General features: G+C 35.6%; 1 protein-coding gene across 1 annotated transcript; it reads right to left on the bottom strand.

Moving 5' to 3' along the window:
* Positions 1–35,202: 35,202 nt before the first annotated feature.
* On the bottom strand, positions 35,203–58,469 carry MTNR1B (melatonin receptor 1B). Its single transcript, XM_074187910.1, has 3 exons — positions 58,241–58,469; positions 36,952–38,466; positions 35,203–35,360 (listed from the first exon to the last, which is right to left on the bottom strand). Exons 1-2 carry the CDS (start codon positions 58,467–58,469, stop codon positions 37,601–37,603), a joined length of 1,095 nt encoding a protein of 364 aa, XP_074044011.1. The 3' UTR covers positions 35,203–35,360; positions 36,952–37,600.
* Between the last annotated feature and the right edge of the window lie 13,620 nt (positions 58,470–72,089).

Raw genomic sequence — 72,089 nt, 5'->3', positions numbered from 1 at the left:
TTCCTTTTTTCAACGTTCAATGAGTTTTATACTTTATTTATTCTTTGAAACAAAATATTTTCTTTGAGAAAAATTGATATATGCCCTAATTGTCTTGGAAACATAATATATGTCTAGCACCTGTCAGTATATGATGGGAAGAGTCATCAGCTGCCTACCACTTTTCACTTCCACCTCACTTTGGGTAGAATATTGAATCCATGAATTTTTCTTAAGAAATTATTTTCGTAGAACTACAATTATTCAAAGATAGCCTTAATGAGACCCCTAGGGCTAGCCACAGGCATGAAAACTGAATGTTCTAAAGTCTGTAGAACTGTGGATCAGCTTTGACATCTCTGACATGTCTATCCAAAAGCATCCCAACCATTCTGGGTTTTCACTCTGAACACATTAGTTCTCTCACTTGCTGACTGTACTCACAGTTAGCAATCTAGTTTCTAGGTGACTTCTGCCATGCCTAAATCACAAAATAAATCTATTAAGTCCAGATTGATGGAATCTTTCGGAGACATCACTGTTAAGTGCATGGTGCATTGTCCTTAAAGTTACAAAGACCTAAATCTGTATCCTGCTTCAGACATTTTTTCTCTATGTATGTGTTCTCAGACAAGTCACAGACTTCTATGAACTCTAGTTACCTTATCTGTAAAATAAAGAATTTAGACTACTGTTGGTTTAATGATTCTTACTTGGAATTCCATTCTAGGTTTCACCTAGATTACTAAGCTTTTCCTGGAACTGATAATTCATCTCTCATCTTCCATACATCCTCTCAAGTCATTTCCCATGCCAGGGAAGTAGTCCCAATTCCGTTCTGCCTCTCAGAATCTTATCCTTCCTTTCAACTTATGCCACCACTCTCCTAAGTCTTCCTTGGTCTTCCTAATTACCAACTCTTTTTCCTTTCTCAATTTCCCTTGCACTATTCTTATTTGACCACATATAGCCCACCCCCCACCACACACAAGTGAACATTCCCTTTGAGCAGTCCAGTGCCTTTCTAGAAATGACTCAGTGTGGTAGAATGATCATTAGATTTGGAATTAGAAAGTGACAGACCTGGAATTTGAGCCTAGTTGGTCTCTGTGACCTAAGGTCACATGGTATTCTGATGAAGAATATTATCCAGCTCCTGATAGAGAGATGATATACTCAAAGGGCAAAATGAGAAATATATTTTTGAACTTAAGTCGTTGTGGAAATTTGTTTTAATATGCACATGTAGTATAAGGGTTTTAATTTTCTTTTTTATGGGGATAATGGAAGGCAAGATGAAAGGAGAGAAAATAATTGTTGGTTAATTGAAATATTATTAATTTAAAAAATCCAACTCTTCCTGACACTTAATCTAATGCTGTATCCACTATAAAAATTACATCTCTCTGGGATCTATAAAATCCTTCCAAGCTCTAGATTTATAATCCTCTGATTCTGTCACCATCTTCTTACATTGCCACAACAATTTGTCAATCAATTAATAAGTATATATATGTATATATATATATATATATATATATATATATACATATATATATATATATATATTTAGATTAGGTTTTTGCAAGGCAATGGGGTTAAGTGGCTTGCCCAAGGCCACACAGCTAGGTAATTATTAAGTGTCTGAGGCCAGGCTGGTGTTCTATCCACTGAGCCACCCAGCTGTCCCAATAAGTATATTTGGTAGGCAACATACTAGGTTTTTGTTCAGTAACTTCAGTCATGTCAAACTCTTCATGACTCCATTTGAGGTTTTCTCGACAAAGATGCTAGATTAGTTTACCATTTCCTTCTCCAGCTCATTTTACAGATGTGGAACTGAGGCAAACAATGTTAAGTGATTTGCCTGGAGTCACACAGGTAGTATGTATCAGAGGCCAGATTTGAACATAGGTCTTCCTGACTCCAGCCCAGCACTGTATCCACTGCACCATCTAATTGCCCACCATACTATACAAAGCAGATGTAAGAACAATGCATGAAACAATTCCTGATGAGTTTCATTCCAATAAGTATATATATAAATAATTACATATATAGAAAGCCTAAACATAAAGTTAATAAATGCAAATATATACAAAGTAGTTAAAAAGAAGATAGTTGAATATAGGCACAAAGAATTGGGGAGATTGGAAAAGGATATGGTGCATGAGATGCCTTTTAAAGGAACGGAAAGACCCTATGAAGAAGAGGCAAGAAGAGAAAGCATTCCTGTCAGGGAAATGACCAGTGAAAAGAGATAGGAGATGAGTATCAGAGGGGAGGCCAATTAGGCAAGACCACAGTGTGGAGGAAGGGAAATAATGTCTAATGATTCTGGAAAGATAGGATGGGACCAGATTGGGTAGGGATTTAAAAGTTGAATATTGCAGAGGACTTTCTAGTTTATCCTAGAGGTAATAGGGTGCAACTAGAGATGACTGAGTAAGGGAGTCACATGAATACATGTTTTTTTTTTTAAAATCTTAACTTTGGTAGCAGAATCTGGATTACCTGTTATGGGGAAAAACTTGAGGCAGAAAGAATAATTAGAAGGCTATTGCAGTAATCTAGGCAAGAGGAGATGAGGGGCTGAACTAATGATAACAGTATTTATATAACGTATTACTTTACAAGTATCTCATTTGATCTGCTCAATCCTGCTATTTCACATGACGACACCAAGTTAAACATAGATTAAGAGACTTGTTCATGGCCAAACAACTAGTTAATAATTGTCTGAAGCTGGATTTGAACTCAGATCTTCCTGACTCCTGACCCAATATTCTATCCAATGGATCACCTAGCTGCCTAAAGTCACTGCTAGGTGTGTATGTAAAGAGACACAGTCAGTTACAAAGAGGCACCATGAAGGTAGAAATAATAAAAATTGACAATTACTTGGCTATTTGGAATAGGGAATGTGTGATGCCAAAAATGAGACACTGGAAAGATGGTAATGTCTTCCACAGAAAAAAGAAGCTTGGAAGAGGGACCGGTTTAGGGGAAAGATGAGTTTTTGATAATGTTGAGTTTGAGGTGTCTCTGGCACAGCTAGTCTGAATCATATAATAGTCAATTAATGATGAAGGACTAAGGGGTAAGGTTTGGGGCTGTTATATATGAATTTGGAAGTCATCTACATTGAAATGTTGGTTTGTGTTAATTTAGAGTCATGGCCAGGATTGGTCATACAGGTGAGTAGAATAAATAGTAAACTGATGGTATCATTTAAAAGTTCTTTTCAATCCCAGTACCTTGAGATAGCTAGCCCATTCCTACTAAAATTGTCTGAAATGCCAGGTCTAGCATCGAATCCATTTGGGTTTTTTTACTACTAAAATGCAAATATGCTCAGAATGGGTAAACCCTTAAATTAATTGGGGCATTTGGTGACCCATCAGAAAATGTTTTTTCTTAACTAACAAGAGAGATTGAAGGCATTGGGGTCACGGTATTGTGCAAGACTGGGAGGAGGAGTTTTTACCTACTTCATATTCTGTCTATACCTATTGTTTCTCATCCTCAATTAGCTAGAGGACCAGACCAAGCTGCTTAAATCATTCAGGTTAGCCCTGCCCTTAGTTTTCATTAGACATTTAATGAAAAATCTAAATATTCCCTATACTTTTCTCTAACCTTTAAGTTTCCTTTTAAGTAGTTTTTTTCTAGATCAACATTTTCCTCTTCTGTTGAAAGAAAATTCCTCTTAACATCTTGATCCCTATGAAAGTACTTAGTAGCCTAAGGAAATGCATAAAGATAGAGCAATTATATTTTCTTAATGGTCAAAGTCAGGGTTAGAAGTGCACATTAAATGGAACTGTTCCATCTAAACCAAGAGCTCTCACATCTTACAGAATTAGTTCCTCAAATCCAATTCCATTTTAAATCTGTTTTCTCTGTGCCTTATTGATTGAATGTGTCCTCTGAGCTAAATGATACTGGTGTAATATATTTCCTGGCTGAACACAATAATCAAAATTACTAGCGATTCTTAACACTTTTTATTTCTGTATAGTGGATATAAGATAGATAAATGTAATGGACAGTATGAGTTCAGAAGACTGTAAAGAATAAAAGAAGCATTTGTTAAGTCCCTACTGTGTTTTGGATTTTATAAATATTGATTTTCACAACAACCCAGTGAGAAAAGTATTGTTATGAGTCCTTTTTTTGACAGGTGAGATATCTGAGGCAAATAGAAATTAAGTGGCTTATCTAGGGCCACACTGCTAATAAATACTTGAGGCCAGATTATAACTCTGATTTTCCTGATCCCAAGCTCTGTTCTATGAGATTTAGAGCTTAAAAGTGACTAAATCCAGATCAATAACATTTGCCTCAATAAAACTAGATTTGTTTTCACCTCTAATGTTTACTTCCTGTATAACCTTAGGCAAGTCACTTAGCATCACTACATCTCAATTTCTTCATGTAAAATGAGAGATTTAGATGAATATTCCTACAGTAGGAAGAATATTGGCTCTGGAGTCAGAGAATCTGGGTTCAAATTCTACTTCTGACATAACCTATGTGAGACTTTGGACAAATCACTTAACTTTCCTGAGGCTCAATTTGCTTCTTAGTAAAATGAGATATTAGATGGTTTCTGACATCCATTGCACGTCTAAATCTATAATCCTAAAATAATGGTATCAAAAGAAACTTCTGAGACAATCTAGTTCAACCTGTACCTAATTTAGAATCCTCTCTGCAGTAAACCTAATAAGTGGTTATTCAGTCTCTGTTTAATAATTGGAATAATTCACTACCTATCCCAAGGTATTCCATCTCCACTTTGAAATAACTCTAATTAGCAGAAATTTGAGAGGCTAAGTGATTTGTATGTGGGAATACAGCTGTTAAATGGTTAGGTCTTTCTGACTCCAAGTCTACAACTCAAACAACCATGCCATGTTGCTTATCAACCCTTCGGTTTTTTAAATGTTCTTTTATAACCGAATCTTCACCATCCTAGGTGCCATTTGCTGGATAATCTACAGTGTATCAATGTCCTTCCTAAAATTTGGCTTTAAGAACTAAGTACAATACTCTAAAGTTGTCTAACCGGGGAAGAATAGAGTAGGATAATTAACTTTTTATCCCTGGAAGATGTCTCTCTTAATAAAACCTAAAATCTCATTAGTTTTCTTGGCATATCATGTTGTTGAGTCATATTAAGTTTATAGTGTGCTAAAATCCCTAGACATTTTTCAGATAGACTCTTATTTAATCATGCCTTTCCCATCTTACACTAAGTTCAAAAACAGAACTTTACAAACCATAAGATTTTATCCTTATCCATAGTAGATTTTATCTTACTTGATTCAATTCAATACTCTAGCCTTTCAAGATGTTTTTGAAACTTGGCTCTCATTCAGTATATTAAGTACTTGTATATTCTGTAAATTTGATAAGAATGCCAGTCACTTCTTTATCTAGGTCATTGCTAAAAAAGATTAAACAGCATAGGGCCAAGCCTCTGGAGATTTCCTTCCAGGTTGACATTGAATAATTAATGACTATCCTTTAGTTTTAGTCATTCAACTAATAAGTTAAGTGTATACTATCATCTAAGTCAGGGTTCTTAATCAAGAATCCAAGAATACATTTCAATGGGTGCATGAACTTGAATAGAAAAAATACATTTTCATTTTCACTAATTTCTAACTGAAAATTTTAATTTCTTTCAATTATGAATATAGGCAACAAAACATTTTAATGAAAGAGGGGTTTATCAAACTGTTAAAGGGGTCTCATTCAAAAAAAGTTAAGAACTTCTTATTTAGCCTGAATCCATCTTCTCCAGAAGAATAGCATAACCTATTTTATTAAATGCTTTGTTAAAATGTAGGGAAGCTGTTTCTATAGCTTTATCTGATCTACCAGTTTAATAACTCTATAAAAAAGGGAATAAAATTAGTCTGGCATGTTCTCAATAAAGCTATGCTCTTTAAAATCACTGCTTTCCTTTTTAAAATGTTCACTAATCATCCTTTTGTGAATAAATGATAAAATGTGTCTATGAATGAGAATTAAGCTCTTTGGCCCATTATTGATAGATACTGCTCTCTTGGCCTTTTTTTTTTAAATATAACATCTGTCCTCTCATGTAATACCTCTCCCATTTTCCATGATATTTCAAAATTCAGTGACAGTGGTCTAGCAATTATCTGCCATTTCTTTCAATATCCAAGGATATAGTTCATTTGAATCAGATGATCTGAATTCATCGGGGGAGCTCAGTATTCTTATATTTACATTTATTTTTATTTATATTTACAATCCATATTTATCTGGTTAATTATCATGGAATTTCAATTCAGTCCTGGCTCACTGGAAACTGAGGACAAAGAACAGAGAACAAAAACATCCCATGCTCATTTCTTGGAGCCAAGGTAAAATAGCTGTGGGGGAAGGAATGATTTGGTTCATAATGTCCATGATAGACACAACAGATATAAGTTGCTCAAAAAAATGTAGCAGAGAAAGTTGCAGAAATGAATGAAACTGAAAAAAGGGTGAATAGATCAGTGTCACTGATTTTAAAGACAAAGGTAACAATAAAAAAAATACTCAGAGGTGTGTCCAGGTGGATAAAGCACCAGCCCTGGAGTCAGGAGTACCTGGGTTCAAATCTGGTCTCAGACACTTAATAATTACCTAGCTGTGTGGCCTTGGGCAAGCCACTTAATCCCATTTGCCTTGCAAAAACCTAAAAAAATACTCAGGCAGCTAATAAAAGGAAGTTATATCCATCCATATGGTAGAAGACACAGGTCTCCATGTTACACATACTAGGTATGCCCAGACCATCCTGGGTTGTGCATATTTCCTTATTTATCATGTGAATCAACTCTCTATGGCTAACCTTGTCCTTTCTCTTTTTTGTCATCTAGTTTCAAATGTCCAACATAATTAGTAATGTAGGACTGGGGCTAGGTAAGGAAATATGGGGATCACTTTCATCTAAAAATGCTAATTGAAATCTATGAAATCTAATAAGACCACCAAGTGAGAAGGTAAAGAGAGGAAAAAGGGTCCAGGACCCACAGTGATTGGTTATAATATGAATGAAAAGTCAGCAAAACAGAAGCACAAGAATAAATGAATTTAGTGTGTTTATAGATAACTCTGGGGTAAGGAATAGAGCCAGTGGCTTCACATATCATCATCAGTTTCCTCAAGCAGTGAGAGTTAATGATAATCATCTGAATTCAGCTATGTTTTCAACATTTTACATGAATTAGAGAGCAAGTCTCTGCCCTAATGGCTCAGAATCTAGATTAGTTAGACAGGGTCATTATCTGCAGAACTCCCTCCATCTAAATTATTTATTATTTGCCTATTTTGTACTTCTTTCCAACCTGTCATTGATTTCAGAGCAACCATCTCCCTCCTTGGCCTCTGCCCCTCCCATTCAGTTTGAGGATTTCTGGGTTATACATTTGAGATCCATTAATTCTTTTAATGTATTAATTAATATGTCCCAATACACTTCAAGGTTCACCTGAATTATTAACCTTGAGTAGGAAATGTAATGAAATTTGTAACTAACAAATCAATTTAGTTTGCTGATCTCTGCATTCAAGTCTTTTGGGGAAATGAACTTGAACATGTTGTGCTTAATTAGAGTATAAATATTTAGGTTTAATAGCATTAGCAATGAAACCAATAGAAAAGGAGAAGCTGTCTTCTATTGGATCTAATAGAGGAGCACCCCACCGATCTAGAACAATGGCCCTAAATATAGTGACTTACTATCTGACCAAAAGAAAAGGATTTTTTTTCTTTTAATGATCTTTTTGCTCCTCTTTAACTGCTTTGGAACGACCTGGGTGTAGTTTCAAAAAAAAAACTGGTTTCTGAGTTGACTGAAAAAACGATAATCCAAAAACATTATTGAGATATTAAATTGACTATAGAAATGCTTCTACCTTGAACAAGGCATGCAATCCTTTCTCTGAGTTAAGAAGGGAACAACACAATTTATTGAGCAAATAAATTAACCTCTGAGTGCTTTAAAACATAAATTTTGGAGATAGTTTGAGATAATACAGGCCGGAAGCTCCATGTTTAGGTGACCCACTCCAAGGGTTCCAGAGGAGGGAATTTTGCTGCCCACCACCCCTCCCCCATCTCCATGGAAGTCATGCAGCTTTGAAGGAAAACTGTTGCACCAGAAGAAGACATTGTATTCAATGGGAAACAGAAACACACTTAACATATATACACTCTGTACAGTCACAGATACAAAGAGACAGTGAGCTGAGGAAGGAAGCAGCTTCAAGGGACTAGTCCTGGCAATGAGTCAACCTGTGATAAGGAGGAGACCCTGGCAGCCCATCTGAGCAACCCACTCAGCAAAGATGATACAACTAAGGGGAGTCTTGGGAGAATTCTGGGATAAGAGACAAGTCTTCCAGGCTCTGAGATACCAGAAGTTGTTCATTGTCTTTGCTGTCTATATTTTACGCATGTGACTCACTAGCATTGTACTCTTATTATGACCACTCTACCCACACGTGCTGGGTTTATGTATGGTTAAGTTCATTCCAAGCTTATTGGAGAAAGATTCTCATTCTATATAGTTCTTATTAATTGCATTTGAGAGTTAATTGATTCTATGAACTGACAATTACTGGGAAGCAAACCTACAGTGGGGTAGGGAAGAATGAATTCTGGTATTAGAAGTACAGAACCTAAGATGGTAGACACCCTCTGAAGAAGCAACATATAAACTTGCAAATATAAATTGGGAGACACTTTCCAAATGGATAGAGAAAATATATGACTTTAGGCACAGCACTAAGGTAAAAACCAGTAGCCGCTAAACTATGGACTGATAATTAGAGCTTGGTACTCATATCTGCTCAAAGTGAAACATTCAGAAACTTGGTTCCCATAATTCATGAACATTCCAATTGTGCAAGCCTCTTTTCTTCTATGGTACTGGAAAATCTCTCCCTTTTGTTGATTTATTTGAATTTTTGTACTCCCTTGGAGCCTACCCATTTGGTACTAGAATGAGGGATCAGTGTATAATATCTCTGTTTCTCCAGTTATTAGAGATCCCAGTTTTGTAAGCATGCTATTTAGGCACTGTTCTTCCAAATTCTCCTATTACTGTTCCATCACCCTTCCAGTCAACCATTTTTACATCTCAATATCATCTCTGACTACTCACTCTCCCTCATCTCACAAATCCCAATCATTTAGCAAATCTTGTGGTTTCTACCTCCAAATCCTCATGCTAACATTCATCTCTTTCATTTTACTCATAATGTAAACCTTTGTCATCTCTCATCTGGACTGTGGCAAAAACCTAACTGGATTCTTGTTTTAAGTTACTCTCCATTCCAATCTCTCCTCCATATAGCTACCAAAGTGATTTCTCAAAGCACTGACTAGGTCATTGCCCTACTCAGGATCATCTACTCCAGAATCCCCATTGATTCTAGGATCATTTTTTTATCTCTATCTCATCCTTTTAAAATTTATATTTTATTATTTTATGTACATTTTACAATGTATATAACTATTAGTATAGTAATACATAAATAATACAAATTATAAATAAGTAATACATACAAATTGGGGGAGGGCACATGTTAAAAAATATTACCAATAAGGATGTGTGATTAAAAAATTTGGTAGATCACTATTTTAACCCCTAATTTAGAACTGAGACACTAAATTAGGAGAGGAAAGAAGAAGACAGATGAGTGAGTATACATGGCTTTGATCTCAAATAATTCAGTCCCCCCAAAACTCCTCATATCTTTTTTCCCATGAATGTATAACCAATACTGGTTTTCTCTCCCTATTCATTGCTGTGCTAACGTGTGTCGGACTTTGAGACTGAATGAATTCATTTCAATAATAGATACAACTGACTTGCTTTTAAGTGTCTTGTAAAACAGGGAGTGCAGGTTGGAGTTGAATAATTGCAGAGGAAGAAATAGGGTTAGAAATGGTGGGTTTGAGTGGAATCTGATAAAAAATGATTACTCCTTGAGATTTCTGCAGTGTCCTACTTTAGTAAGGACTGTCAGAAGGCATTTCTAGCTTCCTGGAGGCTACTCATGAATTCATCTATTCAACAAGTAATGAAAACATAAGATCTGCCAAGTTGGAAAGGCCAATTTTGTAGCAATATAATTAGTCTGTGTCTAAGTTAGAACATGATCATCACTACCAGTTTGGCTGTTGGGTAATGAATTCTTTGGTCATTGTAAACTGTGAAAAAAGACAAATTAAAATTGGCTGTTAGTCCTGGACTGTCCCCTTCTATTCCTGTGGTCACAGTGGAAAACAGGGTGACAAAAAATTTTGTTACCATTTATAAACATCAGATTGTTAAATGTGGATATTCTTTTTTTTTTAGGTTTTTACAAGGTAAACGGGGCTAAGTGGCTTGCCCAAGACCACACAGCTAGGGAATTATATATTAAGTGTCTGAGACCAGATTTGAACCCAGATACTCCTGACTCCAGGGCCAGTGCTTTATCCACTGCACCACTGAACCACCCCGTGGATGTTCTTTTTTTTTTTTAACTGTATATATTCTTAATGGGGGGGGGTCTTTGTCCAATGACCAGTGAATGACATCTCATGATAAAGAGAAACCAGAAGACAAAAGGAAGTTGCAATTAAATGGCTCATTGATTATCTTTTGAGAAAGAAGCAAAAAGTACTTACAAGCAATAAGATTAGATTGTAAGCTCCTTAAGGGCCTCCTTTTTGTATCCCAGGAGCTTCTACAGTATCTGACATAGTGGGTACTTAAAGCACTGGCTTTGAAATAAGAAAGACCTTCTAAAACCTTCCTTAGAAATTTAACTATCTTTGTAAGAGAATTGTATTTAGATCCAGACTAAAAAAGCATCAGAGGCCACCTGGTCCAGCCTCATCTTTTCCTCAGAGGAGAAATCAAGTGACTTGCCTAAGATCACACAGCTTAACTTCTCTAAATCTGTTTCTTCCTATGCAAAAATGAAACAAATAATAGCACATTCTTTATAGGGTTGTTGTGATATGTTTATAAAGCTCTTAGCATAAAGATATGTTTACATGTGCATTCTGTAACACTCATAATAACCATAAGCACAAAGATCTCCAGTAATGAATTTTTAACCTGTGCTATAATAGCTGTTGCAGATGATGAAGCAGTGGAATGAAGAAAATGACAAGGGATTGCCAACCTAGCAAATAAATTGTGACTCTTTCTTACTTCAATAGAAAAGTTAAATACAGAATAATAGCAAGATAATGTTGTCAATATGGCTCAGGTTTCAGAAACGAAAGAGGAAAGGTTTTAGACCACTGAAAAACTTGGTATCTGTAGGTATCATGAATTCTTTCTTTTAGCCTTGAGGAAGAAGGCACTGATCAGGAGGATGCTAATTTTACTCATCAGATAGTAATTAAATACAGAAAGATCATTCCTATGATTGAATGCTGATTTTTTCCTTTTTTTGGTAGTTTTATTTTTATTTTTTAGTTGTTTTTCTGTAGCATCCAAACCTTTTTGACACCATTTCCATCTCCAGGTCATATTTACTGGGAAATAGTTGAAGTGACTTGACCACTAATAAGTGTCTGAAACTGAATTTGCTTTCCTAATCAGTCTCCCTGACTCAATACCCAGCACTCTATCTACTGCACCACTTAACTGACCATTGAGGTTTTCTACCTGTTCTCTAAATTAAAGACTAGAAGAAAATAAGGCCTCCCCTCCCCTTTCCAGTACCCATGTGGTAGCACTGACAGCTTATATAAGTCAAGATGGTGAATGTGGGTGACTGGAAGGATGATGCTGTTTTTGACAAGAAACTTGTGGGGAATAGATTGAAAAGGAAAAAAATGATAACTTTAGCTCCAACCTCTGTATGCTTTTTTCCCACATATGCAATCTGCCTTTTTTCCCCTTTCTGTTTGTTAGAGAAAGAGTAATGATAATTTGTATTATCTATTAACCTAATTTCACTTTTTTGTCTTATCATGGCTATTTTCTATGGGATATGGCAATTAATTCTGGTTTCACCTATCCTGAATGCACTCCTGTAAATCAAATAAAAATATTATGCATTTAATTTTGGAATATTTACTTGGAGTGATAAAGGAGACCACAAGTCTAAGTCAGTTTCTTTTTAAAATTGATTTTCCATTTTACTGCTACAAATAGCAAACATTTACTTAGCATTTTAAACTTTCAAATCACTTTCCAAGCAATATTTTGTTTCATCCTCACAATGGTTCTGACAGGTAGATTTTACCACATTTTTGATGGTTTTCCACTTAATTATTCTGAGACAATATATTCTGGGCATTTCTCCACAGGAAGAAATTCTCATATTTCTGTAGAGACAGAGGCAGCCAGGCAATACACTGGATAGAGTTAGGAAGATCTAAGTTCAAATCCCAAGTTTGATACTAGCTCTATGATCTTGGGCAAGTCACTTAACTTCTGTCTGCCTCAATTTCCTCATTTGTAAAATAGGGATAATTTCAAACATGCATGATAGCCAATGGAAATGCTTATTTTGGGGGAAGTGGATTGTTTTGTCTAAGTAAAGAGGTCAATGTTACTGGCACTGAGTACTTAGAGGAGAGTAAGTTTTAAGAACCTGAAAAGGGTGGTGGTTAGGTGGCAAAGTGGATAGAGCACTGGCCCTGGAGTCAGGAGGATTGAGTTCAAATCCAGCCTGAGACATTTGATAATTACCTAGCTGTGCGGCTTTGGGCAAGCCACTTAAACCTTGCAAAAAACTTTGCAAAAAAAACCCAACAAGAACCTGAAAAGGTAGGAAGGGGGTTAGCTTATGAAGGACTTAAATACCAAACAAAGGATTTTATATTTGATTCTGATAGCTAGAGGGAGACAATGGAGTAGATTGAATGGGGATTGATATGGTCTGCAGTTTAAGGAAGAGCGAGTAGATACCTGAGGATTGGAGTGAAGAGAGACTAGGCAAAGAGACCATCTAGCAAGCTATTTATTGAATGACTTAGATGTAAGGTGATGAGGACTTACCTCAGCTGGGACACTGTCAGATAAGAAAAGGGAGTCTGTCAGAAATGTCATTGAAGGTAGAAATGACGGCCTGAAATGTTTTTCCACTTTGCCTCTGCCTTCTCTTGCTTCCTTCAACTTCCAGTTTAACTTTCACTTTCTGAAAGAAGCCTTTCCCAGTCTTCTTTAATTTTCCTTCTGAAATTACCTACAGTTTATCCTAGGCACATCTTTTTTTATACATAATTATTTGTAGTCTGTCCCCATAAGACTGTGAACTCAGGATACATTTCTGGGGACTTTGTTCTTTTGCCTATCACTTTTGGGGGGTCAATGGGGTTAAGTGACATAGCCAAGATCACACAAGATCACAAATCTGAGATCAGATTTGAGCTCAGGTCTTCCTGATTCTAGGACTGGTGTTCTATCTACTGAACCACCAAAAGCTGCCCACTTTTGTGTAGTACAATGTCTGGTATATCCTAGGTTCTTGATAAATGTTAATTGACTGATTATACATTATAGTCAGTGATAGGAGGATGAGAAGTGGTAAGTGCTAAGAAAGGAAAGAGTAGCTGATTTTAAAGAGTAAGAGGGAAAGGGAAAAAAAAACCATTGAAAAAACCCATAGAAAATCAGCTTAAGGAGCATCTAGTCCAAAAATGGGAAAACTGAACCTATGTAGGGTGTGACTTGCACAAGATCATCTAGTGATTTATTAGCAACTCTGGAACTATATATAACTCAGGTCTTCTGACTCCTATGGAGACTCTTATGGAGTATTAGATTTCTCTGTTTATAATGAAGAATCAAAGAACAGGATAAGGAATAAACGTGAGCAAAAAGTAATTGGTCAGTCAAAAAGGCTAGAGGAGCAAGGCTAAATAGGTAAGAAATTAAAGAAAATTAATTCTAGAAAGAAAATGTATATTATTATATGTTTTCTTCCCTTTTGGAGATGAAGGGGGATAGTAACAGATGGTAGGACTCCTGGGTCACAATAAGCATAATTTTCTCCTTGTGGCCAATCATTCAGATTAACTTACCTTTTTCATGGTCTCTGGTACCTCTCTTTCATTATATTGTTCTTCCTACAAATGAAATGATTTTATTTAACTCCCAAAGCAATTCAGTATTCAGCAGATTCTTGATATTAGAAATGTGGGTTTCTGTTTGTTGGTATGGATCACAAAACATAAACACAGACACACACAATCATATGTCTTCTCATACTATATGAGGTTCCTCCATGTTTTTCAAACATACTTGGCAGATTGGGTTGGCTAACCATCCGTCCCTATTCAAAAAAGCAAACAAGCAACTCCAATGTGACATGGCCAGACCTGCACAACAATTTGACTTAGGATGTTATTTTCAATCTTTATCTCTACATCTGGTCAGGAGCAATAGCTGTGCAAGTTTATAGAGCTTTATACTTTGCAAGATGCTTTCCTTACAAGCCTCTGAGGGAGATAGTTAAAACCCTTGTATCTTTCGAAAACTGAATCCCTTTGAGTCTTAGTTTCTTCTTTTTTTAAAATAAGTGGCTTATTTATGATCATGTAGCTAATAAGATTTGAAGACCATATGTGCCTCTCAGATGCTAGAAAAATATCTGAGATCTTTGGTTAGAAGAGCTAAAATGTTACATCTTATTTTTTTCCTCTCCTTTCAAGCTGTTCAGTTTGTAAGATACCATCTTTCCTAAGTCAAATCTCAAATTGAAATAAATATAACAAAATGAAAAGTTTAAAAATGCATTTAAAATTTTATTTATTTCTTATTCCTTTTGTGACTTTTCAAATTGCAAACTTTTAGGGAAATTTTATTATAAGAAATGAAATTCATTTTTAATTGATATTTTATTTTTCCAATATCATGTTATGAAAGTTTTTCAACATTCATCCACATGCAAATGCACATTTGTAAGTTACATGATTTCCTTCTATCCTTCCTTCCCAACCTCCTCCCCTCAGCAGTGGAGAAATGACATTCATAATATCTATGCTGAATATTAATTTTTAGTTCATAAAAGTCACTTGTCAATACTCAGAAATACTCCCAATCTCAGCATTATAGAATAAAAAAACTTAAAACTGGAAAGGACTTCAGTGACCCTCTAACTCATACCGAGAAAGGAATATCCATTTTGACATATTAAACAAGTTGTTACTCAGCCTTTGCTTGAAAATCTCTAGTGAAGAAATCGCTACAACCCAAAGCAGCAAACTGGATCTTTGAGGATGTTTTAAAGCATATGTTATAACTTCTGCAAGCAAATGAGAAGGTTGGACTAGATTATTTTTCGTCTAAAAACTACCCTTTTATTTTCCATCCTATTTTCACCAAGAGTCAGCATGGTTCATAGATAGAGAAATGACTTTGGATTTGGGTTGATCTGCTTTCATGTCCAGTCTCCTGACACAAACTTTCTATGTGAACCTGAGCATCACAATCTCTAAGAGCTTTTTTCAAATCCCAAAGACTTTCAAATTGCAAAGAATGGGCCAACTTCCATGGCAAAAAGGAATTTCCTTGTCCAGGATCAAGTAAAATAAAAGTTCTCTTTTTGGCATTTAAAGTTATAACTAGTCTTCTACCCCTCCAATTTCCTTGCATGATACTCCCTCCTAAGTACACTATAATCCAGTAACACTGGTCTCCTTGCATTCCTTTCTTAAGACAATTCATCTCAATATTCTGCATTTTCTTTGGCTGTCCCCCATGTCTGGAATTCTCTCTTTCCTCCTTTCTGCCTCTTGTTTGCTTCAAGTATCTTCCCTGATCCACCTTAAAGCAGTGCCTCCCTTCTTGATTATCTCCAATTTATCCTATATATATCACTTGTACATAACTTGTTGGTGCATAATTATTTGCGTGTTGCCTTCCCATTGGACAGTGGGCACCTGAAGAGAAGAGTCTGGGTCTTACCTTTCTTTTCATTCCTAGTGGTCAATACAGTATCTAGTGCCTTGCTGACTGACTGACCAGAATGTACCTGGCACTGATCAGGGAAGGCCCCACTGCCCTTCTTTTTGTTTTGAATGGAATAGATTAGTTAGTCAGGACAACTCAGGATACCATTGGGCTATGATATTTATTACAGAGATGTACTACAGCATTAAAAATAGGATTGCTTAACTATAATGAAGACCCAATTGACATTTGTAATGAGCCCAGTCAGCATGATTTCATAATTTTCCCTATCTTCAGCAGCATATGAATAGATGGGAGATTGTGAAAGTACTCTAAAATTTTGGCAAAGAGTTATTGATAATGGGAAGAGGGGATGAGAAAATTTAGAATAGAAGAAAGCACAAAATTGAACTGGTTCATCAATGTATCAATATAGGGAAGAAAGGTGCACCTGTGCATATGTGATGACCTGGAAAGGAACCAAAGAAGACAAAGGGAAAAATAAAAAAATAAATGTCTATGATCAGATAAAGAAATTGCAGAGTTCACAGAACAAGACTGGGAAGATCAAGGGTATGACCATCTCTGTCTTACTAAAGGTGGAATGAAAAAGTAAATGCCCTAATAATGTAAAGAATTTTACATAAGTTGGAGTGGGAAAAGAGACTATAAATCAAATGATGAGTTCATTGAAGAAGGATACAGATTGCCTTAATTGACAATTAAAGGTCACTAGGATCTGAAGGATCCTGATAACCTCAGGATCTCTCCCCCAAATTTTAAATTAAGATTTGAGGTATTCCCTTTATTTTATTGAGATAGAAAAAAATAATGGAATTCATTTGAAAAAGCAAAAGGTAAAGAATATCAAAGGAATTAAAAAAATATAAGCAAAAGAGGTCTATTAGTGCCAGATCTTACTCTGTACTATATGACCATAATTATCAGAACTATCTGATACCAGTTAAGGAATGGAATGGAATGGTGGATCAGTAAAACAGAGTAAGCATACAATATACAGTAATAAACAATTGTAGTAACTTTATATTTGATCAATGCAAAGGTCTAAGTTTTGGGGATAAGAACTCACTTTTTTGCGTAAAAATTGCTGGGGAAAACTAGAAAGCAATTTGACAGAAATTAGGATAAATCAATATCTTATACTCATTACCAAAGGTAAGGTGAAAATAGCTATATGACCAAGACATAAAGGGAAATTTCATAAGTAAATCAGAGAAGCATGGAGCATATTATCTAGCAGATATGAATAAACAAGAGATAGAGAGTATTATGAGATATAAAATGGATAGTTTTGATAACATTAAATTAAATAGGGTTTGTACAAATAAAGCCCTTGTGACCAAGATTAGAAGGAAAGTAGAAAATTTGGGGACAGGGGAGGATTTTATAGACATTTTGTTAGATTACAAACCTCATATCTCAAATATGTTGATAATTGAGCTAAATTATAAGAATCAAGACATTCTTCAATTGATAAAATAATGTTGAGGTCCCATTTCATATCTACTGGATTAACTAAAATGATAGAAGGGAAAACTGACAAATGCTGAAAGGGATGTGAAAAGTTTGGACATTAATACAATGTTGGCGGAATTGTGAACTGATCCAACAGTTTTGGAGAGCAATTTGGAATTCTGCCCAAAGAATCATAAAACCATATGTACTCTTTAACCCTGTAACAGCACTTATTAAGTCTGTTTCCCAAGGTAATCAGGGATAATCCACTTTGCTATTTACTTACATTTTAACTGCTAACTCTTTATTGTCCTCTATGTTATTTCCCTCAGTTTGTATTTTCCCCCCCCTTTTTTTACTTTATTCATATTCCCCAGTATTTTGCTTCTGAATACCACCTCCTTCAGTGTGTTTTCCCCCTTATATCCACCTCTGCCCTATCTTTTCCCTTTCCCTTTGCCCCTTCTTCCTTCCTTTCCTTCTGCTAATTTCCTTTCCCCATCCCCATTTCCCCTTTTAATATTTGAAAGGTTAATAAGTTTCTTAACTTAATTGAGTGTGTGTATGTTAATCCTTCTAATGAGAGAGATTCAGGTAGTTTTCACCTCCTCTCTTCTTCCCCTCTATTGCAATAGATCCTTTGTACCTCTTCATGTAATGTGATTTACCCTATGCAATTGCCTCCATCCTCCTCTCTCTTTATTGTCCCTCCCCCCTTTTTAAGGAGATATTGTTTTTAAATCATTCTGAGTCACAGACCTGTCATGAGTTTCCATTACTTCTGGCTAAGAATATTCTCTCTAATAAAGTTACAATTCTTAAGAGTTATGAGAATCTCCCAGACGGGGACATAGCCAGTTCAATCTTATTGGATAGTAATTTTTTCTTTTACCTTTTTTTACCTTTTCATATGCCTCTTGATTCTCCTGTTTGAAATCCAAATTTTCTATTTAGCTCTGGTCTTGTTGTCAGGAAAGGTTGGAAGTTTTCTATTTCATTAAATGTCCATCTTTTCCCCTGGAAGAGAAGACTCAGTTTTACAGGATAGTGAATTCTTGGCTATATTCCAACTTCCATTGCTCTTTGGAATATCATATTCCAGGTCCTTTGATCCCTTAATGCTGATGAAGCCAGGTCTTATGTAATCCTTACTATGGTTCCTTGGTATCTAAATTATTTCTTTCTAGTTACTTGCAGGATTTTCTCTTTTATCTGATAGTTCTGAAATTTGGCCACAATATTCCTTGGTGTTTTCATTTTAGGATCCCTTTCAGGAGAGGGTCGATGCATTCTTTCAAAAACCCTCTGGTTCCATGATATCAAGGCAATTTTCTTTCAAAAGATCTTGAAATATTGATCCAGGGTTTTTTTTTATCCTCAATGTGTTCAGGAATTCTTAAGTTGTCTCTTCTGGATCTATTCTCTAGGTCAGTAGTTTTGCCAATGAGGTATTTTGCATTTTCTTCTATTTTTTCGATTGTTTGGTTTTGTTTAATATATTCTTGTTGTCTCATAAAGTCATTAGTTTCCACAGATTCCATTCTTTTTTTTTTGAGAGAAGAATTTTCTTCATTTACCTTTTGCAATTCCTTTTCCAATTGGTCATTTCTATTTTTGAAGGAGTTTCCATTTGCCCAATTGTGATTTTGGGAGAATTATTTTCTTATTGTGTGAGATGTTAATTTTCTTTGGTAAGGTATTAATTTTCTCTTGGGTTTCTTTTCCCCAATTTTTCCAATTGGTTTTTAAATTCCTTTCTGATTTCTTCTAAAAAGTCTTTCTTGTCTGGAGACCAATTCATATTCTCAGAAGTTCTAGCTCTCCCTAGTTTTCAATGGACTCCCCTTTTTGCTGGCCTTTTTTTACATTTTCCTAGGATCTTGTGTTGGGGGGTGCTGATTCACATACCTTTGGTTTTGAAAACCCTAGAGGCTTTGCTGCCTGGGTTTAGTAACTCCAAGTGGGCCGGCCACTAGGGGATGCTAGAGGATTTTTCTGGAGTGTCTGCAACCTTGACTTGTTGCCTACTTCCTAGGCCTGGGGTGGGGTGGGGGAAGCAGCAGGGTCTGAATTATCCTTGAACAATGTGGGCTAACCCCTCAGGCTATGTAGTTAATCTTATTATTTACTCAGTACTGAGAGAAATCTGCTGCCCACACCTGAGCCTGGGTGGTGGGGTGGGAAGGTTGTTACTGTGTTTGTTATGGGAAGAGTCCCTCTCTCTCACAGGGATGGGGGGGGGGGGGGTGGCGCTCAACTGGAAAACACAGGGACTCTGCTGAAAACCTGGGGCCTGAGGCCCTGGTCTTCCAGGCCAGCGGAGCTGACCAGATTTATGTCTAGCTGCTGGAGCTCTCCTGCCTGCTGTGCTGGAACTCTCCCTTCATCCTTTCTAGAGCTCTTCTGCCTGACTACAAAGCCAAAAGCTTCCACAGCTGTTCTGAGATTAGTCCTGATCTCACCCCACTGCCCCTGCACAGGTTCTCTGCTCTCTGTCCTCGGCTCACCCATGTTCCCCTGAGACAGACCTTGTTGGTAGTTGTTCTCCTTTGTTCTTTGGATTTTGTGAATTTGAATTCTGTTAAGAGATTCATTTCATATTAGTTCTGAGGGAAAGCCAGGAGACCTTTGCACAGTGCTTGACTTCTCTCCATCACCATCTTAGCCAGAACTGGTGATCAGGGATTAAAGGCAATTTGTTTAAGCTCTAAAATATTTATAGTATCTTCAATGTGGTACAAAGAATTGGAAAGTGAGGTGATACAGATCAACTGTGCATGATTGTGATGTAATACCATTGTGCTATAAGAAATGATGAAGGGGTAGCTAGGTGGCGCAGTGGATAGAGCACCAGCCCTGGAGTCAGGAGTACCTGAGTTCAAATCCTGCCTCAGACATTTAATTACATAGCTGTGTGGCCTTGGGCAAGCCACTTAACCCTATTTTCCTTGCAAAAAAAAAAAAAGAAATGATGAGCAGAATGGTATTAGAAAAATATGGAAAAACTTGCATAAAATAATGCAGAGTAAAAGGAGCAGAAGCAAGAAGACACCATATTCAGTAACAGCGATATTGTCCAAAGAGTAATTGGATAGCTAAACTACTCTGAGAAATATGATCATTTAATTCAACTACAGAGAAATTATGAAAAAAGATGCTATTTACCTCCAAAGAAGGAACAGATGTATATGAAAGTATGTATTGTATGACTCCACATGTGTATATTAAATACTGACCTTCTCTAATGTGAGTTAGGAGAGAGGAAAAGAGAGATTTGGAACTCACAATGTAACCAAAAAAAAAGGAGCTGAAGTGGAGTAAAGGAAGGTACCAGGGGTTGGAAGAAGGAAAATGATAGAGAAATTCAGAGGAAGGCAAATTAGGTGGAAAATAAAGAGATGGGTAATTGGGTACACTCCTTAAATGGGGATTCTGAGAGGAACTCTTCATCCTCTGAGATTCAGAGGGAAGAATGCTAGGGGTAGAGAGTAATGATTTAAATATCAGACCAGTAGGATCTTGCAGAATGAAGAGATTCCTGGAGCATGATGGAAAAATTCAGAGGGCAACTGAACATTTTGGGATTGAATGTCCCACAAATCAGAAGTAAAGGAAAAAAAATATGTATTTGCATGTGAAATCCAAAGAAAGTTTAAAATGTATGTTTGCTACTACCTTTTCCTTTTGGCCTTTCAAAACCAGCTGTAGAAATAATAAGCATAATTATTTTTTTTTAACCAAAGAGACTGTGAGGTTAGACATTTATACTATCCTTCCAAAACAAGAGATTAAGTAGTTTGTTTATTTTTCTTCAAATGGAGTTAATGAAGGTTCATAATTTTCAAGAGGAAAAATAATTAGTCCAGAATGTATTAACAACCTAATAAGAAGCTTTTGTTTGAAATGGGGCCAAACCCATTTTCTAGACAATAGAGGGAAGTGATTTCAACAGCAGTCTGAATGCTGAGACTGAAATGCAGTCAGTGTCTAAGGAAAAACTTGGAGAGTTCTAAAAGTGAAGGAGTTTTTGACTCTGTGAAAAGAGAAAAGGTCAGAGCTAGAAATTATACAATCCCTAGCCTCAGGTTCTTATTCCACTTGCCAATAAATTATTTTCCTTGAACAATTCAATGAATAGTATGAACCCATCATAATAGTTAGAATATTGTATGTAAGATCAAGAAAACCAGGGTTCAATTTGATAGGTGTGAGATGATACCTTAAACTTGTTTTAATTTGCAATTCTCTAATCAATATTATTTGGAGGGGCAGCTAGGTGGCGCAGTGGATAAAGCACCAGCCCTGGAGTCAGGAGTACCTGGGTTCAAATCCGGTCTCAGACACTTAATAATTACCTAGCTGTGTGGCCTTGGGCAAGCCACTTAACCCCATTTGCCTTGCAAAAACCTTAAAAAAAATCATTTGGAGCATTTTTTCATATAATTACATATAACTTTAATTTCTTAATTTGAAAACTGTTCATATCATTTGACCATTTATCAATCTGGGAATGATTTGCAACCTTATAATTTTTATGCAATTCTCTCTATATTTTAGAAATGAGACTTTAATCAAAACCCCTAGCATGAAAATTGTTTCCCAGCTTTCTGTTTTCCTTTGAATTTTGGCAGCATTGGATTTATATGTGCAAAAACTTTTTAATTTAATATAGTCAAAATCATCCATTTTGCAATTTATAATGTACTCTATTTCTTGCTTCGACTTAAATTTCTCCCCTTTCCATAGATGTGAGAGAGTATTTCTTGGTCTGTTAATTGATTTATGGTGTCGCACTTTATGTCTAAATCCTGAACCCATTTTGCCTTATTTTGGTATAGGGTATGAAATGTGGGTCTGTGCCCACTTTTTGCCATTTTTCAGTTTTCCCAACTTATCTCAGATGTTAATGTCTTTGTATTTGTCAAACAGTGGATTACTATAGTCATTTACTACTGTTTCTTTTGAACCTATCCTAATCCACTGATGCATTACTCTATTTCTCAACCAGTACCAGGCGGTTTTGTAGAGCTAGGCTACCTTACTTTACATTTTTTTCATTAGATCTTTGCTATTCTTGAACTTTTGTTGCTCCAGATGAATTTTGTTACTATTTTTCCTAGCTTGTAAAATAATAATTTGGTAGTTTGATTGGTGTGGCATTGAATAAGTAACTTAATTTGGGTAGAATTGTGTTTTTTTTTATGAGCTTGATTTAACCATGAGCAATTGACATTTTTCCAAAAGTTTAGATCTCACTTTATTTGGGTGAAAAGTGCTTTGTAATTGTGTTCATACAGTTTATGGGTTTGTCTTGGGAGGTAGACTCCCAAGTATTTAATGTTGTCTGCAGTTACTAAATGGAATTTTTCTTTCTATTTCTTGCTTTTGGGCTTTATTGTTCATATATAGAAATGCTGATGATTTGTTTGGGTTTATTTTATATCCTGCTACTTTGCTGAAGTTAATTGTTTCAAGTCATTTTTTGGATAATTTTCTTGGGTTCTCTAATTAAACCATCATATCATCTGCAAAGAATGAAAGCTTTGCTTCCTTGTTGCCAATTCTGATTCCTTTAATTTTTTTCTTCTCTTATTGCAAAAGTTAGCATTTCTAATTCTATATTCAATAGTAATGATGACGATGATGAGCATCCTTGTTTCACCCCTGATCATATTGGAAATGCTCCTGGTTTATTCCCATTACATATAATATTTGTTGATGGTTTCAGATAGATACTACTTATTATTTTAAGGAAAATTCCATTTATTCCCATACTTTCTAATATTTTAATAGGAATGTTATATTTTATCAAATACTTTTTCAGCATCTATTGAGATAATCATGTGATTTTCTGTTGGTTTTGCTATTGAAATATTCAATTATGTTGAGTGTTTTCCTAATCTTTGACTATCTGGTATAAATCCTACCTGATCATGGTATATTATCATAGTAATAACTTGCTATAATCTCTTTGCTAAAATTTTATTTAAGTTTTTTGCATCAATATTCATTTAGAGAGATTAGTCTATAATTTTCTTTGTCTGTTTTGGTTCTTGTTGATTTAGATATCAGCACCATATTAGTGTTATAAAAGGAAGTTGGCAGAACTCCGTCTCCTATTTTTTAAAATAGTTTGTGTAGAATAGGAATTAATTGTTCCTTAAATGTTTGATAGAATTCACTTGTAAATCCATCTGAACCTGGAGACTTTTTCTTAGGGAGTCTATTGATGATTTTTTCAATTTCTTTTTCTGAAATGGGTTTATTTGAGTATTATTTCCTCTTCTGTTAATCTTGGTAATTTGTGTTTTTGTAAATATTCATCCATTTTACTCATTATCAAATTTATTGGCATACAGTTTGGCAGAATAGCTCCAAATTATCTATTTAATTTCCTCCTCATTGGTGGTTTGTATACCCTTTTCATTTTTGATACTGGTAATTTGGTTATCTTCTTTCTTTTTTTAAAAATCAGATTAACTTAAGGTTTTTCTTCCCCTGCTCATTTACCTTTTAATGCATTTCTTGAGTCTTGTATTTGGAGACTGAATTCTCTGTTCAATTACAGTCTTCATATGAGGAAATTTTGGAAGACCTATGTTTTGTGGAACATCCATCTTTTCCTCTGATGGAATATGCTGGATTTTACAGGGTAATAAATTCTTGGTGTAATTCAAGGTCCTTTGCCCTCTGGTATATGATATTCCAGGTCCTGGGGTCCTTCGGTGTTGAAGCTGATAAGTCCTGTGTAAGTCTGATTGTGTTTCCTTCCTTTTTTTATGTTTGTTTTTTTGCAAAGTAAATGGGGTTAAGTGACTTGCTCAAGGCCACACAGCTAGGTAATTATTAAGCGTCTGAGGCTGAATTTGAACTTAGGTACTCCTGACTCCAGGGCTGGTGCTCTATCCACTGTGCCACCAAGCTGCCCCCTGTTTTTCCTTTCTATTTAAATTGCTTCTCTTTTGCTGCTTTCAGTATTTTACCTTTTATTTGAGAATTCTGGAATCTGGCTACAATAACCCTTGGAGTTTTCATCCTGGGTCCCTGGAGGAATTCTGTATATTCTTTTTTTTTAGGGTTTTTTTATGCAAGTCAAATTGTCCAAGACCACGCAGCTAGGTAATTATTAAGTGTCTGAGACCAGATTTGAACCCAGGTACTCCTGACTCCAGGGCCGGTGCTTTATCCACTATGCAACCTAGCCCTGTATATTCTTTCAATGGCTATTTTGTCTTCTTGCTCTAGCAGATTTGGACAATTTTTCCTGATAATTTCCTGCAAGAAGTTTTCCAGGTTCCTTTTTTGATCTAGCTTTCCAGTAATCAAATAATTCATAAATTATCTCTCTGAGATCTATTTTCCAAGTTGATGTTTTGCTTAAAAGGTATTTTACATTTTATTCAATTTTTTCATTGTTTTTACATTGTTTGATGGAATCTTGCAGTCTCATAGATTCATTGGTTTCTATTTGTGCAGTTCTAATTTTTAGGGCTTTATTTTCTTCAATTAGCTTTTGTGTTTCCTTTTCCAATTGATTAATTTTATTCTTCACTGAGTTACATTCCTTTTCCAGTTGGTCTGTGCTTAGTTATTAAAGTTCTCAGATGTGTGGCTCATTTATTTGCCCACCCAATTAGGCTGCTCCTTTTTTTGACTCAATCTTAGAGGTATCTCAACAAAATTATTGCATTAAGGAATTAGAATGTGGCTACATCTGTATGATCATTTTGCAATTCATTAACTTCTAATTATATTCTGGGCATTCTGTGACTAAATCAACTGAGTGCCTTCCCTCACACAATGACTAAGATTCATACTAAGATTTAAATGATGAATTGGAAATGATTTCTTGACAATAAGTGGGAGTTACGCTTGTGCATGTAGTCAGACCATCCTGTATCATCTGGGACAACACCAAAATTAGCAATGAGAAAGAAGAAAGAATAAAAATGAGAAAAAGATATGGCATACAACTAAAATAACTTAATCTTGGACTATTTAAGTAATTGATAATCAATAATAAATATCATACACAAAACAAAAATCATGTTTTATGATTTGTAAGTTGAAAGTTGTAATAATAGGAAACAATAGGTGAGACACCAAAAAAGAAGATGTGTGCTCACAAGAGAGGTGGTGTGACATCGTAGATGAAGAGCTGGCCTTGGATCCAGAAAGATTTGAGTTCAACTTAGACCATAAAATGAAGACAACTGTTATTCAACAAGCACTTATTAAGCTCCTACTAAGAACTAGGCCTGGCACTTAGCATTGAGGATGTACAGAAAAGCAAAAATAGAGATTCAAGGGTCTTTTAAGGAACTCACAGTGTTATGGGGGAGACATCATGAAAATATTGATCTTCATTGGAAGAAGATATTCTTGAGGTTCTTACACCAAGGAAATCACAGGTCCAGTTTTAATCCCCTTCTATGTTTGTAAAAGGTATTTACCACTGTGATAGAGGAGATTTAGTACAACATTCAAATAGAAGAGAGATTCCCTGGGCATCATGAGGTCAAGATTATGTGTGCAGATTATGCTGTGCTAGGTACATTAAGTACCTGTTCATGAAATGCATGGTAGAATCTCCTGGAAGAGATAAATGATCACTCAGAAGATTTTGGTCTAACCAGGCACACAGGAAAGAAGTGGATAACGAATATCTTGATGGATAACCTATAAGACTCATCCCTTATTATGTATATCTGGGACAGAGTACAGGTAGACCAAAAAAATGTGTATGGGGGGCATAGTTGAATAGGATTGCCTTCAGGAAATTGCTGAATACTTTTATTGACTGATTCTTAAGTTTCCCATAAAAGCAAAGGCCTATCTTTCTTTTTTTAAACACCAGGTCTAGCTACAGCACCATAGTTTCCAAAATGTTAAAAATTGATATCACACAGAGGGCAATAGTGAGATGAATGGCAAGTGTGAGCAGACTGTGATGCATATTATCAATGGAGAATTCTGAAAAATAAGAACAAAAGATGTCCTCAAGGAATTGTGGGATAAGAAATGAAGATGTACTGCTTGACAAGAGCAAAGGGTAACAGGCAGACAAACATCCAATTTTACTTTTGTGATGTCAGGAGAAATCTAGAAAGGCCTGCTAACACATAAGGTAGACACACTGGTGATGAGCTTATGGGAGGACATGAATCAGTGTCATGCAGAATGGACAGGCATAGATGAGTTGCAATTTGTGCTGATGTAGGAACCATCCAAATTAGTGAAATTATAGATTCATTTGACCATTACATGAAGCAGTACTACTTGATTTCATTCTAAATAATGGGGTCAATACTCTAAACATTTTTTTCTCAAGATATTGTGAGGAAAGCATTTTGCAAATTTCTTTTTGAGTTTGGGATGTATTGTTCATGCAGAGAACTCCTGGTGAGGAAGATCACTCTATTGATGTAGCAACTCAATACTAATTTATACTCTTAGAGAGTTATCTGGGACAGATTGTACCTGAAGCTACGAATCTCTATTATTTCAGCTTGCTTTCTTTTCTAAATGTACAAGTTTAACCTTTAACTTTCAAAGCTGTTCTGCATGTTTGTGCTCCTTTCTGACCTTCTTTACAATCTCTTTTCTGCATTTTAAAAATAAGCCTCAATGACACTCTTTTTTTTCTTATTGATATTTTATTTTTCCTATTACATGCTATGAAAGATTTTTAACATTCATTCACTTGCATATTTATGTTACATAATTTTTTCCACCCTCCCTTTCCACCTCCTTATAGTATACATTGACATGTACATTTGTGTTTAACACGTTTAAATATTAGCCATTTTCTGTATGAGGAATTAGGATTAAGGGAAAAGAAAGAAATCCATGACATAGGAAGGAAAAACAAAAGATAATTTTTAAAAAAAGCAAACACAATGTTCATTCAGATTCTGTAGTTTGTTTTTTTAGTTTTGTTTTGTTTTGTTTCTTCTGGATGTGGATGGCATTATCCATAATAGATCTCCCAGGGATGTCCTAGCTCTCTGAATTGCTAAATGGAGCTGCATTCATCAAGGTTGATCAGCTCACAATTAACAACAGTTAATGTGTACAATTTCCTCTTGGTTCTGCTCCTTCACTGAATATCAGTTCCTATAATTCTTTCCATGTTTCTTTAGAGTTTGACCATTCATGGTTTCTTATAGAACAATAGTATTCTACAATATTCATATTCCATAACATGTTTAGTTATCCCCCAATTGATGGATATTCCCTCAATTTCCAATTTGTTGCCACTACAAAAAACTGAATGCTACGAATATTTTGGAACATAAGGGATTTTTCTCATCTTTTATGATTTCTTCTGAATATGGGCCCAGTATTGCTATTGCTGGTCCAAAGAGTATGCATGATCAGTTTTATTGTTCTTTGGGCATGCTTCCATATTGCTCTCCAAAAAATGGTTGGATTAATTCACAACTCCACTGTCCCAGTCCTCCCACAACCTCTCCAAATATTGATCATTTTCCCTTTTTGAATTACCCTTTTTTCTCCCTCCTCCCTTCCTCCCTTCCTCCCCCTCCCACCCTCTCTTCCCTCCTTCCTTCCTTCCTTCCTTCCTTCCTTCCTTCCTTCCTTCCTTCCTTCCTTCCTTCCTTCCTTCCTTCCTTCCTTCCTTCACTGTTTCTAATCCTTCTCATTGAGAAGAAAAAGAAAAACATATACATCATAAGCAAAAATATGGTCCCTCTTTGACCATGGCAAAAAAATATGTTTTATTCTGCATCATGAGTCCATCATTTCTCTATCAGGAAGTGGGTAGAATGCCTCATCATTGAGGGTCCAAAATGATTGTGAAGTATCTGTTCATCAATCAAGAGTTTTTATCTTGGGGGTGGAATATAAATTATATGCTTTTTATTTCCTGTATTTGTTCATGTCTACTTATGAGTCTTTTGCATCTTGAGAAGTTTTGTGACAGAGAAAATAAGCAGCTGTCTTATACCTATACACTTAGTGTACACCCATTTCTGCATGAGGGGATCTTGCTAGCCACTTTTAAGGAGACTCTAGGCAGCTAAAATGGTGTAATGGATAAAGTAAGGCCAAGAATATTTGATTTCACTGCCTCAGACATTTAACTGTGTGACCTTGGGCAAATCATTTAACCTCTATTTCTATCAGTGCCTCATAGAGCTGTTATAAGAGTCAGATGAGTTAACATTTATATCATGCTTTGCAAATCTTAATATTTTCAATATATATGTAACACATACACATACACACATATATAATTAAAAGTTTGCAAAATAAAATTTGCCAAATAGCTAAATAAATACTGTTATCATCATCATCATTATTACTGTCATGGACATTATCCAGCAATTTTACTCTAGGATGAGGGTAGAATTAAAAAGAGAAACTAATCCTTCACGGGGAGGGATATCAGTAATCCCAGAACATACCTAGCCACAAGGCTAGATTCCAATTAATGGAGAGGACATGATCCATCAGATGCATTGGGATATAGAGAATAGGTCTGAACCTACAGAAGAAAAAGGCAAAGACTTTCTCTCTCTCTTCCCCATTATCCCTTCACATGAATTTACATTTTGCCTCAAATAATCCCATGTGACCTCGGATAAGTCATGTAACCATTTGGGGTCTTAGTTGCTTCATTTGTACAAAGTGGGGGGTTCAACTAGATGATTCCTTCCAGCTCTAGACCTGGGATCCTCTAATTTAGATGGAGAAAAAGATATATGCACCCAGAGTCAGTTCAGGCAGAATTAAGTCATTCCATTTTGCTTTTTTTAACTCCAACCTCACCCTTATGAAATGCCCCCAATGCCTTTTACTTCTACTTTCTAACCTATCTTAACCTACTATTAGTAAAATATCTGCAATCGATCACTTTGCCCTTACTGGGATTCTAAATTTGGGCTCTATGAATTTTTAAAAATCATATTTTTATATAATTTTACATTTTATTTATTTATATTGTTAATATAATATACTTTTATATACTTATATATAATTTGAATAATTATATAGTTTTAAATGGCACTCCTTTTTACAACTTAAAACCACTCTATTTCTTACTCAGTCCTTGGATCCCCATAGCACCAGCCTCCTGCTTGTTCCTCAAACCATAAACTCCATCTCTTATCTTGGGGCATTTTCTCTCTGCCATTCCTGGAATGATCCCCCTTCTAGCTTCTTAGCTAAAATGTCTCCTTCTATAGGAAGACTTTTCTTATCTCCCTTAATACTAGTGCCTTTCCTCTGTTCACTAGCTCCTATTTGTCTCACATATACCTTGTTTGTACATAATTGTTTGCATATTTTGCCTCCCTCATTCGACTTTGGAGAGCAGGAACTTTGACCTTTCTTTATAATTCCACAATGACTGGTATATAGTGGGTATTTAAAAAAAACATTTATTGATCAATTGAATACTGATTGAGAAGGGGCACAGATTTCAGCAGACCCAACGGTTCCACAAGAGAAAAACAAAACAAAACAGGAGACCAGCCCCTGGGACTACATTCGATAGCTCACTGCAAAGGCTCCTTGGGAGTTAGACCAGTTGTTAAAAAATGTTTAGAGGTCCCCTTAACTTGTCTTTTTGTATTGATCTTTTTTCTAGAAACACTGGACCCAGAGTATATAGGAAGCCCTGAATATATGGAAGATGAAGTCCCTCATGACTTGGTACAATGTGTTGTTTCCACCCCAAACTGGACTCCTTGTTTGGTCTTGGGAGTCAGGTCAGGACCCAGACAGTCTATAGTAGTTTTATGCAGCTGGAACCTTAGTAGATTAACAGACCATTCTATCTTCATAGACTAGCAGTTCCCAAGAAAAAAGAATGTAGGTTTTCCTCCCTCTCCAGGAGGGGTTTTGTTCTTTTCCTACTTTACTGCATCTTTTCCTCTCTGATGCCATGTCCTTTTATGGGGAGATTTGTGTTTCCTCCCCTTTCTTTTGTTTCTGTTATAAATATGTAAACTTTTTTTATGCATTGTGTACTCTGGCTTTTACATGCAAGTTCATGTCTCTTGAATAAACCTGGCTTTTCATGCAAGTTTTGTAAAGCTGTGATTTGCCTGTGGACATAGCCCTTTTCTCCTAATCCCTTGTCAGCAAATTGCTCAACAGGACAGAAGCCACATTCTCTTTCTGTTAAGGACTTTTGGAAATAATTTTGGAAAAAAAAGCATCAATTTCTAGCCTGAGACATAGGATCTAGGCCAGACTGTAAAAAATGACCTTGGCATCAGGTGTTCTCATTTTCCAGTTCATACAGTTTGAAGCTCATGAGTTCAACAACCTGTGCAGTGATGGATGATGCCAGCACCCTGCCAAGAGTCAACAATCATCATGTCCCTCATGTCTACCCCCAACTCTCCTCCCCAAAACTAGTGTTGCAGCCTCCTCCAGTCTTTTCCTCTGCTTTTCTTTTATAACCCAATTGAATCTTCTCATTGGTTGCCTTGGCTTACAAACTGGAAAAACCCAGCAGCCGGGGCCTCTTCCAAGTTTTTGAAAAAGAACATGCCATTTACATCGAAATAAAGTTTAAAAGGGTTTTTTTCCCTGCAGCACTCTCTTTGAAGGTCCATTCTTCTCCAGGTAGATAGCAATTAAAGAGATTCAAATAGTAGAGGCAAAGTTCACAACTCAGAAAGTACAAAGACAATAATTCCCTATTTAAGTGGAGGTCAAACTTCAGACACCCTCAACTCTCTAGTATGTGATCCTCAACCAGGGAAAAGTAAAAGGTTTTTCAAAATAGTTGCCACAAAGCCTCAGCATGACAACTAACCTTAGACCATAGAGAGGCTTTCAGGCTCTCAGTTCTTATTTATTATTATATGAAACCCAAAAGTAAACAAAGTGGTAAGCAGTGATCTAGAGTACATCACTCAAAACTAAGACCAGGGAAGACTAGGTTTCAAATCCTGACTCAGTAATTTATTTGTCTGTTTGACTTTGGGAAAAATCACTTAAACTCCCTGTGCCTCAGTTTCCTCATCTATAAAAGGAGATAATAGCACCTATCTCCTGATCAATGTGTATGAAGTACTTTGCAAATCTTAGAGCATTATATCAATACAAGCAGTTATTATCATGGCATGGTTTCCCTGTTAGAGGCAACACAGAAGCAGCAGAGTGAAGAGACGTGGGTGGCCATGAAAGATGGGCTCAGTGACAGCAGCAGGAAGTGGGAGCTGTCAGCCTAGCAAGGAGGAGGTAGTGTGAAGTGAAAACTGAAAAACAGACACAGTACTGTGTTAGTGAATGTTTATAATTGTGTTTGGGAAGGTTTTTTTAAAGTCTTCAACAGAATACAGTATATTATTATTATTGCAAAATTAGGAATGCATATATTTTTTAAAAATATTTCCATTTAAATGGTTAAAGCAAAGTTTTCACTTGCAGTAGGAAAGCTCTAGTTTTTTGGAAAATTCATTTACTTTGAACTCTTTATCTCAAAACAATTCAGGGTAATTAGGGTTTATTCTTCTGCCTTGTTTTCCATAGGGAAGAACTTGCACATGACTGGAGAGCCCAAACAAGGGGGTCCCTTGAGAAAAGACTCGAAGAAGAATTAGAACTATACCTCAAGGGGTTATAACACTGTACATATTCTTTGACCCGGCAATACCACTGCAAGGTCTGTATTCCAAAAAGATAAAGAAAAAGGAGAAAGACCTATATGTAACTATATGTATATGTATATGTATATGTATATGTATATGTATATGTATATGTATATATATATATATCTGAAGAGCAAGAGAGATTTATCTATCTATAGGCTTTTGTCTATATCGTTAAACCTAAAACTATAAAAACCTTAAAAACATAGGATTATAATAAAATGACAGAAAAAATATTTTAAAAAAAGAAAAAGTTCTCAAAGTCTGTCACTTGTACCAGGTAAAAACAGGTTAAACTCCCACTAGCTTGGAATATTCTTAAGTTATCATTAGATTTAATTGTGGGACCTAAAAGAAATAATTCTAACTGGGCCCTCACTATTGCACAGTCTTATAAAATCTCAGTTTTGGAATTGGAAAGGTGACCATCTGACTCAACTCAATCTGACAGGAATCCCCAGACAAATGATTCCTTGGAAGATCTCCTTAGAGGGGGTACTCATTATTTTCTCAGACCAATTGTGAGGCCAATTTAAGCTTGATATCAAACAAAATTTTCAGTTTGCTGTTTTTACCCACTACTCTTGGTTTTGCCTTCAGAGGCTAAATAGAACAAGCCCAATTTCTCTTTCATGTTAAACCCCCAAATATTTGATCATAGTTAACATGATTTCCAACAGAGGATAGGTAGATAAATAGATGATAGATAGATAGATAGATAGATAGATAGATAGATAGATAGATAGATATAGACAGAGATATCCAGACTGAAGATGTCTAGTTCCTTTATTTGCTCCTCATTTGGCATGGATTTAACATATTTTACCACTACAGTGTCCTATCAATGATCATGCTTTGCCAAACTTCAGACTTGTATTATCCCTATTATCTGCCACCTTCATGCCTATTCATATGCTACTGAACAGAGATGAAATAAAAAATCTGAAACCATGCCACCTAAATTCAGTGCAAAAGTACATTAAATATTCTCTTCCAGGTTCTTGTTGCAACGAGTGCATATTTTTATACCTATCTAATCAATCCCATTTACCACAAAGACTATTCTAAACTTATTTTTTAAATCAACAAATATTTCACACATATATTTCATCAAACATTATCCAATTTTATGTAAAGATTTTTAACATTCATTTTACAAAATTTTGAGGTTCAAGTGATCTCCCTCTCTGTTACCTTTCTCCCACTCGAGAAGATAAGCAATATGATACTGATTATACATGTGAAATCATGCAAAACATTTGTATATAAGCCATCTTGCAGAAGAAAGCATGTAGAAAAGCAAGAAAAATAAATTCAAAAAAATTTAATCTGCATTCAAAGTTCATCAGTTCTAGAGGTGAATATCATTTTTCACTGTGAGTCCTTTGGAATTGTCTTGGATAATTGTCTTGATCAGCGTAATTAAGTCTTTCACAGTAGGTCATTGTGACAGTATTGCTGTCACTAAATACAATGTTTTCCTGATTTTAGTCACTTCACTTTGCATCAGTTCATATAAGACTTCCCATATTTTTCTGAAACCATCCTGTTCATCATTTCTTATAGTAATAGCATTCTATTGCAATTTTATACCACTTTCCAAATTGAGGGGCATTCCCTCAATTTCCAGTTCTTTGCTACAACAAAAAGTTGCTACAAATATTTTATGGAAATAGATTCTTTTCCCTTTTCTTAGATTTCTTTGGCATACAGATCTAGTAATAGTATTGCTGGGTCAAATGTTACATATAATTTTATAGTCCTTTGGACATAAGAAGGTGGCACTCTTCTGCTCGGGCTTAGGTGGGGGTATAGATAATTTATCTAAATTTCTCATGACTGGGAGTGATTTGGAAGTAAATGAAATGATCACCCCTTTGCTCCTCATTAGAATAGCTTCACCTCTTTTAATAGTTATCCTATCTTATTAATTAATCCAATCAGAGTTGATTGCTACCTTCAAGAACACCTAATCTTCTTAGGGCACATAAATTATGAGTCCACTGCCTTGATTGCACTTTAGCATTCAAGAGTGTCACTCACCCTTATTTAATAAAATGCTAGTATTTTTAATATAATGATTAATAACCCAGAACAAACTTTTTTAAACATCAAGAATTAGTATGTTCTGGAATAGAAGCAGTGTGCCTTTGGGTAACTTTCTTGATTTCTCTAAGTGTTAGGCTCCTCTTCTGTAAAATGAAGCTTGGATTATATGATTCACCCTTGCAATTCTAAATTCTGTCTTCCTCCAGTCTACTCCTGTGAGTCAGATATAAGTTCTGGTCTATGTTCTGCTTCTAAGTTTCTGGGTGATCTTGAACAGATCATTTAACTACTTAGGGCTTCCTTTTTCTCATTGTGTGAAGTAGTAATGTCGGACTAGCTGGGCTCTATGATCCTTTCATATCTGTGAAGGGTTCTACACTTAGTATAATATGAGGGAAGGAAATGCATAGAAATAACTGTAGGCAGGATTATGAATTCATCCAGGTTTTGTTTCATTATCTGAAACTGCTATGTATTCCTTAAAGGTTCAATGCTCTTTCATTCTTCTGTCTTCCTCTGCTCTCATCTCCATCCTAATCTCTCAGAAAAAATGTCTGATTTCATTCACTCCCTTAGAAGCCCTGTTCTTAATCTGAGGTCTATGAGCTTTTTTACATTTATGTGTTTTTATGTATATGTATGTGTAAATATTAATAATTTCATTTGAATATAATTGATTTCTTTTGTCATCTTAAGAATTTTACTTTAAGCATTTAAAAACATTTTTCTGAGAAGAAATTCAGTTTATCAGATGCCAATGGGGATTGTGATGCACAAAAACCTTTGCCTTAGGATAGCAGAATGTGAACAGGGAACTCTTGACTCTGAGGTGATCCCTCTCAGAATTGCTTCAAAGATCAAATGACTTCATATATGGAAGAAAGCTTTTTAAGAATATGAACTGGTGTACTTATGTATGGGGGGAGAGTTGTTACAATAACCGTGAAAAATGAAATTGGAAAGTGAGTGGAGCACTAAGAGGAATGAAAGCAAGCAACATACCTGTGAGACTGCGAGCAGAAAAATGTGAGTAAAGAGAAGTTATTGGACTATTGGAAAACAACCCCAGGCAAAAGAGTTTCAGGCAAAATTTTCTTTATTGAGAATCCAGTTCTTAAGCTTAAAACAGCCCTGATGCGTGTATGTGTGTATACCACATGTACATATATAAATATATAAACATATGTGAGTTTATATATACACATATGTCTTAATCACATATGTATCTAGATGTCCCCATTCTTGCCCCATTCTTATCCTTTTCCCCAGAGTCCAGGTCCAACAACAGGAACCTATGGAAAAAAAGTAGAGAGGCTTGGATTAGTGAATTGTAAGTAATATTAGGTAACATTTGAGTGATAAGGTAAACAGAAGGGATTGTGAACAAAGGACAAATTGTTGTTCAGAAAGCCTTGGCTCCCTGTGGACTATGAAAGTTTCAGATATGTGCATATACATGCATATATATATATATATATATATATATATATATGTGCGTGTATGTGTGTGTATCACGCCTCCACCCTACGTTGTACTGAAATGTAAATATTTAAAAATTGATTGAGAGAAGAGGAAATGTGTATTGACAACACACTTTTAAATTTAATATCATTATTAACATTTTCTCCATCACTTTCTTGTCTAGATAATCAAAAGCAAAAAGCAAAAGCAATAAATCAAGCCCTGATTTGTAGTTTGTATGACTTTCAATGTGTGAATGTTCACAATGTAAATTTAACAATCAATTTTCCAGAGCACACTCCATCACCTCAGTTTTCTTTTCTTTTCTTCTTTCTCCCTTACTGACATTAGGGAGATGATCATGCCATAGCTAGACTATAACTAGAGCAGCTTATGTAAACACAGCATACCACCTGCATTTATTTCTACCTTCATGGAAGGATGGGATTGATTCAGGATACTCTAAATTAGGTGACTCCTCCAATCTTTGGGAATCTCCCAGAGACTATTTATAACAAGCTGAACAATGACTTACAGAGTGGAGAATGAGGTGACTTTCTAATGATACTTAAAAGAAAAGCCTCCCCACCCAGCTGTGAACTCATCCAACCTTTCTGGAGAGAAATTTGGAACTATGCCCAAAGGGCAACAAAAATGTGCATACCCTTTGATCCACCAATACCACTACTGGGTCTATACCCTGGAGAGATGATGAAAAAAGGGTAATAACATCACTTGTACAAAAATATCCATAGCAGCCCTGTTTGTGGTGGCAAAAAATTGGAAATCGAGTAAATGTCCTTCCATTGGGGAATGGCTTAGCAAACTGTGGTATATGTATGTATGTCATTAGAAACCAGGAGGGTCAGGAATTCAAGGAAGCCTGGAGGGATTTGCATGAACTGATGCTGAGTGAGATGAGCAAAACCAGAAAAACAATGTACATCCTAACAGCAACATGGGGGCAATGATCAATCTTGATGGACATGCTTATTTTATCAGTGCAACAATCAGGGACAATTTAGAGCTGTATGCAATGGAAAATACCATCTGTATCCAGATAAAGAACCATGGAGTTTGAACAAAGTTCAAGGACTATTCCCTTTAATTTAGGGGAAAAAAACTGCTATCTTATTGTCTGATCTGGTTATTCTTATACTTTATGTTTCTTCTTTAAGGATATGATTTCTCTCTCATCACACTCAATTTGGATCAATGTACAACATGGAAACAATGTAAAGACTGACAAATTGCTTCCTGTGGAGGGGTGGGGGGAGGGAAGTAAGATTGGGGGGGAAAAATTGTAAAATTCAAAATAAATAAAATCTTTAATAAAAAAGCCTCCCCACCCCCATGCATATACATACAAATAAAGCAAACGATGAGGCTTATTTTCTTACCTTTCCCATTCCCATTACCTACCCCTTGATTACTTTGCATAGTCCTTTTTCTTCCTTCTAAAGACTGCCCTAATTATTTATTGTCACCCATTTTTCACTTAAATAATGAAGATGGAGGAGAGATATGAGCTGTTTGCTACCTTTGCTGAGATTTTTTTTGAGGACTTTCCTTGGTCAAATGATTGACTTTCCCCCATGTAGGACTTGTCTTGCAATCATATTAGGAAGGACAGTCTTTTTGTCTCTGAATAAACAGTGAAGACACGACTCCAAGAGGTCAAAATATCAGTAGATTCAGAAATCCCATAGGGAAATGTTGGCAGACCAGAAAACAGATCCTTGCTGCCTTATGGAACTCCATTTTTCCTCAGATTTGTCAAATAACCAGGGCTATAATGCAGAAAATGAGGGAGAGCAGTGTTGCTGTACAAAGAGATAGCTTAGTAAACCACACATTTGTACTGGTACTCTAAGCATCTTGTCCAAAATTTAGCTGATCAAAGAAAAGATGAGGTTCCACAAGTCAAATACTTGTGGAATACAAGTATACAAAATACAAAAATAATGATCCTGAAGCTCATCTGCTCCAAAGACTCTACCAATCCATTCCTTACTCTGCCAGAGAACTCATCTCAGCTTCACTGATTCCTTCTAGGTACTTTGTAGAAAGATTACAAGGTATTGGTCTCTATTGAGTGGTTCTTGTTTAAAGCAGCAGGCTTGTTCTTCTGACTGTCAGTTCCATTTTTGGAAATGCCCTGAAGGAAGAGCCTTGGTATCCATAGAAATAAGAGAATTTTTTTGTATTCCTTCTGAAAATTCTGGTTGAGAAGACCATATATGATGGCATTCAGGCAACTGTTGAAATAGGCCAGGAAATAACTGGTAGCAAACAGCCCATCTGGGACCCGGGGAGCCATATCCAAAGGGTTAATGGCTACAACTAGACCAATGAAGTTCAGTGGAGCCCAACAAATGGCAAATATCACAAAGACCACAAACATGGTGAGGAAATTCCTGATCTCACTAGGTTTCAGCCTGGGCTTCATTGTCAACTTGACTCGTCTCCTGGACTTAATCACCAACACCCAGATCCGCAAGTAGCAGTAAGTAACAATGGCGATAGGGACAAGGAAATGGATCACCACCACAACAATGGTATAGTGAGCACTGGCTGTTTGGATAAATGTACATGAATAGATACGGGGGTCATATTTTAAGGAGCCCACAAAAAAATTGGGCACCACGGCAATAACTGTTAAGACCCATATGAGGCAGATATAGAGGATGGTGTTCCAAGTCCTGTAGATCTTTTTGTAACCAAGGCTGTGGCAGATGCAGCAGTACCGATTAATGGCAATTGCAGTGATGGTGAAGACAGAACCAATGACACTGAGGCCCATCACAAATCCACTGGCTTTACAATGTATCTCACCCAGGTCCCAACCATTGTGGAAAATGGCCATCAGGATCAGGGGGTAGGGGTACAAGGCAACCATGAGGTCTGCCAAAGCGAGATTCACCAAGAACATATTACCTAAGGCAGGAGAGAAGAGAAGTGACAGTCATTTGAGATTGCATCTATAATAAATGCATGTGGTAGACACCTGATCAATGGAGGTACTTTACTGGAAAATCAATAATTAAATTCTTCCTCCATCCCCAGTATATCAGACACTTAACATCATGTTCTATAACCAAAGAATTTGCTCATTCATTCCAAAAATATATCCTTAAGTCCTTTATTGAATCTGCAAGACATTTAGATTTCTTTCCTGTTTTCTGCACTTTGGTTCAAGAAAATCCTATTTAGTTTTTGCTTTAATTGTGTGATCTACTTCCTGCTTCCATTTATCCTAAGAGGTAAGGATAGCGACAGAAACTTCCAGATGAATAAACTCTCTCTACAACTGATAATCTTAGACAACTGCCAAGAGTACTGAGTAGTCAAGGGACTTGCCCAAGATCCTTCAGTCAGCATGTGTCAGAGGTAGGAAATATTGATTCAGAGGATCCATATATCATGCTGATTTGTCACAAATGATCATAGTTAGGCTGGGATTGACAAGAAGTAGTAGAAGTTGAAGAAGACAAAGAAGATGGGGCAGGGGTGGGAGGAAGAGGAAAAAGGGGAAAAGGATGAGACATTAGAACCTTCAGATTCAACTCTATCATTTTAGATATGAGGATATTAAGCATGAGAGAAATAGAAACTCCTACCCACTTTGGTGCAAGTGGAGTATAGTTTGGAATAGGAATTATTCTATATTATATATATTTATTATTATATTATATGTATTAAGGAATGCCAATTAGATAGTTATTAAAATAGTCTGAATCCAATGAGATGAAAACCTGAAATATAGTGGTAGCTAAAGGATTAAACAGAAAAGGATGATTGCAAGATATGTAGAGGTAGAAATGACAAAATAGAGCAACTTATTAGACATGTGAATGTATGAGAGTAAGGAGCCAGTGTTATTTATTGGCAAAATAATTTCCTCTGATGAACTGGATGACAGAAAATGAAATGCCCAGGTCATAGTCCACTTCTTCCCTTCAGGAAGCTTTAGAACTCTCTCCACCCTCTCCAGCTTTGGCCTGAGGTATTTCAACCAATTTCAAGTACTTTAAAATAAAAGAATGAATGGCTAGAATAATGTCTTATAATATGTGCCTTTCCTAGTAGTATGTTGGTAATCAACTGATCCTTCCTCTCTTCCCCTCCTCATTGTGCCTTTCATCTGTTTTTTTTAGTTTTTTTTTTTTGCAAGGCAATGGGGTTAAGTGGTTTGCCCAAGGCCACACAGCTAGAGGCCGGATTTGAACCCAGGTACTCCTGACCCCAAGGCTGGTGCTTTATCCACTGTGCTACCTAGACGCCCTCATCTGTTCTTAAAGATAGATTTTCAGGAGTGGTGATTTCATTACGGAGTGCCTCAGTAATTGTACAATGGGAGGTGCTCTCTGCAATTTCTTGGAGAAAACTGCCATGGAAAGGGAGAGGAAGATCAACACCACATCTGACTAGCCATTTCCTTGAGGTAGCTCTTTGGGCTGCTATACTCCAGGAAGGGAACTCTAAGCAGAAGGAGCAGTTAGAGGTCCAAGATGTAGGCTCCAGGTTGCCTAGGCAGCACAAGTATTCAGAGCCAACATAAAGGAGGAAAGGGGGAAGATATTCTTATTCCACCCCTCACAAGTAGGATATGTTCCTGAGATGATCATATCTTTCTCTGGGAGGAAGAAATAGTCCATGAAGTGGAGTGTGTTTCTTTTAAAGTCTGCCAAGTGGGTAGCTTCCCTCCTTCCCCACCCTTATTCCCCCATTGACCAGTCCTCATTGGCTCAAGCAGGCCTAAGTGCCAAAATTGGACCAAGTTGCTTATTTTGAAGCACCAAGTGCTTCAACAATTGGGAGTCAGGGGAGATGGTCAATTAATCACTTTCCCCCTTAAAATAAAATTCAAGAATTTTAAGAGTTTTTTTAATTTTAGTACTTTTTCTATTTAATCAATAAAATATTTACTGTACACTCATGGTATACTAGGTACTCTCTTCTCCATAGCTCATAGATGTCTTCTTGGTATTAGTGATAAGGGGTATTAGCAATCACTTAGTATTAAGATTATGAAACTGAGAGATAAGAATGGTGGTACCATTGACATAAATAGGGAAATTTAGGTTAAGTGGAAAGGGAGAAAATAAAAGAGTTTAGTTATGGATATGTGGAATATGAGTTGTCTCTGGGACATCCAGTTAGCAATATGCAATAGGTAATTGGTAATGGATTAAATCTTGAGAGACTGGAGATAGATATAGAGATCTCAAATCATCCGAATAAAGATAATTAAATCCATTGGAACGCTCATCAATGCAGACAGTATAGAAAAGAAAAGAAGCTCCAGAGCTGAATCTTGGAGGAATGTCCAAATCAGAAAGCATGCTATTAATGAGGAGCCAATAACGGAGACTGAGGAGATGGATGAGAGACCTCTCCCTGAAAATTACAATAAGAGATGAACCAGGAGAAAATAGAATGAAAGTACAGAGAGGAGAGAGTTTCCATTAGGAGATGGTGCTTCAAATATAACAGAGACATCAGGAAAGAAGAGTAAGATAAAAATATCTCTCTATGAGAGTCCCTTGGACTGACCTAAATATTAAATCAGTGTAAGACCAATCCATGAATTCACTCTATTGCCTGTGGGGTCAACAACAAAACTATGTGAGTTAGTCTTGAACCACCCTTGAACCCTAAAATGTTTTTCCCTCAAACAATAATGACTCAGAGTCTTCTAATTTCATTCTTCATCCATTGAAAGCAGATAGCTGTCAGAAACCCATTTACTACCCAGTGATTGTAAAGTGAAAGGCTCTCTTGGTCTCTGCAATGAATTCAGAGTAAAGCTCCTGCCTGATCTTTGGTGGGAACTTCATCTGCAGGCAACATGAAAGGTTATGTATGATATCAGCTTTATAACAACATTATCCCAAAGGTCAATGAAATAGAACACCTTCTTTGGGTAGAGCCATCAGTTTTGTTAATGATGACTATAAGTTTTTACTGCCAATATGTGTCTGAGAAGAAGTCAGAAATGGGAGAAAAGTCACAGAAGGGAGAAATCATACTTTAATTGGGAAAGAGTTTATCTATGGGGAATATAAACTCAGCAATGCTAATAAGGAGGTTCTTTTTCATTAATGATCATTTAACAATCCTCTCTGCACTTGAATTTTTATGCCTTGAATTTAATGTAAATATAGTTGAGAATCTACCTACTCATTTTCACAAAATCAAGGATGGATTTGGATCATTGCATCCATAAGATGACAGTGGATAGAGAATTAGTCTTGGAGTCAAGATGACCTAGGCTTGAATCTTTCCTCTGACTCATTCTAAATGTGTAATCTTGGGCAATTTACTTAGTCTTTCAGTGCCCCCAGGAAAATTTCCAACATTATAAATTAGAGGAAAAGATATAGACCTACTTTGGTAAAAAGAATTACCTCTTACTGATGAAATCACAGGAAGACAAAAAGCAGTGTGATATAATGGACAGAGAGCCTCCCTTGGAGTCAAAAAGGTCTGTATTCAAGTCCTGTCTCTGGCCCATAGTGTCTCATGACTATAAACTCTTTACCACTCATTGCCTCCACACGGTCCTCTAAAACTGGAAATTGATCTCATTATTCTCTTTTAATGCAGTGGCTGTTACTAACATGCCCAGCAGATCAACTAATTAAAGCAACACATTCACCTGGGTTTTTGAACTCTTCTGGAGGAAGAAGCTTTGTTTTGTATCCAAGACAAAATCAGGACCAGCTTTCATGGTTTATAGTCAAGGGGGATATCATTTCCCCATTATTTCTTCCTGAGACATGAAGATGCACATGGGTTTGCTAATAAGCTTCTGTAGGGGCATTTTATGAATATTTATAGAATAATATAGAAATGATATCCCTGTGCCTAGGTCAGATGGGGAAGGATTACTGTAGATATAGAACAAAAATATGATTTAGTAGCTTTATTAATGGATGCTCACACACAGATATACACACATAGTCCAAAATCTAAAGTGATTACAAATGAAAATGGCAAGTGGTATCTCCTGGGTCAATGTAACTTAGCCAAAGTTAGGAATAATTAGAAAAACATAAATGACAAGATTATGAAATTGACCAAGATAAGACCCAATCCAAAGGGCAAGCTAATTTGATTCTTTAAGACCATTCACTGCCTCTCCCAAAGAAAAAGGACCAGCCTAAGAATGAAAAAAAATAGAAGACTGTTTCCCATCTCTCCTCTATCTAAATTTATTATACTATACATACTATATATACTATATCCAAATCTTGTCTTTTTCAAAAAAGATCTGGCTTTGGAATATCTAAACTTTCTGGGGAAGACCCAACCAGGGAAGAATGATAATGACATAGTAACTGATAAAATGAGAGAATACTGGATGGTATTAGAGTGAATACTGGAAAGGTCCAGAAAAAGAGAACTTGATTAAGCCTATATTATTGAACATGAGGTAGTGGAAAAAATACTGGTCTTGGAGTCAACCTGAGGTTTGAATCACATCTCTGCAGCCTACTAACTCTAATCAACTTACCAGCTCTGAGCAAATAATTTTATTTATTTATTTTATTTATTTTTATTTTTTTTGAAAGGCAAATGGGGTTAAGTGGCTTGCCCAAGGCCACACAGCTAGGTAATTATTAAGTGTTTGAGGTTGGAGTTGAACTCAGGTACTCCTGATTCCAGGGCCAGTGCTCTATCCACTGTGCCACCTAGCTGCCTTTCAAATAATTTTATTTTACTGAACTTTAGTTTCCTATCTCCAAAATGAGAATATAATACAGGAATAATTAATTTATTGTTGTCCTTCATGACTGAAGAAGACCTTGACATCAGTTGAATGATGATGTGACTTGCACATTATGTTGATTAAAGTGAAAGGAGTATTGTGCAAAGACATCCTTCTTATTGCCTCTTCCAGAACCATCTTGGGACTTAGATGTAGATCTTTCCCATATCATCAAAGCACCATTGCATTATAGTAACACCAGGGTTAAGGTTTTGACTTAGCAACATTCAATCAACACTTGTAGCTGTACCCCATTAATCTTTGTCAATAGGGACATCTTATGTATAGAATTACAGTTCCATTCATGCTGGGAAACATATCCTTAGTATGGTAAAATTATCCTAATTCGTTTCTCAAAGATCAGATTTATTCAAATTAGCAATCATACTTCCCATCCTATCCCCCACTCCCCAGGAAGCTGTCCAGCAGTTCATGGGAATAATGCAGCATATTTCTAGTTGGAATGGTTTATGTATAGAACTGTGATAGTATCCTATTGTCTTTGAATCTTTGAATTTCTGTTCTTGATTAATGATAGCATATTTGCATAATATGAATGTGATATATTAAAATACTATTAATATATAATATATTGCATGCAAATATATTGTAAAAATACAAATAATTATACAAGTGTAAATACAAAAATATTGAATAATACAAATATATTGTATAAAATATAAATATAATACCTGCCTAATCTATATCCTATAATACCTGCTATAAGAACCAGAACAATTAACAAACATTAATTCAGCTTTACTGATTTCTAGAAAGGGAAAAATAAAACCACAAAAAAAAAACAGTTCCTGCCCTAAAGGAGTTTATATACTACTAGAGAGATAACCTAAAGATAAGCAAACACATAAAAGATATATGCAAAGTAGAAGAAGGATACCTCAGAAAAATTCAATGGTGGAATGAAGGGGGAAAGGACTGGGAAGGCCTGTCACAGAAGGTGTTCTGACTAAAAATAAAATAATTAAAATAAACATTGCATACAATATAGTTATTAGTATTCAAATTAAGGCTATTTGTTTTCCAATTATATGCAATAGTAGTTTCTACCTATCATTGTTTAATAGGTTTTAAATTTTACACATTTTTCCCCCACCCTTTCTTTCTTCCCTCTCCCCCCAGAAAGCAGTCTGATAATCTTTACATTGTTTCCATGTTATACATTTATCAGATTGAATATATTGAGAAAAATCATATCCTTGAGCCAAAAATAAAATATTAGATAAAGCAAAATTATGTAGTACATAGGACAACTTTTTTTTTAATTGAAGATAATAGACTTTGGTCTTTATTTAAACTCCACAGTTCTTTCTCTGGATACAGATGGCATTCTCCATCACACATACCCTAAAATTGTCCCTGATTATTGTACTGATGGAATGAGCAAGTCCATTAACTTTGGTCATCACCCTCATGCTGCTGTTACGGTGTATAATACACTTCTGGTTCTGCTCATCTCACTTGGCATTGATACATGCAATTGTTTCCAAGCTTCTCTGAAATTCCATCCCTCCTGATTTCTAATAGAATAATAATGTTCCATAATGTACATATGCCACAATTTGTTCATCTATTCCCCAATTGATGGACATCACCTCAATTTCTAATTCTTTGTCACCACAGAGATACTAAAAGGATATTTTTATACAAATGATGTTTTTTTCCCTTTTTCATGATTTCTTCAGGGTATAGACCCAGTAGTGGTATTGCTGGATCAAAGGGTAATATATTTTTATTGTCCTTTAAGTATTAATTCCAAATTGCTCTCCAGAAAGGTTGAATCAGTTCACAGCTCCACCAACAATGTATTAGTGTCCCAGATTTCCCACATCTCTTTAAATACCAATCATTGTCCTTTCTGATAATATTGGTCAATCTGAAAGGTGTGAGGTGGTACCTCAGAGATGTTTTAATTTGAATTTCTCTAATCATTAATGATTTAGAGCAATTTTTCATATGACTATGGATAGCAAATTAAGGCATTTTCAGAAAACAAGTTCTTTCCTTGCAAGTGTTAAGGAGAAATGCATGTATAAACTGGCACTGGCCAATAAGTCCAAACCATGTGAACCTGAATAGGGTAAAGGAAAGGAAGACTGGGGAGCCTGTTTCCAGGGCAGCCTTGTTGTTGTGTAATGGAAATGCCTTGGAGAGACTTTAGAGCATGTATAAGTATTCTGCAAATAGTTCCCATTTGCTAAACATAGTAGCCTTTTTAATTTACTATAGTTGTAGAACACAAACTGGAGTGTCTTTTGAAAAGGTGTTAGTCATCCTTAGGTATTATTCTTGGTTGGCCCTCTGCATTTTGAGTCTTTTGCCGATGGCATCCAAAGGGAGACAGTATTAAAAGGACAGAGACCTTAGTTAACCTGCCTATATGTTTGTCTTTGACTCTCTGTCTTCCTGATTCCAACTCAGAGCTCTATCCACTGTACCATATATTAAACACTTAATATCATAAAAAAATCTTTGAAAGACTTCAGAATGCTGATCAACTCAATCATCAACTATGTTTCCATAGGACCAATGATGCAGAATGTTTCCCACCTCCTGAGAAACTCGATATACTAAATAAGCAGAATAAGATTCATTTTTACACATTTCTAAAATTGCTTTAATTCACTATTCTTTATGTTTCAATGTTTTGTTTACCTAATGGGAGGGGGTAGTGGAAAGAAAGAGAAAAAATGCTTATCAGTTGCAAGGATAAAATTTAATTTTAATTAAATTTTAATTTGGAAAATAAAAATTTTGCTTTGTTATACAATAAGAAATAAAAACTTGATAAATTAATCATTGATACAACAATTATATAAGCATAGAACCATAGTGGATAGAGCACTGGATTTAGATTTGTTCAAATCTGACCTCAGATATTTATTGGGTGACATTAAGCTAGTCTTTTAACCTTTGTAAATATAATTTAACTCATGTATAATATTAGCACAATAATAACATCTACCTCATAGAGTGAATAAAATTACTGAACAATTGCATTCACCTTGCATGCTAGCAAGGTTATGCTTAAGATTCTACAAGCTAGTCTTCAGCAATATATGAATTAAGAATTACCAGAAGAGTAGATTTGCTTTTGAAGAGATGGAGGAACTGACCAAGTTGTCAACATTTGCTGGATTATGGAGAAAGCAAGACAATTTCAGAAAAAAACACCTGCTTCATTGACTGCACAGCAAAATGGCCACATTCTCAAAATGATGAGAGTACCACATCATTTTACTTGTCTCCTGAGAAACCTTGCAGGCAAACCAGGAAGCAACAGTTAAAACTAAATATGGAACAACTCATTATTTTAAGATTGGAAAAGAAGCACAACAAGGCTATATATTGTCATTTTATTTAACTTATATACAAAGTACAACATGCAAAATGCCAGACTTGATGAAGCAAAATTTGGAATTTATGTTGCTGGGAGAAATATCAACAATCTTAGATATGCAGATTCTTATGATAGAAACAGAGGAGAAAGAAACTGAATAAGAGAATAAAAGGGTGTAAAAGCTGTATTGAAGCTGAATGTAAAAGAAAAAGGGGAAAAAGCCTAAGATCTTGATCACTTTCTGGAAAAAAGTAGGAGAAGAAATGTAAGCAGTATCATATTTTATATTCTTGAACACAAAGATTACTGCAAATGGCTACTGCAGCCATGGAATTAAAAGAAGTTTACTTTTTGGAAGGAAAGCTATGCACATCTAGACAGTAAACTTAAAAAAACAGAGACAACACCTTGCCAACCAAGGTCTGTATAGTCAAAGCTTGATTTTTGCAGTAGCAATATATGACTGTGAAAGTTGGACTGTAATCACCACAACATTGACACTTTCAAACTCTGATGCTGGAGAAGACTTTTGAGAGTCCCTTGGATAGCAAGAAGATCAAATCACTCATTCTGAAAAAGAAATTAGTTCAGTCTATTGACTGGATGGCCAAACACTGAAGCTGAAATTGAAATACTTTGGCTATTTAATGAGAAAACCGAATCTATTGGAAAAAATGATGATGTCATGGAAATAATGGAGATCAACTGGACAAACTATGGTGCTTGAGATTGCACAGGGTCAGACATGACCGAATGAATGAATAACAAGAACAACATAGGTAGTTTCAAGGATCATGTGAAATAAAGTTTATTAAATTATTTGAAAACCTTAAAGCATCATTAAATGTTAATTCTTGCTGTTACTTATCTAGAAGACTGTATGTTTTCTCTGGTAATTTACCCTAAGTAACGAAGTTCACATATTTGAACTTCTTGGTATTACATTTTTATGTAGAATTTCATATAGCCAGAAATAACTTTTGGGAACCACAATATCTGTGAACAGAATTAGATCCCAAAAACCTAGACTAAGTTTTTGTGCAAAAAGTCTATGTTCACAAACTCACCATGGATCACAGATTTAGAGTTAGAAGGAATTTTAAAGGTCATCATATCCAAATCTCCCCCTTTGAATATGAAGAAATGAAGGTCCATAAAGGAGGTATGTCATCCATAATCAAGCAGTTTATAATTAGGAAAATGGATTTAAATCCAGGTTTTTTCAAGCTTGGAGTCATTTCCATGAATATAAAAACTCTGGACACAATAAAGGATGTTGTGGGCTCCCATCCAGGTTTCCAGTAAGTCCTCTAGTCCTAATGACACAGATTGGCTAAACCTCTAGGCTTGCTGTGGATTAGTTTCCCTTCCAACCTGAGCAAACTGAAATTATGACAAAATTAAGCCTCATCTATGGATCGCTTCCTTCCCAACTTCCATTTTTCCTGATATTTTTCACAACTTTAACAAGTAATCATTAAGAGTAGCAAAAAGGTCTAATAGAGTATAACCACTTTTTTTCTGATAGGCATATTTCAGCATTAAGTCTAAATAGTGAGCCAGATATCTAAAAACAAAGGCAAGAAACATCAAAGTCTTTATGACCCTTCTCTACTGGGTGTTGCATAAGAAGAATTAAAGAGGATTACAAGCTTTTCTGGTTTATCCAGCTAAAGACATAATTACAGGATTTAAAATTAGTTAATTTTTTTCTGGGAGGGAAGATATTAAGGTAGTCATAATTGAAGTGAGAAGTTGGAAAGCTTAGAGAACTTAGGTAATAAAGTCCAAGGTTAATGGATTTGAGCTCCAGTGAATAACCACCCAAAGGCTAAGAAGGTTTGGAAAAACCATGAGGCATCTGGTTCTCTGGAAACATGAAGTAGAATTGTGATGTGATGACTAGGGATGGTAAAATGTAGAAGGTAGACCACTTGTGGGTGAGGAGAAATATAATGGTCTCTCACATTCATGTGGTTTCCATCTAAGTTGCCTTATGAAATTTATATCAGATGTAAAGTTAGGGATATAATTATAACAGCAGAGAGTCTCCAATTAGGACAAAGTTCTCATTTAAATTTATGTTTATTTCTAGCTAACTTCTGACCTCTTTGTATTTTGAGGCAAAAATCAAGATTCAGAAAATGTTTAGGTAAAAGAAGTAAGCACCACATTCAGATAAAGAGCTACAGAGACTGAATGCAGATCAAAACATGCTCATTTCAATTTTTAAAAATTGATTTTATGTTTTTTCCCTTTCTTATGGCTTTTTCCCTTTTGATCTAATTCTTCTTTCACAATGTGACTAATATGGAAATATGTTCAACATAGTTGTACATGTACCTATATCAAATTACTTGCTCTCAAGGGAAAGGGAGAGAGGGAAGGAAGGGAGGGAGGTAGAAAAAAGTGGAACTCAAAATCTTACAGAAAATGAATGTTGCAAATTTTCTCTATATATAATTGGATTAAAATAAAATAATTTTAAAACAGCATATTTTTGATGCTGAGTGAAGTGAGGAGAATCAGGAGGATACTGCACACAATAACAGTAATATTATAGGATGAACAACTATGATAGACTTAGCTCTTCTCAGTAGTACCATTGATCAAAGACATTTCTAAAGGACTAATGATGGAAAAATACTATTCACATCCAGATAAAGAACAATGGAGATTGAATTCAGACCAAAGTATGCTATTTTCAATTTTTAAAATTTGTTTTATGTTTTATGGATTGTTTCCTTCTCTTGGTTTTTCCCCCCTTTTGTTCTGATTCACTAATATGGAAATGTTTAACCTAGTTATACATATATAACCTATATCAGATTGCTTGCTGTCAAAGGGAAGGGGGAGAAAGAGGAGAGAGAAAAATGTGAAACTCAAACTCTTACAAAAAACAAATGCTAAAAACTCTTTACATGTAGTTGGAAAAAATTGATTTAAAAAAGTATATTTGGCAGGTACAGAAGGAAATTTCCCTCAGTCCTTTAATGGCTCTGGACAAAGGTTTGTTTTCTAAGGTATTGTTTATGGTCTAAGGAACCTCCTCCATCTCTTTCTTTTCTGCCATAGCTCAGCTTGATTTCAGGTCTGTTTCTTTCATTGCCCTGTGTCACTGATTGATTGCAACTCAGTTTGTTAAATATTTATTGGAGTTGGAAAAGTTGATTCCCTTTGCTACTATCGCTCAGCTATTTCAATCTGTCACATTTACTTTGTAAGTCTCTGAAGAACTCTTAGCCTTCACTGAAGTCCACCGCCAGCTTAAAGATCAGTCAAAATCACCATCTGGGTTAAGAGGGAAATTTTTCCTGTTCAACTACATATTGTAGGATACCGTTCCATTCTCAAATATCACTACACTATTATGAATAAAGCAACCATGTAGTGGATAGAGGTCTTGGAGTAAAGATTTTGGTTCAAATTTTGTCTCTGATACATATTAGTCATGCATCCACAGGCTGGTGGTACCACTTCTCAACATCCAAGGCAACCCTCTAAAATGATAAATTATAACCAAGTTGCCAATCTATATGAGTGGAGAAAATTTCCACACTAAGAATTAGTCACTTCAAAGATGTTACAAGTTGATGGCTTCTCCAAAAATTTGAAAAGCACTATATTTGGCACTCAAGGGATAAAGATAACAATGAAACAGTCTTTTCCCTCTGGGAGTTTATAATTTAGTTGGTGATTCCCATTTACAAATATAAAATGTAGTCCAGTTATAGCAATTGGCACCCTTACTCTCTCCTTCCCTTCTTCCTCTTTCACCTTTAACCTGGATTATTCTTATTCACCCCACCCCCTTCCTAATTTGACAGATTGAGAGTTCCCAGAAGAGACAACTGCACTACTGTAACTTATAGTCACAGGATTAAGGGTACCCCTTATATGAAAACGCTTGTCATTTACAGCTCACAGCTTCTAACCCCCCAGCAGTGTATTTCTTATTTACACAAATCAGTCAAGATGACACCATTAATTCTTAAACAGAAAACATTTAATAATAAGAAACAAATGAATTGATGATCATAACAAGGAAGAGTTGCTGCTCAATCAGCTTCTCTTGTTGGGTTAGTATAGTAGGAATTTCAGATAGTAACTGAAATCTCTTCCATTCTTAAAATCTGTGATTCTATAATTAAAAAAATAGTTCATCCATAAATCTGGGCCACACTTTTCCACCAGTACATACAGTTTCTGTGGAGGACAATAAGTACATACCTGTAGGAACCTAGGAGTAAGGTAGATGAGTAGGAAAACCCATGTGCCTGGACTATTGGCATTAAAATCCTTAGTACCTTTATTAACTACTCTGTACCATGTTGAGCAGAACAGCTCTTTTTTCTGGATTCTTCTGATGAACAAAACTATTATCTTCTGTTCTCAAGTCACTGAAACAATGCTAAATTCATTTAGCAAATAGCAATCTTAAGCTTGGAATTTGCTTAACTGAGTGTGAGGTGGCATTCTTTTAGTGATCTCTTTGTAGATCCCTTAAACTGGGGATCCACAAAGTTATTCGTATCTGTTCATGAGCTTTGAACTGTTTTCCAGTCTCAAAACACAGAGACAATAATGAGTAACATGGGCAAGTTTCTGAGGAATTACTCTTTTCTGAAGTTGTACACTAAAGAGCAAGGCAAACAATCCCAGCTTTTTAAGTCTTTTCTTCCAAAACACTCTCCTTTCTTTTCAAACAGCAGAGTTTTTTATTGTCCAATCAGAATTCCCAATGTCAACTTCAGAGTTAGTTTCTTTTTCTTTTTTGTGGGGCTATGGGATTAGGTGACTTGCCCAAAGTCATAAAGCTAGTAAGTGTCAAGTGTCTGAGGCTAAATTTGAACTCAGGTCTTCCTGATTCCAGGGTTGGTGCTCCAGCCACTGAGTTGCCCTCTTAGAGTCTGTTTCTAATCAACTGGGGTCTTCTAGAATCACCTTGAACCTTCCTTTACTGTTCTCCTTCTCTGCATCTGCTGGCTTTTTAGGTCTTCTGGCTTTTGCTTTCTGTCTTTCCATTGCTGATTTCTTGGTTTCTAAGCTTCTTATGACTCCTGTGCCTCAAATCAAGGCGTCTTTATGTATAAGAAACCAGGTCTATCCCAGGATAAAAAAAAAAAAAACCCTAAAAATCCATGTCTCTGTTTAATCTGACACAAAACATTAAGAAGAAATGAAAATAAAAATGACTCTGGCTTTTCAACCCATGCCCTGAAAATTGGCAAAAATGACAATAAAAAAAGTGAACCAGAAGTGTTAACAGAGTAGAGTATAGCCAGACACATTTATAGCTTGTCATTGAAACTGTAAATTAGTCTAAGCATTCAAGATATCAATTTGAAATTATATAAGAAAGGTGACTAAATCTTCCTTATCTTTTGCCCCTTTTTATCCATCTCTGTACATTTATTCAAAAAAGTCAAAGATAGAAATAAAATTCCAATATACAAAAGAATAGACTATAGGTACTGATCAATTGATTAGCAGTTGAAAAACTATGGCATATGAATATAATTGAATATTGTATGGTTATAGTTTGTGAATGCAAAGAATTCAGAAAAACATTTGTAGTAACCGATAAGGAACAAAATAAGCAGAACTAAAAGAATATATATATTTATATACATATAAGCACAGCAATGAAAATAAAATATCACTAAAATGAAGCTAATGTCTCAGTCCTTGAAAAACTAATGGAAAAAATGAAGTAATATTATATATATATATGTATATACATATGATATATGTATACACATACACACAAATATATATATATATGAAAATAACATCAATAAAGCTTTAATAGCAAATATTCAAGAGAACAGATAATGAAATATAACTTCTGCTTCATGGAAGAAAGGTAAGGGACTTCCAGGGGAAAATATTTAATCCATTGTCAGATATATCAGGTTTCAATGTAATAGCATTTCTTTGTCACAAATGAGACTTCTGTGGGAAAGGTATTCCCCCTCCCCACCAAAGGATTGTGATATGAAGGCAAAAAAGTTACGAATAAAATGTGGGTTTTGTAATAGAAAAGTGAAGAAATCTGTTTAATTTACAGACAACCGTTCAGTATAAAGAGAAGCAGGTGATAGCGACCTATCCAGAGAAAGGAATTGAAATAATGATAAAAGATGACTTCTAGAGTGATAGTGAACTTAAAGGGACTTTATCATGAAGAGAATGACAGAGTAAGACAGAACAAGTCTAATATCCCTTTTAACCCCTCCCCACCCCTCCTTGAGGTCCAGATCACTCTCAGAATCTGAAATAGGGAAACTAGATTATAATAAGCAGATAGTCCTGAAAAGGAAGATTATAAGGAACTGAGGAAAAGTTCTGGGCAAGCTTCCAATTTTTTCCCTTGCTCCTTCAATGAGGACCTTCTGAGGGCAGGTCCTGAATATACCAGCTGTATAACTCTGATTAAAGCATTAACTTCTTGTTGTCTCAGACAACACAGCACATTTATCATTTATAGAAAGTGTTTATCTTCTTTGGTACAGGGAATTGCTTACTGGGAGTGCCACATATCAATGAAATCATAGGTCTAATCCAAAAAAAAATTAAAAAAACCAATACCATCCCCAGGAACATTATATGCTCATTGAAACTGCTCTCACCCTGGGCCTGCTCCAAGGCTGTGTCATTGCCTGCAAAACCAAACTCACTAGCAGTGCCCATGCTAAGTTCCCTTGCTTGCTATCTCTAGACAAAGAGGTAAACCTGGAGTCAGGAAGTTCTGAGTTCAAAAATCAGCTTCAAACATTTACTAACTTTGCAACTTTGGGCAGTTACTTAGCCTCTTCTGCCTCAGTTTCCTCAATTGTAAAATAGAGGATAATAATGACACCTACTATCCAGAGTTGTTAATGAGGATCAAAGGAGATAATATGTTTAAAAATGCTTAGCACAATGACTGAGGCATAGAAGGTGCTTATTAAATCAAATGCTTGTTTCCTTCCTTCTGGTTCTTTGCTGACATCATCCCCATGCTTAGCATGAAGAAAAATGTTGGACCCATAGAAAATATTCAATAAATTTTACTTGACAGCCATTTAAAAAAAAACCTCAAGTTTAGGCTTCATTAGTATGGGGAAATCCCAACATGAAAAACTTCCTTCATAGATGGAAATCAGCAAGCAATTATAACTTATATATAACCTTAGAAAGTTGCCCCCAAATCATTGTCACATGAAAGTCTTTAACAGTGAATAGTAAGGGGTGGCTTAGGTGGTGTAGTAGATAAAACACTGGCCCTGGAATCAGGAGTACCTGGGTTCAAATCCGGTCTCAGACACTTAATAATTACCTAGCTGTGTGGCCTTGGGCAAGCCACTTAACCCCATTTGCCTTGCAAAAAAACCTAAAAAAACAGTAAATAGTAATAGTTCTTGTTTCTCCATTCTAACAGGTGGAAAATTGAGGCACAGAAGGGATGAAAGGATCTGCTTAAGATCTCATAGCTGATGAGCATCAGAACTATTATTCAACCTCAGTTCTTCTGTCTGCAAGATGTGCACTCTTTCCAGTGTCCCATATCATTAATCATTAGTATCACATTTTAACTAACCTTAAGGACAATAATGATAGACACAATGCATCCAGTGAGAAAACATAGTAGAGTTGATAGAAGTCTAGACTCAATGTCAGGGAGATCTAGGATCACTCATACTATTGGTGTGACCATAGATAATTCACTTAACCTTCATCACAACTATCTACAATTAAGACAGAGAGAAGTAGAGTGATTTTATTCTAAAGTCTATGCCTAACTATGTCACTCTCCATTCAATGAAGTTCAATGGCTTTCTATTACTTGTAGGAACAATTTTAAACTCCTCTATTTGAAATTTGATCCCACAGGATTATAGTTCTAGAATGATAAGGAGTCATTAAAGCCCTTCACCACTTGGCCCCAATCTATTTTTTCTGAATCATATATATTACTTCTTGCATTCTACAGTACAGTCAAATGAGACTTCTTGCTGTTCCTCAGACATGTCACAACCTTTGGACCTTTACACAACTGTCTCCCCTACCTGTAATGGACTCCTAATCTCTACCATTTAGAATCTCTTGTTCTTCTAAAACTTACCTCAGGCTACCTTCAAATCTTCATGAATCCTTTTCTGTCTTTTTTCCCAGTGACTAGCATAGTTTCTGGCATATAGAAGATGTTTAATAAATACACAGTGATTAAAATGAGGAGTTGCTGATCTCCAAAGATGGAAGATGTTGGTTGGCTATTCAAATTGCTAGTGTTTTGTGCAAAATTTTTGCATCAATATTTCATTAGGGAAATTGGTCTATAACTTTCTTTCTCCATTTTAGCTCTATTGGCACCATATTTGTATCATAAAATGAGTTTAGTAGGACACCCACCTAATTTTCCAAATAGTTTATAAAGTATTGAAATTAATTGTTCTTCAAATGTTCGGTAGAATTCACTTGGAATCCATCTGGCCCTAGAGATTTTTTCTTAGAGAGTTCATTAATGTAGAAAGTCAACAGGAAGTAATTTTCATGGATACTACCATTAGACACACTGATCAACTTTGAATTGACTAAATCACAAGACCAGGGAAAGTCACCAACATTTCAGAATAAATACAACTTAGGGTTGAAAACTATTGTTCTGTTGCTCAAGAGTAGTAGATTCAAGCAAGAGAAAGAACTTAGAATAAAGGAGGTACCAGCAATTCAATTATATTTATATTACTCCATTGAACCAAACACTTAAAGCACCCAAAATGCAGGGAACCCAAAAGAATCTGAAAGAGGGTGAAGCAAAGAAAGGCACTGATAGAGTCCCAGACATGATCAGGATGAGCATCCTAAATTCAAATCTGATTCATATACCTACTGATTATGTGAATCTGTACAAATTATTTAACCTCTCAAAGTCTCAGTTTTCTCTTTAAAATGTGAATAATAGCACCTCAAAGAATTGTTTAGATCCTCAAATGAGGTAACATATGTAAAGTGCTTTGCAAACCTTATAGAAACAATAATAAATATCATGATTTAAGAATTATATAGTTAATATTACTTCCTTTTATCTTCACAATAGTTAAGGGAGGCAAATGCTATTATTATTCTTATTTTACAAATGAGGAAACTGACAGAAGGTAAATGATTTGACCTTTATAAATATATGCTACTCTCTGTAGGATTTTTTTCCTACAAAGAGAAGGGGAACAGCTGTGAGGATGGGGAATCCCACTATGCACACACTATACCCTTCTAATAGAGAGAGGACATAAAAAGATGCATTAGAGCAGAAAAACATGCCCCAGCTGCCAACTATAAGAGAACTGCCCTCTTTTGGACTAAACATAAAAAAGAGTATAGAAATACTTATTTCTCATCTTAGAAAATTATATAAATCTTTCCTCGACATAAAAAGAATCCAGATAAATATTCTTGAATATGGCTTTTCTGATTATTATTCTTTCCTATTATAAGCATTTTAAAATAGTAACAGTAGAATAATGAAAAGAACACTGGACTTGAAGCAAGAAAACCTAGTTCCAAATCAGACTCTATGATGTAAAACTATAGGATCTTTTTTTTTTTTAGTTTTTGCTGGGTTAAGTGGCTTGCCCAAGGCCACATGCTAGGAAATTATTAAGTGTCTAAGGCCTGATTTGAACTCAGGTACTCCTGACTCCAGGGCCAGTGCTCTATCCACTGCGCTACCTAGCTTCCCCAAAACTATATGATCTTAAAGTAAGTTAATGTACCTCTCTCAACCTCAATCTCCTCACCTGCAAAATGGGAATAATAATACCTGTACTATTTACTTTAAGCAGCTAAGTGGGGCGGTGGATAAAGTACTAGACCTGGAGTCAGGTAGACTCATCTTCCAGCCTCAGATACTTTCTTGTTGTGTGACCCTGGGAAAGTCCTAATCCTGTTTGCCTCAGTTCCTCATCTTTAAAAGAATCACAGAAGGAAATAGCAAAAACCATTCCAGGCCCTTTGCAAAGAAAACTCCAAACAGAGTCATGAAGAGTCAGATACAGTGCAACAACAGCACCTAACTCACCAGGTTGTTGTGAGAAAATCACTTCATAAGCCCCATAACTGCGAATTGTTATTATGCAAAGAATTTTTCAAGGTTTGGTGTTTTGGTTCTGGTTTATAACTTTAAAGAAATAGCCATAATTGTCTTGCAAAAATCTTGAATACAATTTCCTTTTAGGAATTATTATGAATATTTAGGAATATTTAGAAAATAGTCCTATTAGAAAATATTCAAATTTTATTTGAATAAAATGGAAAGTATACTTTGTTCAAAAAGTTATTATAGTCATAAGTATTTAAATTAATTTTAAGTCATTGAGGCAATATTAAACTATATACATAAAAGAGGTTTGTTTTTTTTAAAGAGTTCCTATCAAGAAGATTCATGATGATATGGTACAAAGTGCTTATGTCTTAATAAGTTCTTAATAAATATTTATTGATTGTGTCGATATGAAGATATGTGAAGATTTGATATTCAAATCTCCCTATAATTCTTTTGGTATAAAAATCCTGGATCCAACTAGTCAAAGAAAAGAACATTTACTTAAAAAAATAGTATTCCTTATGGGATGGGTCCCTTGAGCAACATTTATCTAAATGATATAAACTGCTTGCTGTTCCTGAGTTTTTTTCATTTTAATAACTCTTTTATATTTGTCTTATACCCGAGGCAGACTGCAAATAAAATATTTTTTCCATTTCTCTTGACAGTATGATATAAGTGGAAAAATTCAGAATCAGAGGTTCAAATCCAGTATCTACCTCTTACTACCCATATGACTTTAGGCAAGGCACACCTAATCTCTCTGAGCTCAATTTCCTAAACTATAACATAATGGAAGTAGGCCAGATATAAATCTATGGTGTCTTAAAGGACCATGACAAACTTAATGACTAATCAGAACAGTTCTTCAGGATGTGCCCCCTACTCAGTTTTCTTCCTTCCAATACTGTGCACAAAAAATCTTAAAGCGTAGACTGAGAAAATTCTGAACTCTAAACTCACAAATATGCAGGGGAATTATGCTTCTTTCTTTAAATATTTCCAATAATCCTCTAATCTCCAAAGAAACAGTCTATTTCTATGTTCCAGATATATTTATTCCATTTCTTTGGCCAACAAAGTTATTTTTTATTTGGTAGTAGGTCAACTAGCAATCAAAAGAGACCCAGTTTACACAAAGCACAAAAGAATGTGTTAGAAATTTGTTAGTAGATAGCACTCCCTAGAATTGCATTAAATGGGAGTCAGTTATGGAACAATCTTTTTGGCAAAAGCACACCTAAGGTAATAGTTTCAGGAAGTGAGTGAACTTGGTTATTGAATCAAGATGAATATCAAGAAGGGGATGAACTTTCCGTGACTTAGGAACTAGATCACAAAAAAGTCCTGAGTCCAACTCAGATTCTGGGTCAAACTTGGGGAAAACAAAAGTAGTGTTGGAAAGACTTGGAGTGGGGTTAGTGTGCAGTCTGATGGGACAGTGAGTGAGTAAAATGAAGAAGAGAGATGCCCACAGTTCCGCCCACCCGCCTACCTGTATTCCGGAGTTTGCGGTTCCTTAATACCGATAGGATTACCAGTGAGTTGCCCACAAGGTCTACAGTGGTCGTGATGATCAGCACGCTGGACAGTGCCGGGGCCACCCAAAGAGGTCGATGACCCTGGGAGGACTGCGTCCTGTCCCCAGCCTCCTCCTCCCAGCCAAAAGAGCCGCCAGATCCGACCAACTCACAACAATTGTGGAGAGAGCCATTCTCCAGCATTCGGTTCTCTGCTTCCCCAACCTGCTGCTGTTCCAGCTCCTGCTTCCACCGCAGCATGGACCACACAGTTGAAGCAGCAAGTGATTGGGCACAAGCCCGAGATTTAGGATCTATTCATCCCACATCCCTAGCCCTGGTCCTAGCTTTATTTCTGTTCCTGCTCTCGCCCAAGCCACCAGCCTCACAACTCGCTCTGGTCCCCTCCTGGCTCAGGAAGGTTTATAATGAGCTTCGCCCTCCCCACGCACTCACTCCCCACTTAGCTAAGCACTACCCAGGATTTTCTGGCTCCCTGAGGGTAGGGAGGAGAAGAGATAGCAGCAGGAGGAATCCAAGGGGGAAAAGGATTGGGAAGGAGAGGAGAGAAGAGGAATAACGGGAGATACCCTCCTCTGAGTGGGAGGATACCCTCAAAACTGTTCTGTCTGGGGGATCTATGCTTTAGTGGCTGCTGTGGCAGCGGCCAGGAGCTCCTGGGACAAAGCTCTTCACCTGTTATCTCATTTAATCAATAGCTTAAGGCACTGATCTGGGCAAGTAGAAGAATTGCTGTAGGGAACTCAGGGAAGGAAGGAAGCAAACAAGCAAGCAGGTATTGTGCAAGAAAAGTCAAATTAAAAAAAAAATAAACCCAGTCAGGCAAGAACAATTGAATGAAAAGAAAAAAGTTAACAATTTAAGTTGAAATTTAAAAAAAATTAAAATAGATTGAGAATCATAATATACAATATGTAAATATCCCATATTTACCAAGACATAAAATTGAGAATATTCTTTTCCCTTCAGAATTATTTATGAGGTTTTTTCCTCTATCAAGGCTATCTTTCATGTTCCTTTTAACCCAATTTTTCCTGTGTTTTTTTTCACAATTGCATTCCCTTAGAATAGTCCTCAGGCACATCTCCCTAGGCACATCCCTCACCACATAGCCCAGACCATCTACTCTTCCTACTTTTGTCCTCAGGCTAAATATAGTTGGTGGTCTACTCTTCTCACTAAACCTTACCATGCTCTTTCACTTGGCCTAAGCAGCTCTTATTCTCTAATGCTGACAAAAAAAAGTCTTACTTATTTTATTTAGTCACATCCAGAAGCTAAGAATACTGTCCAGGACAGTACAGGCATCACCTGATCCTAAACTGGACTTCCAAAGGAATGGGGGAAAAATCTCCCTTTAAAGAGGGTGAGTCCAGATGAGGCAAATCCAAGTCTGAGTGGGGCAAACAAGAGGAGGAAGGAGAAAGGAGCCAAATCTATCTGGAGCCCAAGTAGAATAGAGGGATAGATGAGGAGGAAAGGAACAACAGGGGATGATTAGCTCCTCAACTTGGATTAGATATAAATTCAAAATGTGGCAACTGGCCCAATCAATGTCTCTCTTTCCTGTTAGTAAGAGAGGCAATAAGAAGTGTAAGCCTTTGGGTAGGGATGCCATCAGGTGCCTACTCGCCCCATCCAGGCTCCTCAAATATAAGGCCCTGCCATAGTTTCTGCTCTGTTGTTTCTATTCCTTCTTGCTCTTAGGTTATGGAATACTGAAGGTGGCATTAGATAGAGTGTCAGACCTAGTCAGAAAGACCTGAATTCAAATCTGGCCCCAAATGCTTACTAGCCAATAAGGACTAGGGTCTTTGTTAGGACCCTAGCTTCCTTATCTATAAAATGGGCATAATAACAACACCCACCTCCCTGAGTAGTTGTGTGAGGATCAAATGAAATAATTGTAAGGCACACAGGACAGTTCTTAATCTATAGAAAGTATTATATAAATGGTAACTATTATTAGGAGAGCAAGTTTCCAGAAGTCTTGTCAACATGTATTTATTCAGCTCTTACTGTGTGCTAAGTGCTGGAAATACAAAGGCAAAAACAATTCTCACCTTTAAGGAGCTTATAAAGTTTATAGGCAGACCCGCCAAGTAAGGGTCCAGCAAAGACCTGATGAGTGAACTATGAAATTCAATCCAGCAGTGAATCAACCAGCTAACTGAGATACTGGTCCAGTGGTCATAACACATTCAGAATTGAATTTGATGGAATAAATATTCTATAAAACTCACTTTAAGTGTGAATTCACTTTCCTCAGGGATAAAGTTGGTATAGGGGAGAGTGTGATCTTAATTGGGGGGAATGTTTTCTTGCTCTCTCTCTCTTTTCAGTAAATATCCCTTTGTACAAAAGTCAATTGATATTAATTAGTAAAGTTTACACTGTGTCACTAATACTGGAACAATCAATGATATAGGGGATGTATTAATGATAAATGGTGATTTATATTGAGAAGAACATACCACAACAGGATCTCAAGCTAGTACCATTAGAGAATCTTTCCTTAAAGGTATTCCTTGGGGGCAGCTAGGTGGCACAGTGGATAGAACACCAGCCCTGGAGTCAGGAGTACAGGAGTACATGAGTTCAAATTTGACCTCAGACACTTAATAATTACCTAGCTGTGTGGCCTTGGGCAAGCCACTTAACCCCATTTGCCTTCCAAAAAAAACCTAAAAAAATAAAAGGTATCCCTTTAGGTTGGGAGTAGGGAAATATATAACTATTAACTACTGAGGACCTAATTTCTCAGTGAGATTGGAAGTTGGGAAGGATTCCAGGGTCTAATAAAACTATACCATTTTTATAATTGTTGTTGAGTTATTTCAGTCATGAACCCATTTGGGTTTTCTTTAGTGATCCTGCAGTGGTTTGTCTTTTACTTCTCCAGATCATTTCACCCGTGGAGAAAATTGAGGCAAATAGTGTTAAGTAACTTGCCTGGGGTTACAGAGCTACTAAGTGTCTCAGATCACATCTGAACTCATGAAGATAAGTCTTCCTGATTCCAAACCCAGCACTCTATTCAATTGTGTCATCTACTAGCTACTTGTTTCTGATTAATCTTACTACAGGTAAGGTGAATAAAGTAATAAAATAAAATAAAACAGGATAATCTATATATAATAATTCCAATTTTTATAGCCAATTAAGGAACACAAAGTACTTCCCAAACAAATATTCTGAAAGATAGTTATTTCTTATTTCTATAGGACCAAAACAATAGAAAAGAGTGGTGGATTGAAAATGTGGGTTAAAAAGGTTCAAATCTGCTACTCACCACCTTTGTGACCCTGAATAAATAACTTAGTCACTTTGGATTCAGTTCATCATCTTTAAAATGGAAGGGAAAGGGAGATTGGATTAAATAATCTATAGCATCTATAGCCTTCTAGTACCAAATCTATTATACTGATGTTGATAAGTGAGGTGTTTAGAGGAGGGTAATCATGGTAGTAAAGAGTTTCAAATTCATATACAATGAGGATCAGTAGAAGGAAGAATCATAACTATCTTCAAGTATTTGAAGATCTGATCTCTTCAATGGAGGAAGGTATCCACTAGTATTGTTGGGCACCATGATTAGAAGGTACAAAGAATCAATTTTAAACTTGATATCAAGGAAAATTTCCTAAAGGTTAGAACTATGCAAAAGTGAAATAGGTAGCACTGGAAGATTGGATGTCTTCCTTACTGGATGGCTTCAAACAGAGAATGACTACTAATAAAAGCTATCCCTTCACTCCTCCAACTTCCCAATACACACAATAATATTGTATTTACTTTGCTTGTATTTTATGTATTTGTTGTTTCCCTAGAGAGAATGTAGTTTCGTGAAAACAGTTTCTGTTTTTAATCTTTGTATTCACTCACCTAACAGAGACCCTGGAACATAGGAGGCACTTGTTTGATTCTTGTTCAAGTATGGGTTGGACCAAAAAACTCTTAGGTCCTTTCCAATCTGAGGTCCTATAATTTTATAGATGAGAAAAATTGAAGCTGAGATATTACTTACCCATGGTCACAAAATGAGGATAATTTGCTATTGTTCCCATGCTCTTGCCTCTAGATTAGAAAGAGAAGACCAGTTGTTTATTCAAACATTTGAATCCAGCTCAGTTTCCCTATTCCAATACAGGAAAGTGTCTACTTCAGTCATTGCAGCAAGCAGTGTTTGACTGTGCTAACCATACAGGAGTGGACTGCTAATTGCTTCTAACTTTCCAGGTTGGTGTACTCTTATTAGCAGCTACCTATGATGAGATGAAATTACATGGCAGGAAAAATTACTAAGGAGGAATCAAGAGAGGAGTCCAACTAGTTCTTGTCATACACCTTTCACTAAAGCTCAAATTCAGACCAAAAGCCTGCTCACAAGAATATCAATAAAAGAATAAATAATTTAGAAAAGAAAATGTCTGGGAAAGAGAGCAACAGTCTTTTATAAACAAGCACATATACACATTTACAAACATACACAAAACCCTCCCTGGGCAGTTATAAAATTAAGGAATTGTAAAATTTCAAAGAAGTTATGCTTTTAACTATACATCCCTGGCAAGTCATAATCTAGCCTTTTACTGAAAACCTCCAGTGAAGAAGAACTGCTCTCTGTCTGCAGACCATTCCACTTTTGGACAGCTGTCAGCATTAGGAAATTTTGTTGTTGTTGTTCTTTGTTTTTTTAGATTTTTGCAAGGCAAATGGGGTTAAGTGGCTTGCCCAAGGCCACACAGCTATGTAATTATTAAATGTCTGAGACAGGATTTGAACCCAGGTACTCCTGACTCCATAGCCGGTGCTTTATCCACTGCGCCACCTAGCCGCCCCTAAGAAATGCTTTTTATGTGTTGAAATTGCCTCTCTATGCTTTCCATAGCCTCTAGTTCTGCAATCTGGGGCCAGAAATAATATGTCAGCTAGGTGACAGTAGATGGAGCACTGGGACTAGAGTCAAGAAGACCTGAGTTCAAATCTAGTCTCAGATATTTACTAGTTGTATGAACCTGCACAAGTCACTGAACCTCTTTATACCTCAGTTTCTTCAACTATTAAATGGGTTGGGGGTGGTGGTAGTAATGCTAATATTTCCCTCCCAAGAGTGTTGTAAGATACTTTGCATATTGTAGTTAAGTAATAAATATCTGATTCCTACCTCTTCATGAAAATCATTCAAATACATGAATATCTTTTATCCCAATAAATTTTTTCCCCAAATACAGGTGAAACATAACTAGTTAATTCAACCAGGTCACATTTGAAATAGTTTCAAATTTCTTCATCATCTTAGTTAGGGTCTTCTTATGGTATAATAATATCTCATTACAACTATATAGCAAAATTTGCTCAGTTTAGTTTTCAGTTAATTTTGTTACAACAATGACTTTTTTGAGGTAGATATATTCAATGTATTTTGAAAATATGTCAATGTCTTTCTGAAAATAAAGAATGCAGAATGAGGTTCAAAGGAAGGAAGAACAAGGAAAGAGAGAGCAAACAGATTGTATTGATCTGAGTCAGAAAGAATAAGTAACCTGGGAACAAGCAGAGAAGAGAGTTATAAAAATATCAGGACCACATTTGTTTCATAAAACTCTAAGTTTTTATTCTAAGATTATTTTAATTTATTTAATTTATTATAATTAATATTTCATTATATTATCAATATATTAATTAACATATTAATATATTAATTAACATATTCTATAAAATATATAATATAATCATTAATACATTAATATTATATTAATTTATAATTAATTTATTATAATTATAATTCAATCCTCCAAATTATAATTATATTTAATTTATTTTAAGATTATTTTAATAATAAATAACTGCCAAAATGATTAAATATAGAAGATCTTAGAGTGGCAGCACATGTCAGACCATTTGGTCCCACTGCTAATCCAACACAGCCACTCTCTGAGGAATTTGCTTCTGTGGAGAAGGGATCAATCATCTCCACCAACTCTCACTCATGGGACAGAGAAACCAGCCTAAGTGAAGCAGCAAGGTACTCTGAGGAAGAGACAAGAGGCAGTCAAGTTACCCCTACTCACATGACTGGCAACTCTATACTTCCCCCCTAACAGAGCCAACCTTGAACTCAAGAACCTTGGAAATAGAAGTTTTCCAAATCAGTGCCTGCATTAATTTTCTTTCAAAGCAACTCCTGGGGAAATTCAGCCTGATAATTAATCCTACAGGTGCTGAACCTACATCTGCTAAGGTTCCAAAAAGAAGATTTTTCTCACCATAGACCTTGACAGTGTTGAATAGTTCAGCATCAGAAACAGATATGATTTTATTAGCAGAAATTATGTTGGAGAGAAGGTTTTGTCATCTGCTTTGCTAGTGCACCCTCAACAACATTGGTCCTTTCCATCTGACATTCAGTTGAGGTCTTCCATGTGTATTGTCTTCCTTATTAGAATGTGAGCTCCTTGAGATCAGGGATTACCCTAATTTTCTATTTTTATCCCAAGAGTTTAGCAATGCTTTTCCAATAGTAAGCCCTTAAAATTTATTCATTTTTTCAAGATCTGCTCAGAACTCAGTATAGTAGAATTCCCTTGCTCTTGAGTCTTTACTTTCAAAAGTGGAATATAAGATCTCAGTATTGCCATATCAGACTGCTGTTTCGTAATGTATTTGCAGTCTACTGAAGCCTCTGGAACTGTTTTTATATGAATTCTTTCTGGTCACATTTTCCCCATACAGTACTTGTATAGTATATTTTATTAACAAAAGTATAGAATTTCATAGTTAACCTTTATTAAATGGCATCTTTACCAAAGTTAGAGCTAGAATTATCAGAAGAAATTTACGGGAAGCATCAAAAGATCAAGAATATTAAAGGAAATAATTGGGGGAAGGGGGAACTATGGGAAAGAAGAGGACCACACTGCTAGTTTTCACACTGTACAACAAAATAGTAATCATCAAAACTACTTGGAACTAAAATTTTAAAAATTCATTAATAGGACAGGAACAAACACCTAAGAATAATATTGTTACCTCAAGTGAGGGAAGAATTCATTATTTGACTATAACTTGTGGGGAAACTAGAAAACAGTGTAGTAGAAATTTGTTTCTCCCACACAAAACAGCTTCCAAAGTTCCAAATGGATTTATGAAAGATATATAAAAAAGCCAATCACAAGTAAAATGGAGGAGCAAGGAAGGAGTTAAATTTTACAACAATGGATAAGAGAAGAGTTCTTGCTCAAACAATAGATAGGGTTACAGATGATAAAACTGATAATTTTGATTACATAAAATTGAAAAACTTTTGAACAAAAAAATCAATGCAGCTAAAATTAGAAGAAAAACTGTTACAAAAATTTTCTCTGATAAATGTCTAAAAAAACAATCACAGGAACTGCCTCAAATATATAGGAACAAAAGCCATTTCTTCTATTGATAAATGCTCAAAAGTATAAAACAACCAGTTTTCAAAAGAAATAAAGTAAGCAATCAACAAGTACATGAAAATGCTTCAATTATTAATTTAAAAAAGTGCAATGTGGGACAACTCTTATATTCCACCTTGCAGCCATCAAGTTAGAAAAGATGACCAATAAGGAAAAGGAAAATTGTTGGAGAGAATATGAGAATATGGCAGGCACAGCATTATACTGTTGGTAGAGCTATAAATTGATACATTCATTATGAATACCAAACTATGCATACAATATTTGACTAAATAATTAGGTATATGCCCCAAAGAGAAAAAGAGAAAAGACATATATGAACAAAAATATTTACTGCATGATTTTTGTTGTAACAAAATTAACTGAAAACTAAGAGGGTTCTCTATCATTTGGAGATTGAGCAAATTTTGCTATATAGATGTAATGGGATATTTTAACATCATAAAAATGTCAGAAGGGACAAATTCAGAGAACTCTGGGAATATTTGTGTGATGTGATGCAAAGAAAAGTGACTAATGCCAATTTATTTATACAATAACCCTTAACACTGGAAAGAAAAATAGGTTTTCTTTTTTAGGTTTTTGCAAGGCAAATGGGGTTAAGTGGCTTGCCCAAGGCCACACAGCTAGGTAATTATTAAGTGTCTGAGACGGGATTTGAACCCAGGTACTCCTAACTCCAAGGCCAGTGATTTATCCACGATGCCACCTAGCTGCCCCGAAAAATAGTTTTTAAAAAAAAAATCTTAAGAAGAATGATCAAAGAAATTATCAGTTTCTCTTGATAGAGAGGTAATACTTCAAAGACTGAGAATGAGACAGATGTTTTGGTGTTTGGGCTTTACATAGATTAACCTTACTTGATGCTCATTTCTTACATAGAAAGATTTTTGAAATGCTTCAATATAGGAAAAACTGAATTGAAAAAGGAGGAAATGGTGACCAATAATGCCAAAAACAATAAAGAAAAAGAAGGAAAGCATCAAATAAGAATTTTTTAAATGTAAAGAATAAATCAGAGGAGATTCAGAGGGAAACATTTCAAATGGGCCTACTTTGGAAAAAGCTTATTGAACATATGTAAAAAAAAATCTTAATAATAGAAATTCAAGGTTTTGTATGTAATCTTCATTTTGATAAGTTTTTTTGGTATATGGAAATAACATGTTTCTTAGTGTTTGTCAAATTTAAAAACAAAATATTTTAAAATGTCATACAATTACAGCACATTGTTTTTAAAAATAATTATATTTTTTAAAAATTAATGCAAATATAGTGACAACAAGGGAAATGTTAGTTCTGTTAGACTTAGCCCTCATAAGATCCCATGTGGAGTGTTTTGTTTAATACTTGATACCATATTTTAGAAAGCAAGAGTGTGTCCAGAGGAAGGTAACTAGGATGCTGAGGGAATTTAAAAGCCTGCCATGTGAAAAGTAGTTAAAGCAAAGAGATTTAGCTTGGAGAAAAGAAGAGTTAGGGGAATACATAATCTTGATATCTATTTTCTGATAAAATTCCAGAGGTTATAATTAAAGAATGGCTTATCCACTCTTGGGAAGAAAGAATCGTTAAGCATCAAATTGGATTCATTAAGAACAAGTCATGAGAGATGAACCTCATTTCCTTTTCAGATAAAATTATGTCAAGTAATACTCTGTTCATTAATTTCATTAAAAAGATCCTCTTTACTCTAGACCTAAATCATCATTGTCCATTTGTATTTTCTCTCTCATTATATAAATGCTTGTGGATGATATCTATAAGTTGCATATACAATTACAAATTTTTTCTCTGTCTCCCCTGCTTAGAATACAACATTGTGAATCTCATTGTGAATATAGATTGTTTCATTCATTCATAAAAACTACATTTACATCCATCCATAGTGGCTGACACATGGTAGGCACTTAATAAATTCTTATAGGTTAATTGCACAGACATTCTTCATCCGTTTAATCTTTTCTGGGTGAACAAGGGAAACCTAATTTTTTAGATCTGTTACAGATTTTTTTTCCAGGAGACTAGTGTTCTGAGATTTGAGCCAATCTTTCTAATGCTGTCCATCTACATTCACATCAGAAAAATCTTAGCATCCATGGTGAATCCTTCCTAACTTTAATTCTGCATCTGTGGTGCAGGAGATCCAGCAAACACTTTGGCCAAGTATATCTCACTCTCTTTTATACCAAAACAAATATTTATGATTTGAACTTCATTGAACAGAGTTATTTCTTTCCTATGCATTGAATCTTAAATGGTTTTGATATATGAATGGAAGTTATTTTATTGGAAGTAGTTCTTAAGTGGCTTTTTGTTTAACAAAATTAAGTGTTTTTTTTTAATCACAAACAATAAGCATGTATTCTCTTCATCCGTAATTCAGTTGTGAAATGGTAATTATTACATATTCCTTCCTCCCTTTCCTTATCCTTCTTCATGGTGTTACTTATTGTACCTATGGGCACATCGAGAAGATTGATGTTAAGATCCAGACAAGGTATTTCAGCAATAGTTAATGTTTTTTTGTTTTAGTTTTTTTTGCAAGGCAAATGGAGTTAAGTGGCTTGCCCAAGGCCATACAGCTAGGTAATTATTATGTGTCTGAGGCCAGATTTGAACTCAGGGACTCCTGACTCCAGGGCCAGTGCTCTATCCACTGCACCACCTAGCTGCTCCACTCAATCATTAATGTTGAGAATTGTTTGTTATAGTGATTTTTCCAATATTTTTCATTTTTCTTCTATTTGTATTCATCTGCTTTTCTCTTTAAATGCAATGTTATCTCCCTGGCATGTAAGATTAAAAATGGTAATAGGACAGGTTTACTTTAAATTGACTTTATCCACTACTGACTAATATACTTTTTTTCATCTTTCCAGTCTTCTGGCAACAATAGACTTGCAATGGTTGAATGTCAAAATAGAGTTGACATTATAAATGCATTTTTGTTGTTTATCATTTTTTCATTCTAATTATTTCTGTATATAGCTCATGATAAAGTTGTTTCAACTGGACCTCATATCATTTTCACAACACTACTCTTTCTGCTTATTGGTCTAACTATACACAGGATACTTGATTCAGGAATAAGTCCTTTGTCAATAACAAGCCTTTTTCTATCTGTTAAAATATTATCAATTTCATAATAATATTTAATGCTAAGTTCAGTGCCAATGAAGTATTTTATCAAAGAAAATATTCATGATGTAAAAGTCTGATGCCTCTCTTTAGTATATGTCTTTACCCTTTCTGACTCATTTTTCTTGAATCATGCTTTCCTTTTCCCATTTTTGCATTGAAGTCCCTAAATATCAATGTATCATAATTTAATTTAAAGGATATTTTTATCTTTTTTTTTTTTTGGTAATACAAGACAACCAAGGTTAGGTCTGTCTTTGAGATGCTATCACCATCACCTACAGACATTTTCTGATTGTCCAAATATTGGGTGAGAGATTTGACTCTTCCTTATATCAAGTAATAGTCAAAAAAAATTAAATCAGCTTACAAATAGAAACATGATCAATCCAGCAAGTCAGGGAATGTGTTTCAGATATCTGCCTGTTTAACTATCTTTAATTGATTCCATCCTTACCTTTCCAATCATCTTCCATAACCCACCACCACCACATCACACACAAGTTTTGTGATCCAGTGATATTGGTTCATTCCTGTTCCTCAAACAAGATTTCCATTTCCCATTTTTATGGCTACCTTCCATGCAAACAACATTATCCTTCCTAATCTCTGCCTCCTGGTTTCTCTGACTTCCTTCAGATTCCAATTAAAATCCAACTTTCTCCAAGAAAATTTCCTTAATCCTCCATAATTATAGTACTTCCCTCTCTTAATCTGGAAGATGGCTTGTTTGTATATAAATGTTACACATTGTTTCCTCTTTTGATAGGAAGCTCCTTAAGAAGAGAGACTTTTCTATTTCTTTCTATCATCTTAACTTAGCAGAGTGCTTCACACCTAATAAGTAGTTAATAAATATTTATTGACTGATTGATGTCTTGCCACCCTCTAAATATCTGGAATTGAGTTTGAATGAGATAACTGAACCTTTCCCCACTCAGGTTCCGTCACAACAAAGAGTAAAAGGGAGCAACTTGTAACATGTAACTAGATAGAAGCACCAGCTTTCTGTTGTAACCAGGGTTAGACCTTCTTGACACAAAACAATGAAAAGGGGTAACACCCCAGCAACCCTCAGATCTGACCTAGAACTTGGAAGGAAATTGTGATACTACCTTTAATTCGAAAACTATCAAGAAGCAGATTATTGAGGCAAGTATGAAAGAAGGTAATATGCTACCAGGACTATGGATAGGACTTAAAGAGTCCCAGGTATTCTAAAAATTCCCTTTTTGAATTCTGAAACTGATAAAGAGCTTTAAAATTTACAAAGAACTTTTCATATTATTTGATCCTCTCCAATAACCCTGTAAATTAGATACCACAAGGATTATTATCTCTGTTTAACAGATGAGAAAATAGGCTTAGTGACTTAATTGCTCCTGGCCATATAACTAGTAAATTTCTTCCTCTGTTCTGTCCTTTTGTTCTCGTTCTCTCTCTCTCTCTCTCTCTCTCTCTCTCTCTCTCTCTCTCTCTCTCTCTCTCTCTCTCTCTCTCCTCTCTCTCTCTCTCTCTCCTCTCTCCCCACCCCCATCTTCATCTGGAACATAGAAATCTACATGGTTCTGGGCCAAGTAAAAACCAAATGGACTCAGAAGATGCATTTTAATTTCATCCTACTTTCTGACTCTGTATTTTCAATATTTGAAATTACATTCTTAATTCATAGATAATGTACATGAAGATACATATGTGTCTATGTGAGTATATGCTCATGTATAGGTATAAATGTATGTATTTACATATATACTTATGTATACACATATATTCAAATAGATACAGATATATATGTATACACATACACACACACACATATATATGTATATGAAAAGAAACAGAAAGACAGAGAGAGAGAGAGAGAGAGAGAGAGAGAGAGAACAGAAAGACAACAAGATAGAGACAGTCAAGAGAAAAATGTAAAGGGTTACTTTGGTAGGCAATGAATTCCCCTTTCCTGGAAGTCTTCAAATAGAAGTTGTGATCCTTTGTTTAAAATTATCTCTGATTTCATTGTTGTGGAAACTAATCAGACAAGTGTTTTTTTTTATCCATTGCTTAAAAATCCTGAAAGATACTGCCTAAGAGTGGGCAACTAGGTGGTGCAGTGGATAGAGTAATAATAGTCAATAGTCTCGGAATACAAATTGATTCATGAGCTATGTGAATTTGTTTTTGCTTGACTCTACATATTTACAACAGAGCTGTTGGTTTTTTCCTTTCTCATTGCAGGGAGGGGTGGAATCAAAAATAGAAAGATAACGAAAAAATAATTTTTAAAAAATTCCAATGTATGAAGATTCCCAAAGACTTGACACCTTAGTCTGGGCCTGGTATTTTTAATTTTTTTTATTATATAAACATTTTATTCATTTTCCAATTATATGCAATAGTAGTTTCTACCAATCATTTTTAAAGAAGGTTTTGAATTTTACAATTTTTACCCCACCTTACCTTCCCTTCCCTCCCCTATCCCCAAAGACAATCTGATATGATCTTTACATTTGTTTCCATGATATGTAAAGGTCAAAATTGAATGTATTGAGAGAAAAGCATATTCATAAGGAAGAAAGAAAATATTAGAGATAGCAAAATTATGAATACATAAGACAACTTTTTGAAAATTGAAGATAATAATCTTTGGTCTTCATTTAAACTCCATGGTTCCTTCTCTGGATACAGATGGTATTCTCTATCATAGATCCTCTAAAATTGTCCCTGATCATTGCACTGATGGAGTGAACATATCCATCAGGGTTGATCATCACCCCATGTTGTTGTTAAGATGTACAATGTTCTTCTGGTTCCACTCTTCTCACTCAGCATCAATTTATGCAAATTATTCCAGGCTTCTCTGAAATTCTGTCCCTCCTGATTTCCAATAGAACAATAGTGTTCCATAACATACATATATCACAATTTCTTCATCCCTTCCCCAATTGATGTACATCCACTCTATTTACAATTCTTTGCTGTTACAGAATGAGCTGCTATGAATATTTTCTTACCTGTGAGATTTTTAACACTTTTTCATGATCTGGTATTACAGGATCAAAGAGAATAATTCCAAATTACTCTCCAGAGAGATTGAATTGGTTCACAGTTCCACCAACAGTGCATCAGTGTCCCAGATTTTCTACATTCCCTCCAAAATTAATCATTATTCTTTCTGGTTATATTTGTGCCTGGTATTTTCAAGATTCCTACACATAAA

The sequence above is a fragment of the Macrotis lagotis genome, chromosome 1 (assembly GCF_037893015.1).
Source record: "Macrotis lagotis isolate mMagLag1 chromosome 1, bilby.v1.9.chrom.fasta, whole genome shotgun sequence".
Taxonomy (NCBI): domain Eukaryota; kingdom Metazoa; phylum Chordata; class Mammalia; order Peramelemorphia; family Peramelidae; genus Macrotis; species Macrotis lagotis.
The sequence above is the reverse complement of the archived record's forward strand: the minus strand, read 5'-3'. Positions and strand labels throughout refer to the sequence as shown.

What these genes read in the sequence shown, in the direction of transcription:
- MTNR1B (XM_074187910.1), bottom strand. Translation starts at nt 58,469, where the DNA reads ATGCTGGAGAATGGCTCTCTCCACAATTGTTGTGAGTTGGTCGGATCT. An exon ending in CCGCAAACTCCGGAATACAG is followed by an intron (nt 38,467 to 58,240) that starts GTAGGCGGGTGG and finishes CTCCTGCCTTAG; the next exon opens with GTAATATGTTCTTGGTGAAT.